The sequence below is a fragment of the Calonectris borealis genome, chromosome Z (genome assembly GCF_964195595.1).
Source record: "Calonectris borealis chromosome Z, bCalBor7.hap1.2, whole genome shotgun sequence".
NCBI lineage: Eukaryota > Metazoa > Chordata > Aves > Procellariiformes > Procellariidae > Calonectris > Calonectris borealis.
Genome location: NC_134352.1, coordinates 30,175,108 through 30,247,196, shown reverse-complemented (window position 1 = coordinate 30,247,196; position 72,089 = coordinate 30,175,108).

Sequence of the window (72,089 nt, the reverse complement as noted above, 5' to 3'; positions counted from 1 at the left end):
CACATTAGGAGGAAGGTCCTGCCCCACCTAAAGACTTGCAGCTACAGAATACATTCACTGTCCTCATTGCTGATGAGGAGCTGGAAGTGCTGCCAAGTGGATCTTTTCTTGCAACTGAGTCTGAGCCACTCAGGACTGCTAGAAGGAAGTAGAGAATGGTAGTGGTAGGAGACGATACTGCAGGTAATGAAGGCCCCCAACCTGATTTGCTATCAAGGGAGGCTTGCTGCTTGCTGGAGGCTCAAATTCAGGATGATGTGTAGAGGCTACTAAGGCTCGACCAGCTATTACCTGTGGCTGCTCTTCTGCATAGGCATTGCTGGGGGTGACATGGGACGTGGCTACAGGGCTCTGGGGATAGTGATCAAGGGCATGGGGAGCCAAGTGGTGCTCTCCTCAATCCTGCTGGAATTGCTAGAGCGCATTGATGACAACTTCCTAATACAGGTGTTTGAGGAACCAGCAAAGAAAGGTGTTCTGCTGAACCTCATGCTTATAAACAAGGAAGAACTGATTGTGGAAGTGAAAGTTGGGAGAAATCCTGCTGGAATGACCATGAGATGGTGGACATCCTCTAAGAGGAGATAGCAAAGCAAAAAGTAGGGCCACAGCCATGGACTTCAGGAGGGCAGATTTTAAGATCTTCACATAGCTGCTTGGAAGAATCCCAAAGGATACAGCCCTGGAGAGAAAAGGGGCGCATGGTTGATACTGAAGGATCTGTAAGCTTGATACCCGCTGGTTGACACTGCAGGATCCGCTCTGAAACTCTAAAAAGAACCATCCTGAAAAGTAGGAAATCAAGCAAAGGCAGCAGGAGGCCTGCATGCATAAGTAAGGAGCCCGTGACTGAACTCAGACATAAAAAGGAAGTATACAAGAGGTGGAAGTGACTTGGTGCAGGTGACCCAGAAGGAGTATAGACATGCTGTCTGATTGTGTAGGGATGGGGTTAGGAAAGCCAAAACGCACCTAGAATTGAATCTGATGAGGAATGTGAAGGGCAACATGAAGGCCTTCTATCAGTACATCAACAGAAAAAGAAAGACTAGGGAAAACTTGGCTCCTCTGCTAAATGGATCAGGGACCATGGTGACAAAGTACACGGAAAAAGCTGAGTTATTCAATGCCTTCTTTGCCTCAGTTGTTACTTGTAAGACCAGCATTCAGGAACCCCAGGCCCTTGAGACAAGAACGAAAGTCTGGAACAAAGAAGACTTCCACTCAGTGAAGGAGAACCAGGTTAGGGAGCACTTAAACTGGATATGCAAGTCCATGAGGCCTGACAGAATGCACACACAAATGCTGGGGGGAGCTGAACTGATGCCACTGCAAGGCCACCCTTGAATATCTTGGAAAGGTCATGGTGAAAGGGAGAGGTTCCTGAGGACTGGAAGAAAGCAAATGACACTCCCATCTTCAAGAAGGGAAAGAAGGAGGATCCAGATGATCTCAAGAGGTCCCTTCCAACCTAAATCCTTCTGTGATTCTCTGATGAGAGCAACGATTCCAGAGTGACTGCAAGCAGAGACCATACAAGCACTGGAAAGACTCCAGACTTTCTGTGGACTGCAATGTGCAACACCTCAGGAAGCCCTCCTCCATCAGGTCTCAAATTTAATGTTGTGGGGTTTTTTCATTTCCACCTTAAGGCCAATGTTGTATAACAAATACCTGATGAGAATCATCTCTGAAATTTGCTACGGTTCTTAAAAGTTCTTACAGGGTGCCTGATGAAAATAAACATTTTCATCTCATAAAATTATTTTCAACAGATAAAACATTTAAAAACATCAGATAAAACATTTAAAAATAAACATTTTCATCTGGAGAAACATCACTAGAAACCTCAGAAAAGATTATTCCTATTTAAACTGGACTTTTCTACAAGTCTGAAGGAACTCTTAAAGCTCAGCTGTTCATTAATGCTTTATCTGTTTTGCTATCCAAGATCTCTAAATCTGGACTCATAAGGCTTTTTAGATGGGAGTTTGGAACTTTTTTTGTAAGTTTTTTTTGGAAAACCTACATTTGCAATGTGATAATAGTTCCAGCTATCCGAAGACAATGCAATAACCACAGCACTCCTGCCAGAAGAAAATCAGCAAGAATAAACACGGTCCTTCCTCATCTCCACAAATTTCATTTTTGATTGGACAAATGCAGAAACTGCTGATGGAAGAAAAAATGTTATTCTAATGTCCATAAATATCCTTTACCAAACATTCTTTTAAAGAAAGGGGTTGAAACCTTCAAAAAAATATTATCATGACTCTTGGCAGAAAACTGGGCTTTGGTATCCTCCCCAAACATTGGGTGGAGACTGTTTAGGTTGCTGGAAACCTTGGTGATACTGAGCTCTTGGACAGCCTGATGAGTTGAGGCGAAGTGCACATAACCTCAGATGCACAAGAACTATTACACATTTTATGTTGTTTACACCACTAGCACTGATTGGTTCATGGCCCTTATACTGTATGTTATTTTATACAATCTCTATTAAGTATTATATATTGTATGTGTATACCTTTATGCATATAAATAAAGAGTACAATATACTATACAAAATATATACGTGTCATATCCTATAAGAAATAAATTAATACTGTGCCTTTTATACACATACATGCTAACTGTATTTTTCAAGCTTGAGCAAGGCTTGCTCAAGACAGCCGGATCACTCTAAAAGCCTTTATGATCATTTTGTCTTTGAAGCTTTCCATTTTCACCTATAAACTAGCTGACAGCCTGCTGGGAAGAAAGTTGATTTGCATGTACTTGACCACCTATTAAGGATTCCAAAGAATGAAAATGCCTAAAATATTTAGGTGAAATATGTATCATCTACTTTCTTTAAATCTGTATTGGTGACAGCCTAAATTAATTTAAATTGAACAAGAAAGAAAAAGACAAACTTAAATATTGACTCAAGCACAAGTAGTTTCAAGTTCTAGTCACAGCAAGCAATCTCATTTCTCTTTCCTCCATCATACATCAGCACAAATTAAAGGGAAGAAAAGTACACATAAATAATATTATGTGAAGACATCTATATGCCATAGAATATTACATAGCCTCAGCATTAGGCAATACTAATGAAGTACAGTTTCATTTTAACCAGTTCTAAGATGGCTGTTTTTCATGCAAAACATTTTTCCCACTCAGATTAGGGTCAAACAAAAAGTTCAGATAAAGGAGAAACAAAATCCAAACCTATCTTTCTCTTTAAAAATTCAGTCAAAATGTTTTCAGTAATTTAATGACAAATTCCATACCAGGATCTCAGTTGCCCTGTAATCAGGCATTCAAGTGAATGAGAAGTGTTATTTGTGCCAAACCAAGCTCAAACAAAAGAGAGACAAAAACACATAAAAGAATCAGGCATTGGTTACACGATACCTAAATGCCCACAGCTGTTAACTGTGCTAAAAGATTAGCTATTATACTTTCAAAGCAGTAACAGGATCATAAATTTTTTGCATGTTTTCAAAGATAACATCTTTTGGCAAAGGTGGATTAGAAATAGTATCTGCAGGATGGCTGTATATGTGGAGATACTAAGCAACCAAATTTTTTTTTAACCTTAACTTTAAAAAAAAAGGTTTAATTCCAGGGAATGGGTTGTGTGTGAAAGAGAAAAAGACAGAAAGGAATCTTGAACAATTTCAAGCTAAGGTTCAGCAAGTGCAAAAAGCTCACCTAGTCAATTTTGCTTGATGCATGTAAGAACATCACTCCTAAGTCAGACTTGTCTACATACTTTTGTCTTGTGAGTCAAATGGCTCTCCAGCTAAATGGTGATCACACACAGTTAGTGGAAATCCAGTGCCTTCAACTGCAGCTGAAGTGATTGGTTTCAACTTGGGAAGCATTAGTAGAGGCAACTAGGCACCAAGCAGGGTATGAGGATTCCAGATGTGCAGGCATCATAAAATCTCTGGCAGGGTTGTTAACAAGTCATGAGCATGTATGCACTAAGGGAAACTAGTTGTGCCTAGTCTGTACATCCTGAGATTTGAGACAGAAGGCAAATTTGCTGGATCAAGTATTTACTGGAGTTCATTTATTCAGGTCTTGCTAAATATCCGAAAAATGGGCTTTATATTAGGAAAGCTGACAAGGTTTTAATTAGAACAGCAGGGATAGGTACTACAGCAATAAATTACATCCCTGCTCCATTTCAAAGACAGGAGGAGAGGCAGCTTTACCTGTTGTAAAAATGTCTGCATTTGCTGTTAGTGCCTGAGTATTTCTTGATGGTAACTACTGCAAAACAGCACGCACATCACCCACATCACCTATGATACAGCCAGTGACTGTCTCTGCATTAGATGGAGTCCTTCAAAGGCCCTAGTTTATTGCACTTATTTTCTATGACCTTTATGGGCCATATTTTTCATTACCTTTACAGGCTGTATTTTCTTTTTTTCTGCAAAAGCAGAGGAACACTGTTGTTCCTCCAGTGTTGGAGATAATTGAAAGGAAAAAATAATTTAGTGTGGGTTGTTTCTGGGATCTGAGCGCTAAGGGCTGTGCATAAAGTGTCACAGGGCAGTAGTACCCCCTCAAGAGCTTACTATCTAAATGGGCTAAGTTGGCAATTGAAGTTGAAGTCCAGGCTGCAAAAGAGTTTCCCAAAATCCTTTCCTCTACCTGATTCTCATTTCAAGAAGGCTTGTTTGCATGGCTCTGATAGCACTGCTTATTTTACACAGGCATGTGTCACAGCCATGTTACGAGACTCTTAAAACTGAGCTGAATACTTGCCTTGGCAGAACAACAGCAGAGAGACTCTATTACCACACCACACAGACCAGCTGACACCAATACAAGATTTACAGAGGGCAGGAATCCACACCTGGCTTTTGAACAAGAGGAGTCAGTGCTGCTTCCAGGGAGGAAGGGAAAGTCATGGCCCTGATCGAGACCTGGTCCATTGCATTGGATCTTTATGTAACTGCCTTAGTTCCTGCAATGACGCTGCTTCCTCTTTAGGGATCTTTAATATCATATTGCATTCTGTTCCTTCTTAGGCTACCTAGCACTGTTCAATGCATCTGTAGAAGGTATAGCAACAAGGCTCATTAAATCTCTACCACATTTCTGGACTCGAACGCCACTTTCCCCCCTTCTCCCCCACTAGCAGTGACCCAGCAGTCACTAGGTTCAGAATGACAAAATGTCCTTACATTGCAGATGTTCTCTGGGTTTAATGTCCACTGAGTTCCTCTGCCCACTGTGGTGTGTGCTGGCTCAGTCACTGCAAATAGAAAGTTATGGTTTTGGTAGAAAACAAGACCCTCCAAACAATTCTGTGACCTGGGAACACTCTGCAGACTGGAGCTTGAGGTATTGCTCTTTCTGCCAAGATCAAGCAGTCTTTGACAGGCTTAATGCCTCCAGGGGAGCAAGTGTGAACAGAATCAGACATGATGCCCAAATTTTTAATTTTATGACTATTCAGCTTCCAAAATTCTTCCATGAGGAAAAGCCAGATCAAAGATGGGCACAAAATTTGGATCGCAGGTATCCCTTCAGAGCTGCTCTCATCCCTTCTCAAAAACAGCTCCCAGATTTGATATGTCTAAAATCTGCCGTGAATTCAGATAATTCACAAATTCCTCAAAGCTCACTCCTCCTGCTCAGAGCCAATTCTTGTCAGCGGTTATTGGAACTTGAGGGAGAAATTGTGAACCCAGATGAGCCATGAGTATAACCATGGTGACCACATGAGCTGAAATGCTAATGGTAGGTTGTTTGTAGAATTTCTGTCCTTAGATTGATAAGCCACTTGGAAAATCCAAGTGGCTTATCCAGAAATGTTTATTTATTCAAGTTTTGGTGGTGATCTCATCCCAAGTGAAATATGGAAATAAATCAGAGCTTCCCTACATCTTGAATTTCATTTCAAATACTGACAAAGTGTGCGGTATTGACTCGTTTTAACTTAGTAATATTGTCTGCTCTTGCTCAAAACTTAGAGACTATTTTGTCTACAGATACAAAAGCAAAAATGAACAGCAGTCTATCTGTATTCTGTAAATGACTGAAATCCCCAGAGTCCCATATCCACTTCTAACACAGTTTGCCACATGCCAAATATTTCCCAAGCCTCCTCTTAGGCCAAACTTACTATCTCTCACATACATTATGGAGGACTTTTCACAGAGACACATTTACTGTCCAAGTTTGAAACAGAGGTGTTTCTGTGTGAGAAAAATCCTTCCCACCATGTCCCTGTTCAGTCCTCCATTCACCCTTCTTTTTGTGCCAACTCACAGTAGTCAGATGTGACTCTATGCAGTTCCTAAGGTGCAAGCAGTTACTGCACAACCCTGTGAGATTTCTTCAAGTTGTTTTCACTCACAAACCCTTTCATTAGCTGGTTTCTTCATAATTTTCCTCTGCCTGTTGGTCCTAGTCAACAGGAAGACCAATCACATGTCTTTATAGCCTACTCTTTTTCCAAGAGAGAGAGAACTGCAAAACAGATGGGGAGTCCAGGCTGGCAGAAAGTTAAGATGTCTAAAAGGTGGACATTGATGTTCATCAGAATGACAGAAGTATCCCCTAATACCCAGCTAAGAACTGTAGTTCTTCAAAAAGTCAAGCTATCTCCTCTGCTTTCCACCTGGCAGCTGCAGACTTTTCTAAATCTGAGTGGAAGCACTAATAGAGAATTTTATGAACACATTCTGGTAATAATTAGGAAGTATAAGCACTCTAAAAACCTTTGGAAAAGGGTTTTGTCAAGCAGAACAATACTGGAAAGCAAGAATTTGTATCTCCTTTTGTGGTGGCTTAGCCTTGGCTGGCTGCCAGACCCCCACCCAGCCACGCTCTCACTTTGCCTTCTTAACAGGACAGGGGAAGAAAATAAGATGAAAACGCTCCTGGGTTGAAATAAAGACAGGGAGATCACTTACCAGTTACCATCACAGGCAAAACAGACTTGACTTGGAGAATTCAATTTAATTTACTGCTGATTAAAAATAGAGTAGAATGGTAAGAAACAAAGGCAAAACTAAAACACCTTCCCCCTATCCCACCCCTTCTTCTGACGTTCAATTTCTCTCCTTCACTCTCAACTCTTCAGCCTCCTTCCCTTGCAAATGGCACAAGAGGATAGGGGTTATGGTCGGTCCATAATGGTTTCTCTCTGCTGCTTCTTCCTATTTACACTTTTCCCCTGCTTCAGTATGGGGTCCCTCCTCACAAGATACAGTCCTACATTAACTTCATTAACTGCTCTTGTGTGGAGGAGGCTGCAGCTTCTGCCAGAAAACCTGTTCCTGTGTGGCTCCTCTCCATGGGCTGCAGCTCCTGCCAGGAGTCTGCTCCGATGTGGGCTCTTCACAGGCTGCAGCTTCCTTCAGGGCATCTCCACCTGCTGCGGTGTGGGATTCTGCACAGGCTGCAGGGTGGATATCTGTTCCACCGTGGTCCTCCTCAGCTACAAGGGAATCTCTGCTCCAGTGCCTGGAGCACCTCCTTCCCCTCCTCATTCTCTCACTTTGGTGTCTACAGGGCTGTTTCTTTCATATTTTCCTCACTCTTCACTCTCACAGCTGCTGTGCAGCATTTTTTGCCCTTTCTTAACTACATTCCCGGAGTTGCCACTGACTTGGAGAGGGGCTTAGCTGTGGGGCTTAGCTGTGCTCTGCAATAAGTCCACACAGGACAGCCCCAGCCTCTCTTCACAGGCGCCAGCCCTGTGCAGCCCCTCCCATGCCCTCACTACCAAAACCTGGACATGTAAACCCAAAACACATTTCTAACACTTTCTTCCTCTCACACCAAGCTAGCACAGGAAAAGTCAGAACTCACTTTCTTTTCTTCAGTCCCTTGCCATAAAAACATAATGGAAAATAGCAGTGTTAAAATGGGAGGGGACTAAAGATTAAATTATTTCCTCTTAGGGAGAGAAATCACTGAAGAAATTTCTTCTTTTCCTATTTCACTTCTTAACAATGCAAAGAAATGGTCATAAAACATAAATGGCTGATTTGCTTTCCTGGGAGAAGTTATTTATTTCTCTCAGAAAGAGCAGAAGTCAGAAGGACGCTCACCTTCTTTCAGAGGTCTTCAAAAAAGTGTGCTGTCCTAAAAAAGTTAGTAAAATAAATCTCTATAGATATTTTTCATAAAAAAAAGGTTTTTATATTATTGATTCTGTGGAAACCCTTGTCTTTTTGTACGCAGCAGAGAATGAGTCAGAACTGCATATTAAAGAAGGATCTCAATTTAGCACACAAGGCCATCAACCTATTGTGCTCCAGTTTGCTGGCTGGACAGCGTGGGGAGATGTAGCATAACTGTAAGCTAATATACTATTTCCAAAAAGATGGAATGGCAAGAGAAGTCATATAAATTAGTCAGATTTGTGTCTCAGGAACACAAGTTAAAGTCTTTTGCTAATCCCTACAAGTATGATCATACTGTAAGTACACTGCATCTTGCCTGGGAGTATCATCTGTGTGCTGCCAAATCAGCACTGTGGGGCATTATCACACTTACCTTTCTGTAACACTGCTTTGAAATCCATTGGGGCAATCTCTTTTACACCAAATTGCGTGCTCTCCTACTAATGAGCCAGCCTAGGAGTGTGTGAGTTAACAGAATAAATCAGGACAATGTCCATTCATGTCCACATCTATTTCATAAACAAACACAAATAACTATAATGAAACCTTTTCTAGCTAACCCTATTTGTAGAAAGAAATGACTTTTTACTCCACTGCATTTCAAAGTTAGCAACAAACTCAGGGTTCTTTTACTTCTTGGGGCTGGGGAGTTAGGAGTAGAGCTTTATGCAGCTGATGGTTTGTTCAAGGATACTGACATCACCATGTACAGTTTCTGCTTCAGTCAAATGGCAAAGTGGATGGAGTAACCTTTGAAGCTGTGGGAATGTGGCTCAGACAAAGCAGATGACATTCTATCAACAGTTTTACCCAGCCAGTATGAAACAGGCCTCAGACAAGGCTTTTAATAGCTTCCATCTCTCTCCATGTAACTTGTAGTGGGAGACACTTGCTCATCTGGGTGGATGAGACCAGGTTCTACTCTTCACATTCAAAAAGGGAGTCTGTTCTCTCTATAGCTTTTCAAGGCTGCAATATCTAAACAGCTTGCTGCTAGGAAAGGGTTCTTCACTGGGACGGTGGTCGGCCACTGGAACAGGCTCCCCAGGGAAGTGGTCACAGCACCAAGCCTGTCAGAGTTCAAGGAGCATCTGGACAATACTCTTAGTCATATGGTTTAGTTTCAGGTAGTCCTGTGAGGAGCAGGGAGCTGGACTCAATGATCCTTATGGGTCTCTTCCAACGAGATATTCTATGATTCTATGAGCCAGGCCACAAGTTTCACCTCTTCCTATCTGACACACCCCAGCTACTCAGCAAAAGAAACTCTCTCTACACGAGCATATCTTTTGTCTGAGTTTGTCTCATACTTCATCTTTGCACAGCAGGGAATTACTGTCTTCCAGTTATAATTCTGGAGATGAACGACATTCCCACGGGTGGATCTTCCAGTGGCTTCAGAGGATGCCCTGAAAAATGCTGGAAGAGGTAAGTATATGTGGGGAGGTTTCATATCAGTTGGGAATCAACTAGCTACTGTGAAAATAGTCCCAAGACAGTCAGAAAATGTGACCAGTCAAAGAATGATGCCAAAGGTGTTGCATCAGGATAGGGCTGACAGGCCAAAGAAACTGAATGGTTTGCAGAGATCACTGAGGAACAAGGAAGTGCTCTTATGCACACAGACATACACACACAAACTCATGTACACACATAAGTAGTTTTCAAGTTAAATTTCATTATTTTTAAGGCCTGGCAATATAAATAGCAGGATAAACAGTTCTGCAAGCCAACCTTTAAGAAAGAGGACAGAATATATTTTTACATCCATGCCTGAAAGCATAAAAAACAAGTAAAAGTTAGCACAGGAAAGGAAAGTATGTATTGAGGGTGTTTTCCAAATGAAACCAAACCTGGCAGTCTCTCTCTTTGATAGATTTAACATCAGCGCTGATTAGGAAAACATAGAGTCAAACTTCATTTCCAGACAGCCCAACCACTGGACCCCTTCATTTGTCAGAGCCACTCTCACTGTGGTGAGTTGTGGTACTACCCAGCTGCAGTCCCAGCTGAGATGTGCAAGAAAGGAAGTAGGGAGTACCGGATTTGGCTGGGATGAAGTTAATTTTCCTCATAGAAGCTCATATGGTGCAATGTTTTGGATTTGTGGCCAAAAGTATTGATAACATAGGGATGTTTTCGTTATTGCTGAGCAGTGCTTACACAGTGCCAAGGCCCCCTCTGCTTCTCACACCACCCTGCTAATGAGTAGGTTGGGGGTGTACATGAAGTTGGGAAGCGACACAGCTGGGACAGCTGACCCCAACTGACCAAAGGAATATTCCATACCATATAGCGTCATGCTCAGCACATAAAGCTGAGGGAAGAAGAAGGAAGGGGAGGACATTCAGAGTGATGGCGTTTGTCTTCCCAAGTAACCGTTACACGTGATGAAGCCCTGCTTTCCTGGAGATGGCTGAACACCTGCCTGCCGATGGGAGGTGGTGAATGAATTCCTTGTTTTGCTTTGCTTGTTTATGCAGCTTGTGCTTTGCCTGTAAAAATATATTTAACTCAATCCACCTATTTTATCATTTTCACCCTTCTGATTCTCTTCCTCATCCTACTGCTGGCAATAGTGAGAGAGCAAGCAGCTGTGTGGAGCATAGCTGCCCACCAGGGTTAACCCACAACACAGGGTTTCATCAGGAAACAGCTTGTTTCTGGGACAGAAATGGACTTTGTCCAAATTTTCACTGCTGGCTGGCATGCCATAGTGAACACCTAGGAAGACAGCTGGACTGCACTGGAGCTGCTACTGACACTGTCCCATGGACAATAGAACACAGTAGGCAGCTGTGGAGGACTATGTGTACTCCTAAGAGGTGTGGAAGGAAGTTAAGAGCCCCCACTTTCCCCTACTCCATTCCCAGTATCCACACTACTCCCCAAATTCCCTTTCTTATGCTCTTCAATACCTTGCATTACACAGCTAGCTGCAAGGAGAGAGCCTGCAGCCCTTGCCCTTTCTCCTGAAAATGACAAACTATTCTGCTTCCCCACTCCTCTCCAACTCACCAAGCACTGTAAAAGGCTCTGATCGTGTTCAAGTAGAGCTTTCAAGATTAGCACCTACCAGGTAGGCATCCGCTAATCACGGCAAACCAATTTGCAGTGGCATAAACACCACTGCAGTCAGAAGGAACCTGCCACAGTCTGCCCCTTTGTATGCAACACTCTGCAGAAATCCTACACTCCTAAAAGCCGCATTTTGTCACTGACAGTTTTGTGTATGTGTGTGTGTGTGTATGCCTCTATTGTGTAATTGCATAGACAGGGATGGACATGGCAGTTTTTGCTACTTCAGTCTTTGTCCTGTCACACAAAGACAAAAAGTAGTACTCAAAACATTGTCTCTTCAATAAGCAGCACCCCTCTCTCCCTTTCATAAACAATTACAGTGCACTTTGTGCACTTTCCAGATGGGACTTCACCTTTCAGTCTACCCCATCTTCAGTGAGTGCAATGGGTTACGGCATCAGTGTTTATATTGCCTTTTTTTGGACAGTCTAGTAATACCAGGTGAAAGAACTACAGAAAAAAGCAAGAGCTACCCCATGGTATATGTATTCTGCTTACTAGGATACTGGTGAAGACAAAGTTTTACTCCTAGCATTAGTGAACCAGACAAAGACCTAGCAATCACTGCCCACCACCTGGCCCATGAACTGTTAGTCATCTCCATGCTCCTCGTTTCAAAACCAGATTCCTTTAAGAACTGAGAACCCAGAAAATGTAGTTGGGCATAGGAAAAATATGCAGAAAGAGTTCCAGTTTTGATCAGTCAACCCTTCTCAAGATATATGGTTATGCTGGGAAGCTCCTGAATAGCTTGGTGGTTGAAGCTTAATATTGATATATCCCTAGCAGATGAGCCAGAGGGTTCAATCCATGACACATATAGCATGACAAACAAAGGGGGTAAGAGCAACTTTCACTCACAGAGCTGAGATGAATACACAGAAGGAGATTAACCATCAGTTAGATGTTTGGGCACATATTGGCTGTCAGACTCATTTCTCAGCTAACAGTCTACAGTAATCACAACTCATAACTTGCAAAAGTTATTCATGTATTTCAGCTGGGAGAGCTTAGCAACCTTCTTTTCACAGATAAAAGAAGAAAAGCATGTGGGAGTGGAAGGAATAGATAATTCAGCAACCAGAGATGATACTATTAGCAGAAGAAAGAGCAGAGTCAGGATGCTACTTTAGTAGAGGAAAGCGATATAGATTCTGAAGGTTATTGAAGATTCTTCGTGGTGAACGGAGGTGAGACAGTGAAGTGGATTATGGAGGTATTAAGTTGGAGATGTGAGCGAGAACCAGCCTCAGTAGGAGCATATTTAACGTCTGCTGTCGCTAGGGTGCTCGAGACCCATATAGGGCTTTGGTCAGATGTTCCAGTTGTTGAAACCGGTAATGAACAATACCATAACCTTACCGGGGACACAACAATGATGACTGAAGCAAGGCTTAGGCAACGACAGGGAAAAACACTTAGGTCTGAAGAACCTCTCTCTGAAGGGAGATGCGATGGATTGGAAGGCATTTGCAACATGAAGGCTGTGGGCCAGCATCCCTCACAGAAAGAACAGACAGTGTTTTAAGTAGCATCATTCACCAGCCAACAACTACATTCTTTCCTATAGACAGAGATGTTCAGTGGCTCTCCAAAGCAGTTCATTTGTGTGGGAGATGGACTGTAAGCAGACAGACCCATGCTTCAGAGCATGTTCTAGGTTGGAGAGTGGCTTTGTAGAAGACAAAGATACTAAGCATGCGAAAAAACCACCAAAACCAAGTCCCGTTTTACAAGGACTCACTTGCCTGATTTGTGTCTGCTATTCTGCCTGGACTTGGTTCAAATATGAAATACAAAAGTAGACTCAAAAGATTTCTTTTCTACTTACATGCTCTTAGAAAGTGGTTTTAAGAGTGGATTCAAATGATTAGTTTGGTCCTTTGAATAGTTTCTTTAGAAAGTCAAACACAGTATCAGTGTATTCGCATTGTACAGGGAGGCAAATAGGGGAAATGTTGAGAATTACAGCTCTTCCAGGCTTCCCAGAAGCCATGCCAAAAACTGAACCCTGGTTTCACTATCTACTCTATAGAGACATTGTGCTTAACAGGTCTTGGCAGGAGCAACTGGAACTGGTACAGGCACTTTCTCTCCCATTAGTAGCACTCCCATTTCCTTTTAAAGAGAAGGCCAGCAGTCTGATCAAAAACAGCCCTGCACTCCACAGATCACTGCTTTGTTGCCCTTTTGGAGAAGCAGGTTGCCATCTGGCAGCAATGGGTCTCAGCCTTTCCTGCACAGAGCTGTTTTCCTGTCTGGGTTGCTGATTCCCAGGATCTCTGCAAACCATTTCTCCCCAGAGCTAGTATAAGGAGCTCATCCCAGCTTGCTCTCCTCCCCCTCAGTGCACCATGGGTGTTCATGTAAAGACTGTGCCAAGAGAGAGGTGTCCTTCTTTACCCACGCTCAGTGCCAAAGCTCTTATACCAGTGGACTACAGCTTTCAACAGCTGACCCTCATTTGGGCTGAGGCTCTGGCAAACCAGCATGGTTGTTTAATCTGATCATTTTATGTATTGGAGATTTCTAGGGTAGACAGAATGCTTTGCTAGACAAACACAGGGGAGGGAGGGCCAAGCTTCTAGCAACACCAGATCTATTCTAAAGTATGTATATGAAAGGAGCTTTGAAGACCAGTCTGCACTGTGCACTGCATGGCAGGATATTATTACAAAGGAATCAAACTCCAATTACAGTGTCATCACACTAAATATGCTTTTTTTGATAATGTACAACTAATTATTCCAAACTAGAATATTAATTGCATTTGCAAGATTAATGCCTCTTTGCTTTTATACTCAATACATGTGGCTGGGACTTTCACTGGAGCTTAAATATTTTCATTTAAGAGCCTGGAGGGGCTGCACAAATCTCAGCCTATATTTTTCTGACTTAGGACCGTTAACCTGTATTGACACAGAAATAGATCTCCATCATGTGGTTAATCTATTGGTTGTGTGAAACCACTAGTAACTGTGACTATTAAAAACCAAGTTACAGCATAATTAGACACTGTCTTGTAGAGCAAAAGCAGAATTTGTACTATGTATTTTTTCTGCCACTTCCTCTGTGTGACACCAAGTTTCCTCACCACTGAAACACAACAAAAACCAGACACTCTTAAATACCATGGTTCAGATATAGATTCAGTCACAAGCAATCACTTTCCAAGTCCTTCTAGATGAAGAGAAGTTGATGTAGGTTTGAGCTGGAAAGGCAGCATATGAGAAACAAGACCACAACCTCCCAATATGAGAGGCCTGTAATATGAGAGCTGTGGATTTTCAGCCTTGCTCAGCCACTGCAGAGGAAAGGCAAGCCAAAGAAGTTCTCGTTTGGACAGGGTTATCTTCAGTTTTCCCATCACTTGCTTTTGCTCATAGTCTGTGCAAGATTGAGAAGAGAAACTCAAGGAGCGCACTAGCTTGGGGACCTCTGGTAGTTCTTTGAGAGAGTGGAGGATGTGCATGACAGTTTGTAATGGAAAGCCAGCTTTCCATAGATGTGGGTTGTGAGTATCTGCTGGACAGCAAGACAATGCTGACAGCCAGCCTCTCCTCAGGGCTTAGCTTGTTCTTCTGCAGGGCAATGCTCTTTTCTTCTAAAGAATTAATTTCTCAATCCGGGTTATTAAAAGAAACCAAACAAAGAAAATTTTCTTGAACTTCAGGCTTTTAAAGCCTTTAAAAAAACTTACCTAGTGATGTTGTTTTTCTGTGGCTCATATTTGCTCCTCAGAGAAGCCATTCCTTCTTTTGCTTTTTTCTGACAACCCTTTCATTCTTGGGATTGTAGGCTAGTTTTAGTTAAACTTGCAGCTAGCAGCTTACTTCTGGTATCAGTTCAGCAAGGACAAGAAACTGGTGGTGACCTTTTCTGTATGAGGAAACTGTAGTAGGAAACATTTGTCCAGCTTTTGTGACAGCACAGAGGGGAAAGGTAGTCACTTTTTAAAATGTTGGCTGTGCTTGCTTCTCAGAAGAGGCAAGGGAATGACAATATGCAGGCCAAGCAATGGACACCATTTCTTAGGGTCCCTTTTAGGTCCATTTTCCAACACCTGGAAGTCTGACAGATGAGGCCAAATAAGATTTTCAGTTGAAAGGGCTTTCCAGTGAAGATGTGAATTGGTTGAAGCTCGAATTTTTTAGTAGTAAGCCAGCATGAACTCTCAGTGCTTAGATTTTCCCCCACAGTAGATAGTTCCCTTGATGGGAAGACACCCACAAGAATGAATGTTTTGTGCTCTGGTCTGACAAGAGGGATGGGAAGACTGCCAGGGAAAAAGAGTTGCTTATACAAGTCTCACATGTTTCCAGCTATCACAAATCCTAAGTTCCTTTTTACACCTCAGCAGCAGCATTTCTGATGTCTCTCAGGCTAATTCTAACTCAGCTTAAGTATCCAACTTCCCAAGAAGTTTAATTATGTTTATCATGGGATGCCATAAAATAAAATTCCCTGAAAGGGCAGAGTCTTTAATTATGATCACATTGACAGCACATTTGTGAATTGTATGTAACCTGATTATTGTTTTGACTACCAGTAAGGAGGATTAAACCATTCTTCTACATGAACGAATTAAAGCTGCCCCAAGGCTATTAGGTTCTCGTTATTTATTTTCTAACTAAGTAGATCATTTGGCAAGACTAAGCTGCTAATAGTAATCAAATTGTCCTCTTGCCCTATCATAATTAACATGAAATATATACTCTTAATATTGTCCTGATTAGCCCACAGAGGTAAGGCACAGCATGGAGTGAATACACACAACACAGCTTCCTCTCCTATTTTACAGCTGATTGCTTGATAAATAATAGAATTATAGAATCATAGAATCATACAGGTTGGAAAAGACCTCTAAGATCATCGTGCCCAACCGTCAACCCAACACCACCATGCCCACTACACCATGTCCCTAAGCGCCTCATCTACATGTCTTTTAAATACCTCCAGGGATGGTGACTCAACCACTTCCCTGGGCAGCCTGTTCCAAGGCCTGATCACTCTTTCAGTAAAGAAATTTTCCCTAATGCCCAATCTAAAGCTCCCCTGGCGCAACTTGAGGCCATTTCCTCTTGTCCTATTGCTAGTTACTTGGGAGAAGAGACCAACACCCACCTCGCTACACCCTCCTTTCAGGTAGTTGTAGAGCGCGATGAGGTCTCCCCTCAGCCTCCTCTTCTCCAGGCTAAACAACCCCAGTTCCCTCAGCCGCTCCTCATAAGGCTTGTGCTCCAGGCCCTTCACCAGCTTCGTTGCCCTCCTCTGGACACGCTCCAGCACCTCAATGTCCTTCTTGTAGTGAGGGGCCCAAAACTGAACACAGTATTCGAAGTACAGCGTCACCAGTGCCAAGTACAGGGGCACGATCACCTCCCTACTCCTACTGGCCACACTATTCCTAATACAGGCCAAGATGCCGTTGGCCTTCTTGGCCACCTGAGCACACTGCCGGCTCATGTTCAGCTGGCTGTCAACCAGCACCCCCAGGTCCTTTTCTTCTGGGCAGCTTTCCAGCCACTCTTCCCCAAGCCTGAAGCGTTGCATGGGGTTGTTGTGGCCCAAGTGCAGGACCCGGCAATTGGCCTTGTTGAACCTCATACAGTTGGCCTCGGTCCATCGATCCAGCCTGTCCAGGTCCCTCTGCAGAGCCTTCCTACCCTCGAGCAGATCAACACTCCCACCCAACTTGGTGTCATCTGCAAACTTGCTGAGGGAGCACTCGATCCCCTCGTCCAGATCGTTGATAAAGATATTGAACAAGACCGGCCCCAGTACTGAGCCCTGGGGAACACCGCTCATGACCGGTCGCCAACTGGATTTAACTCCATTCACCACAACTCTCTGGGCTCGGCCATCCAACCAGTTTTTTACCCAGCGAAGAGTGTACCTGTCTAGGCCGTGAGCTGCCAGCTTCTCTAGGAGAATGCTGTGGGAGACAGTGTCAAAGTCTTTACTGAAGTCCACGTAGACCACATCCACAGTCTTTCCCTCATCCACTAGGCGGGTCACCTGGTCATAGAAGGAGATCAGGTTGGTCAAGCAGGACCTGCCTTCCCTGGCTGGGCCTGATCCCCTGGTTGTCTCAGACATGGCTCGTGAGCACCCTCAAAACCAACCACTCCATGATCTTCCCCGGCACTGAGGTCAGGCTGACCAGCCTGTAGTTCCCCGGATCCTCCTTCCAGCCCTTCTTGTAGATCGGCGTCACATTGGCAAGCCTCCAGTCATCCGGGACCTCCCCTGTTAACCAGGACTGCTGGTAAATGATGGAGAGTGGCTTGGCAAGCTCCTCCGCCAGCTCCCTCAGCACCCTTGGGTGGATCCCATCCAGCCCCATAGACTTATGAGCATTCAGGTGGCGTAGCAGGTCATTAACTTCATCCTCTTGAATTATGGGGGGTTTATCCTGCTCACCGTCCCTGTCTTCCAGCTCAGGGGGCTGAGTGACCTGAGGATAACCACTGTGACTACTAAAGACTGAGGCAAAGAAGGCGTTGAGTACCTCAGCCTTTTCCTCATCCTTGGTGGCAACGTTCCCCCCGCATCCAATAGAGGATGGAGATTCTCCTCGGCTCTCCTTTTGTCATTAACATACTTATAAAAGCCTTTTTTGTTGTCTCTCACAACAGTGGCCAGGTTGAGTTCTAGCTGAGCTTTTGCCTTTCTAATTTCCTCTCTGCACAACCTAACGCGATCCCTGTACTCTTCCTGAGTTGCCTGCCCCTTCTTCCACAAGTGATAAACTCTCCTTTTTTTCCTGAGTCCCAGCCAGAGCTCCCCGTTCAGCCAGGCCGGTCGCCTTCCCCGCCTGTTCTTCTTGCGGCACGTGGGGACAGCCTGCTCCTGCGCCTTTAAGACTTCCTTCTTGAAGAACGTCCAGCCTTCCTGGACCCCTTTGCCCTTCAGGACTGTCTCCCAAGGGACCCTCTCGACCAGTGTCCTGAGCAGGCCAAAGTCCGCCCGCCGGAAGTCCATGGTAGCGGTTTTGCTGGCCCCCCTCTTTACTTCACCAAGTATCGAGAATTCTACCATTTCATGGTCGCTAAGCCCTAGCCGGCCTCTGACCACCACATCTCCCACCAGTCCTTCTCTGTTCGTGAACAACAGGTCAAGCGAGGCATCTCCCCTGGTGGGCTCGCTTACCAGCTGCGTCAGGAAGTTCTCTTCCACACACTCCAGGAACCTCCTCGACTGTTTCCTCTCTGCCGTGTGGTATTTCCAGCAGACATCCGGAAAGTTGAAGTCCCCCACGAGAACAAGGGCTAGCGACTGGGAGACTTCTGCCAGCCTCTGGTAGAATATTTCGTCTGCCTCCTCATCCTGGCTAGGTGGTCTATAACAGACTCCCAGCAGGATATCTGCCTTGTTGGCCTTCCCCCTCATCCTTACCCACAAGCACTCGACCTCGTCATCACTACCATCGAGCTCTAGATATCGAAGCACTCCCTAACATACAGAGCTACTCCACCGCCTCTCCTTCCTCGCCTGTCCCTTCTGAAGAGCTTATAGCCATCCATTGCAGCACTCCAATCGTGAGACTAAATCCTACCATACTGTTTGGTTTATGCAATTGTCTGAGTGCTCCTCTGGAAGATCAGGGTAGGTCTCTGATCAGGATGAAAAAAGCTGCTGCTGCACTCATTCAGGATCCAGAAAATGAGAAGTTTACTCAAGTTTGGTTTGGGGTATGGTGCACTGTCTGGAGAATTCTAAAAACAAGTTGCATTAATGGAACTTGGGCTAGCACTATATTTGCCATCAGAAAGTTTCTCTTATTGTCTTCTTATCCTCTGGCTTTTTAAATCTATTGGTAGTTCTCCATCCCCACTGAAGATAGAAAACAGCTTATTCCTTTACTTGCTCTACAAATCTTCTTTAGATAAAGAATAGGTAATTGCCATACCTCTACAGCATAACCTGGAGATGAGCAATCTCTCGCTTAGGTGGCAGCGTGTTCCCAGCTTTGAAGAACTACCTGAGACACAGCCTATCCACACTTGCTGGATCCTGCAGAAGCATTAATCTAAAGGAAAATCAGGAGAGAAATTGTAAGCATGAAAACTAGAAAACATGCACCACTGCAAACATGATTTTAGAGCAAGATGCCAGCAAAATATTTTGAAAATGGTGGGAGAGTTATGTGTGCCTAATTGCCATTTGCCTGTTTTGGATGTCTACATTTTATCTGAGTTAAGACCATTGAAAATGCAATGTTCTCTGACTGCTCATGCTTCAGGTAAGGAAAACAAATTCCTCCTAGACATAGCAAGGTCTCTCAGTGAATCAGGGGAAAAATGTGAAAAGAGAAGTATTCATCAGGTAAAATGACCCTGAAAGTAAAAAATCCATAGGTTTTGTTTGGTCATGTCACATTGAAAGCAAGTGAAAGAAAGCTCAGGGAAAATGGATTCTTTTACTGTGTAAAACTAGCCTTCCTGTCCCCAGGCCAGTCATCCCTGCACAAGGTCTTAGAGATACGGCAGAAACTTCACACAGACCCACACCACGGCTTAATGAGAAGCATCTCTCCATAACCAGGACTCTTCCCCAGGTCTCAGGGCCCTGCCACTCTTTCTGCCAGCGCTCTCTACTTTGCGGTCAGTTGCAAGCCTCCAAAATCAGGCTTGATTGTTTTCTCCTTCTCCCTCAGTCAAGCTCTGTACTAGAGAGGGGAACTGTCGGAAGAGTGATTATCACTGGGATTTGACTGAATGTTTGTTCAAAGGCCAATTGGGTGGGGGAAGGGAAGGGACTAAGCGCTTCTCCTGAGCTACCTGTAAAAAAGGTAAAGGTGAAATTGCCTGAATAAAACACAGGACCAAGCACTGGAGCTCAGAGTTAAAAAAAGAAGCAGACCTGCTAGTGTGGAATGAGGGTAGATCTGTAGTGCTCATAATTTACACAACAGATACGAAGCTCTGGAATTGGAAGGTCAGGGACATGATGGGGTGGATAATGATCCATCTATGCTAGAGGAGTCACCACAGTCAGGTCAATCCATTCCCTGCATCATGACCACTTCTATGAAGAAAAAACAGTGGGTTATTGTCTTAAGTGACTCACTTCTGAGAGGAACAGACTCAGGACACTGGTTGAGAGAGTCCCTTGGGAGACAGTCCTGAAGGGCAAAGGGGTCCAGGAAGGCTGGACGTTCTTCAAGAAGGAAGTCTTAAAGGCGCAGGAACGGGTGTCCCCACGTGCCGCAAGAAGAACAGGCGGGGAAGGCGACCGGCCTGGCTGAACGGGGAGCTCTGGCTGGGACTCAGGAAAAAAAGGAGAGTTTACCACCTTTGGAAGAAGGGGCAGGCAACTCAAGAAGAGTACAGGGATCTCGTTAGGTTGTGCAGAGAGGAAATTAGAAAGGCAAAAGCCCAGCTAGAACTCAACCTGGCCACTGTTTTGAGAGACAACAAAAAAGGCTTTTACAAGTATATTAATGACAAAAGGAGAGCCGAGGAGAATCTCCATCCTCTATTGGATGCGGGGGGAACGTTGCCACCAAGGACGAGGATAAGGCTGAGGTACTCAACGCCTTCTTTGCCTCAGTCTTTAATACTTAGAGCAGTTATCCTCAGGGTAGTCAGCCCCCTGAGCTAGAAGACAAGGATGGTGAGCAGGATAAACCCCCCATAATTCAAGAGGATGAAGTTAATGACCTGCTACGCCACCTGGATGCTCACAAGTCTATGGGGCTGGATGGGATCCACCCGAGGGTACTGAGGGAGCTGGCGGAGGAGCTTGCCAAGCCACTCTCCATCATTTACCAGCAGTCCTGGTTAACAGGGGAGGTCCCGGATGACTGGAGGCTTGCCAATGTGACGCCGATCTACAAGAAGGGCTGGAAGGAGGATCCGGGGAACTACAGGCCGGTCAGCCTGACCTCAGTGCCGGGGAAGATTATGGAGCGGTTCGTTTTGAGGGCGCTCACAAGCACTCACCAGGGGATCAGGCCCAGCCAGCATGGGTTCATGGAAGGCAGGTCCTGCTTGACCAACCTGATCTCCTTCTATGATCAGGTGACCTGCCTAGCGGATGAGGGAAAGACTGTGGATGTGGTCTGCCTGGACTTCAGTAAAGACTTTGACACTGTCTCCCACGGCATTCTCCTAGAGAAGCTGGCGGCTCACAGCTTAGACAGGTACATTCTTTGCTGGGTAAAAAACTGGCTGGACGGCCGAGCCCAGAGAGTTGTGGTGAGCGGAGTTAAATCCAGTTGGTGACCGGTCATGAGCGGTGTTCCCCAGGGCTCAGTACTGGGGCCGGTCTTGTTCAATATCTTTATCAACAGTCTGGATGAGGGGATCGAATGCTCCCTCAGTGAGTTTGCAGATGACACCAAGTTGGGTGGGAGTGTTGATCTGCTCGAGGGTAGGAAGGCTCTGCAGAGGGACCTGGACAGGCTGGATCGATGGACCGAGGCCAACTGTATGACGTTTAACAAGGCCAAGTGCTGAGTCCTGCACTTGGGCCACAACAACCCCATGCAACGCTTCAGGCTTGGGGAAGAGTGGCTGGAAAGCTGCCCAGAAGAAAAGGACCTGGGGGTGCTGATTGACAGCCGGCTGAACATGAGCTGGCAGTGTGTCCAGGTGGCCAAGAAGGCCAATGGCATCCTGGCCTGTATCAGAAATAGTGTGGCCAGCAGGAGTAGGGAGGTGATCGTGCCCCTGGTGACGCTGCACTTCGAATACTGTGTTCAGTTTTGGGCCCCTCACTACAAGAAGGACATTGAGGTGCTGGAGCGTGTCCAGAGGAGGGCAACGAAGCTGGTGAAGGGCCTGGAGCACAAGCCTTATGAGGAGCGGCTGAGGGAACTGGGGTTGTTTAGCCTGGAGAAGAGGAGGCTGAAGGGAGACCTCATCGCGCTCTACAACTACCTGAAAGGAGGTTGTAGCGAGGTGGGTGTTGGTCTCTTCTCCCAAGTAACTAGCAATAGGATGAGAGGAAATGGCCTCAAGTTGCGTCAAGAGAGGTTTAGATTGGACATTAGGAGAAATTTGTTTACTGAAAGAGTGGTCAGGCCTTGGAACAGGCTGCCCAGGGAAGTGGTTGGGTCACCATCCCTGGAGGTATTTAAAAGACATGTAGATGAGGCGCTTAGGGACATGGTGTAGTGGGCGTGGTGGTGTTGGGTTGACGATTGGACTCAATGATGTTCGAGGTCTTTTCCAACCTTAATGATTCTATGATTTTCTATGCAAGGCTTTTTAAAGTATGTTAACTGCAAAAAGAGGTCTAAAGAAAACACTGGTCCATTACGAGATGAGGTTGGTCACTCACAAATAGAGAGGAAGATAAAGCAGAGACATTTAATGCCTTCTTCACCTCTGTGTCTAATACCAATGATGGGCCCTGTGACCCCTGGAACCCTGGGTGGAAGACCACGACTGTGGGAGTGATATGCTCCCAGTCAACTTTAAACTTGTACAGGATTTGCTGCTGCAACTGAATGCACATAAGTCTATGGGGCAAGAGAGGATTCATCCCAGGGTACTGAAAGAGTTGGCTGATATTATTGCAAGACCTATCTCAGTTATTTATCAACCATCTTGAGAATCTGAAGAGGTCCCAGTCGACTGGAAGATAGCAAATATTATTCCCATTTTCTAGAAGGGCAGGAAAGAAGACCCTGGTAATTACAAGCCTGTCAGTCTCACTTCAGTGCCTGGTAAAATTATGGAGAAGGTTATTCTGGGAGTTATTGAAAACCACTTCAAAGAAAATGCAGTCATCGGTCAAAGCCAACATGGGTTTGTGAAGGGAAAGTCATGCCTTACTAACTTAATATCTTTTTATGACAAGATTACCCAACTAGTGAACTAAGGGAAGGCAGTGGATGTGTGGGGTTTTTTATTTTAGCAAAGCTTTTGATACCGTCTCTCACAGTATCCTTCTGGACAAAATGCCCAGCATACAGCTGGACATGTACACAGTATGATGCATGAACTATCGGCCGAGGTGTTGGGCTCAAAGAGTTGTAGTAAATGATGTAACATCTGGCTGGTGACCAGTAGTGTTCCTCTGTGCTCAGTTCTCTTCAGCTCTTAGAGCCAGTTCTCTTCAATGTTTTTATCAATGATCTGGACACAGGAGTTGAGTGTGCATCAAGCAAGTTTGCCATCGATACTAAGTTAGGAGGAGCTGTTGAATCTCTCGAGCATAGAGAGGACTTACAGAGAGATCTTGATAGATTAGAGCACTGGGAATCACCAACCATATGAATTTTAACAAGGACAAATGTCCAGTTCTGCTCCTGTGATGGTGTAATCCTGGATGTATGTATAGATTTGGGGACTAGAGGCTGGAGTGCAGCCTTAGAGAAAGGGATCTAGGGGGTTTGGTTCATGGTTAGCTCAATGTGAGTCAACAATGTGCCCTGGAGGCCAAAAGGGCATTAGGGGTTGCATTAAGCATATTATAGCTGACCAGTCAAAAGTAGTGATTGTCCTATGATACTCAGATTGGTGCAGCATCACCTCGAGTGCTGTGTGCTCCAAAATATGGCGAAAGATGGCAAAAGGACTAGAGGGCATGACTTTTGAGAGGCAGCTGAGTATACTAGTTTTTTTCAGCTTAAAGATAAGACTGAGGGGTGACCTCATTGCTGTCTACAACTTCTTCACGAGGGAGAGCAGAGAGGGAGGTGCTGATCTCTTCACTTTGGTGTCCAGTGATAGGACGTGAGGGAATAGCTTAAAGTTGCATCAGAGGAAGTTCAGATTGGATATTAGGAAAAGATTCTTTACTGAGACGGTGGTCAAGCACTGGAACAAGCTTCCTAGGGAAGTGGTCTCGATCTCAAGCCTGTCAGTGTTCAAAAAGTGTTTGGACAACACTCTTACATATACAGTTTAACTTTTCAGCTGCCCTGTGTGGAGTCAGGAGTTGGACTCAATGATCCTTGTGGGTCCCTTACAACTTAGGATATTCTATGATTCTATGATAACTTAGGTGAAAGAGCTTTTCCCCCATTGTCAGCTGGATGCATTTCTGTAGGACTCATGTGAGAAACACATCATCAGACTTTCCGACCTTCCTGCCCCCATAGTCCCTCAGGTTTCACCAGGGCAGATGTTGTGGGCCGGGTGTATAGAGGTCTAATTTGGTACTCAATTACTGCTGCACTTCACAACGGTGCTGTTGTCTTGTGAATCTGGACCTTGGACCTTGTTGGGTGTGAGCAATCCCGTTTCTTGTGTGAGGGGAAACTGCAGGACCAGCATCCAACCTGCAGCACCAGATGGCCCCCATTGTCTTCCAGTCCCAGTCCCAGGGGAAGATGTCCTGCTCTATCCAAAGTGTTTGCTCTATAACTCTTCATGGGGACCAGAGGAAAGCAGTTTCTGGAGCTTGGTCAGCTACTGCCTCTGTGCTTGAAAAATTGATTTATTTTACTTTCCTCATAGCCTTTTAAAATATATATAAATAAATAAGTTGCTATGCCTGTATGAGCAGAAGTCAAGCTCGTTAAAAGCTCGGCCCAATAGAGAGAGAATTCAGAAGTTAGGGCTATTAGTATAGAGGGATCCATACAGGAACATACTGCTCACTGCTATCTCCAGCTGCCACTGCAGTATTAAATATTCTCTTGTCCTTGATATTTTCTCATCAGAACATCCTGAGACGGCCTTCATTACTGAAAGCACTTGTTCCTCAATGCCATAGGTCAAATTCTACCCTAAGAGAAACCCTTGCAGCCCATTTAGGTGAGAGAACAGGTGTTACTGAGGTCAGAGCACCCCACACTCAACATTGTACCAGGACAGTTTAAAAGCATCGCCAACTTATTCCACAACGTTGGTAAGCTGACCAGAAACAGTCTAATGGCTAGCACAGCTCTAAAAGAAGGCAGTTCATGGGAAAGGACTGTTCTAGAAATTAAGAGCAAATAAATTCCCCTTGCAGGGAATGGAAGGGGAGGGAGTGAAGGGGAGGGAAGTCAGCTCTGGGAACAGAGGGAGGGGAGGACTAAATTCATTAGTGCGAGGAAGAAAATGTGGTGGAATACATCAGGTAAAACCCTCCCTAAATCAAACACAAAGCAAGTGCAAGAACTATGACTTCAAAAAAATGATAAGTATAGATCAGGATTTGAGCAGCAATCACACAGAAATGCAATAAACACAACTGATGAAAGATGTGGGCACCATTTGTTAAACAATACTGCTGTCTTAATTTATTCATCTCAGCAGTGAAAAGAACTAATCACAATCAAAGCTGAATTCTAAGGGGAAAAAAAGAAAACTCCAGTTGACAGCTGCCTGCTTTTCCAAGACTAGGCCTTTCTTTGCTAAATATGAGGATTTTTCATGTGCATTCATTGACCTTATCAAACTGTCTAGATGAAGGGAAGAGGATATGATGATTAGCTACTGAATATGCTGAAATAGGAGTGAGACTAAATTGTGTGTGATCTGAAATGGGTTTTCGACATTTTGAGTTTCTAATTTCATTTTCATTTAACACATCAAAAATACAATTTGTCCTACAAACTGTGGTTTCAGTAATATCAATTAGCCAGCCTCAGGGCATATGTGATTATCGAGAGATGGGCATAACCTTTGGAAGATGGGAAGGTTTTTATCTGCTTCTTGAACCTCTTCTGTGATATAATTATCTCCCTAAAAGAGTATCTTTCACTATTAGTGTTATTTATTAGTATTTTTGCAGAGTTCAGCAGAGAGAGTTCATGTAGAGAAAGTCACAGCCATAGGCACAAATCCATTTAAGCAAAAATAGAAAATTAATTTTATTCTTAGTGCCTCAACACAATAAAATTAATGGTGTATTAGAAATCAGAGATAACCAAGATCTCTACTTAAGAAAAAGAATTTGGCTATTACCAGTGCAGTTACCAAGGTGACACTTCCATCAGCAATCAGAATTTGCACCTGAGCCATCACGGAAAAACCTTCCTACTTCTCCAGTGGTGGGAGACTCCCCTAAACCTTGGATCATTCTCAGCAAAATGGCCACTGCTGAACAAGGAGGAAGAGGAGAATTGTGTTCAGTTTGTGCTATATGCTTTGGAGGAGGAGTGGGAGTCAGACAGATTTTGGGTACACATACCCTTTCCCAGGTCTGAAACAGAATCACTAAACTTGGAAGCAGTGCCATAAGTTGAACTCCTAAATGAGAAGTGGAAAATTTTTGCAAAAGTGTCCCTAGAATTCATCTCACACAAGCCCTTCAAAATACAAGCCTGGTAGCAAAAATCCCAAAGTTAACTGGCCACAAAAGTATGCAGGCTCCATAGTGGTACAGGTGTCGTGTCACAGCCTTTTTATTCACAACCTGCTTTCATTGAAACTCTCAGCATTCGACAGACCTTTCCATAAGAACTGACACCTGAACCTCTGTCTTAGCTGAAGTCCCTAGCATGGACAGCGGAGTGCTGTGTTGGGGCCCTGAGCTAGAAAGACCAAGATCTGACGAAGCCTGTAAAGTCTTCTGGTTCTATGAAGTTTTGTTCCCTCAGGACACACTCAGGGTCTCAAAGCCTAGAAGCAGAGCACTTTGGCTAGTAAATATGTACGTCTATGTCCTGTCATCCAGCAACCTTTCTCAGATAAATGGCATCTATTTCAAAGACAGTTGCATTTCTTCTGTCACACTTAGTGCTAAGTAGATTACCTGTTTATGCTGGCTTTTGCATTAGGTGGAGGTGACCATTGCTTTTTATCTATCTTCCAGAGGTCTCTTTGTCTTCCCTCAGTGGCAATTACTAGATCCTCTAGAAACACTCCTCAACACAGTGAGAGATCCAAAGACTGAACCAGCAATATAACTGTTTCTTGGGAGAAAAAGTAATTGTCAGCAAATCAGTATCCAGAAAGGCTGGCTTCCCACATAACCCAGGCCTTAATTCTATACACTCAAGCAACCCCAGTTCTGTGCACAACCTGTTCCTTTGGCAGAAAGTCGCAAATGATACCCTTCTTTTGTCCTTCTTGACCTGGAATTAATCCTGGCTACATTTCTTGTAAAAAGTTTTGAAGGAGACACTGCTCTGAAAGCCATACAAGAGGAAAAAATAGTACCAGGAGTTGCAGGCATTGTTTGCCCAAAACCAGGATGCTAGGAATTCCCCTAAGGCCAGGGCTTTTCTCTTGTTTTAAGGCATTTTGAGTAAGCGTGGCAAGCTCCCTCTGAAACAGGCAGCATCTGCCCACAGAAAGCTACTTTCCCTCTCTGTTAATGCGTAACTGACTTCTGAAGTCCAACTAGGATTTGCACCTGGTTTTGCTCTAATTAGTGCCAGGAATCTCAACTCCAGCAAGCATTCACATTTCCCAGCTACTGGCTTGCATGATTTTAGGGAGCATCAGTTGAATGGACCATGTGTTGCACAGTTGCTGTCCTCATGCACAAATTGAATTAAGACAGATCTCGAGGAAGTGTGATGTGTCATGAAAACTTCAAATATGCTGGGCCTGGACTATATCACAGATGTTTCTCTGAGATCCTGAGATCAGACTGATGTTAGCAACCTCACTGGAAAGAGAAGAGGAGCCAAAATTTGGACTCTGTCTTGGGAATTAAGACCTGGAGTTAAAGTCGTCTTTACCTTCTCTCCCGCAGGCCTGGCAGACCCATAAAACTGGTAGTGCTTTCTCACATTAGGCCTTTTCCACATTCATATGGATTTGCAGCCAGCAGCAGGAGAGCTGATAATGAGCAAATAGTTAATTAAAGGCAGCAAATGAAAATCTACCAGTCTCCTGTGAAATTTGATGGCTGAATATTGATAAAAGATGTGCACTAGGCCACTTAAGAGTCCAAGACTGCACTTCTACCTGCAAAGGTTATTTCTTCCTGCCACATGCAATTTATAGAAGGTTTAGATTTTAAATAAATGCTGATTGTAATGTTTAAATCTTTACGAATTCATAACCCTCTCCTCTCTTGAGAGAATCCTAGTCAGGATTGGAAGACTAATTTGAGAAAACAAATCCATATTATTATACATGTTTTTTTTTTTTAATTTTCAATAGAAATGAGAAGAAAGTGTAAACATTTTAATGAAGCAATTTCTCAGAGGACAAAAGAGCATTTTTCACAATCCACTGGGAAAGGAGAGCGCAGCAAAGAGTTGGCATGAAACATTTCACCTAATTAGTGTCTTCATTTAGCATACGGCCAGTCACATCCAATGCACCTGATTTTAGAGATATTTGAAAGGCCTATCAAACATCAGGGAATACCGGAAAGATAAACACAAATGTAAACTCAGGGATAATAAACTGGTACCTACAGTCTAAGGTACCATGACTGACATTAATGTTGTGTCAGAGAAAGTGAACAAGGAGACAAATATGGTCCAATCTGTTTGATCTGGCATGGTAACAACAGAAAGCTGTATCATGTCCCTTGTTATGCTAGGATCTGTACAAGCAGTACCATGAATTTAATGTCATAGGTAAAGAAACATCTAACAAGAAGTTGTCCTACCAGCAGAAAGGCATGTGTATTTTCATAAATGTATTTACAGTCGGCACAAGATTCATCTCATACATGCACACACCCACACCTTTTGTGCCTCCCAGATTCCTAGGGGGAATTAGGTACTCAATAAAATTCAAATACCAGAGGCACAGTTGGGCATTTTTCATGTGGCAGTCTCAGAGCGGTGGGTTTTATTGCTTGCCAAGAGGCCCTTGCTAAGAATTGATGTGTTTAGTCAAAACCAAAATCAAGGATAATGATTTTAAAGATTTAAACCATTTATGGTGCCATTTTTGCTGTGTCCCCTTTACATCCAAGTTTCTTCTTGAGATGAATGGCTTTTAGCATGTTAAAAAATTTGTTCTTGAGGGAGAGAAGATGAGAGGAAATAATCTTGAATGACAAAACTAAAAAGCTTGCCAAAAGGGTATCTGTAGAAACAGATCTGTCACAAATATAAAGGCCCGATGCAAGAGCTGCTGAAGTCAGTGGAAACATTGCACTGAGGCTGTTCAAACATGCCACTAGTAGGAACCTATTCACTCAAGGTTAGTTGCATCAAATTGGACATAAAGAACATAGTTTAAGATATAAGAAGAAAATGGAATATGATTTTTGTGGCATAATTATTCTTCATAGGACCATTACTGTTTAAGATGCATGGAAAAGATACCCACTCCCAAAATACAGAAAGCTCAATTCAGAAAAAAAAGCACTATGGCTCATCATTTTTGTGACTAATTAGACCAGAGACGTTGGAATTTTCTAACCTGTTAACAGGATGCAAATTCAATTTTTCCAAGAGATGACCACTTTTGATGAACTCCAAGACTCCGTTTCTCCTGACACAGAAAAAAATCAACTATCAAAAGAGTCAGAGCAGGTTCCTGGTAGCTACCTAGACATGGAAGTCTACCTAGAAGTGAAAACAAAGGATATTGTCTGCCAATATAAGAACCCACTGGAGAGAGGGTAAATTCCCAATACCTAAATAATGTGTGCCTTCAAGATACTGCTTTACTGTGCCTGATGAACAGTTCTGATACCAACTATGGTTACTGGTTGGCTTGGTTTGGAGGCACAGGACATCATAACACAGAGAAAAATCATTGCTTTCCAGAGAAGAATAGAAGGGTGCATGGGCTGAGTTCTGCCCCTGGAAGCAAGACAGTCTTTGTTTGTTTTTTCTTCTTCAATGAGAATCAGTTGTGAATGCCCTAGGCAAAAAGATGCTTTTCAATAGACCCCAGTAGTCTGAAAAGCCGTCAAACTTACAAGGCTGCATTGCTCTGTTGCTCATCTTACTCAGATGACTTGGAAATCTGGCTTATTTCTAAATCCCATTGCCTGAATTTACTTTGAATGTGTCTGGCAACTCAGATGATTGACTGTGACCCACACCACACTGTGAAAGTGCATGTAGACATTGCATGGGGTAGCATCTGTCTACTTGATTTGTGATGCTGGCAACAGGCTGATAAACAGGTGTCAAATTAGTCATACACATCAGCACAGATTCTGACTACTTGTTGCCTCCTTAGAAATGGTTGATTATGTATGCCAACTCTATGCAATAGAAAGCAATGCCCATAGCTGTGACCAAAGCTGGGATGCCCATATGGTGCAGTACTTGAGTCCTAGAAGGAGCAATGCACTGCCTACAGTTCTGGAGCTGGGCAGGCCTCAACATACTGCATCTCCGGAGACAAAGGTATGTGAGCCACTCTTTGTCACCATGTGCCCACCTGGTATACTTAGGCTAGAAAAGGATCTGCTACCTTAAGGATGCTATTAACACTTCACTTATTGTTGTTTGACTTAATTAAATGGTCCTGAGTAGTATCTGCCTGGGGAATGGTTTAACATGAATGCAAAGAAATGGCCAGTAACGTGTGTTGGAAAAGGTATTGCAAACGCCATTTACCTGCTTTTCCGGGGAGCAAGCCTGCCTTCAGTGCTCCAGGCTTAATGGTAGAAGACTTGTGACTCAGGAGGACAGCACTGACACATAATTTGGGAAGAGACAGGATTTCTTAGTTACAGTCACGCAGCTTCCTGTTCAGTATGGTCCAAACTAGATTGAATCATAGTAATATCATTAGTGGCATTACTGCTGAGTTATGGACCCTGTGCTCTGTCCCTCTCCAGCCCCCATTGATTTGTCTGATTGGCCTTATGTTGAGCTGTGATTCTGGTCGCCAGAACACCAGTACATCAGCACACCAGTTCTAGGTGTCCCTCCAAAATCCCTTTATTTTCTAACCAGGTCAGCACAGTTAATCAACAGTCCTACAGTGAGCATTATCCTACAACATGTCTGCATGAGCTCATACAGTGTGACAGAACTGAAGCATTATTAATCATTTAGACAGTGAAACACAGGCTGTAACTCATCAGTAGACCTGCATAAGAATAACTTTATTTCCATTCCTATTCCTCATCCTTCAGGATTCCCTCTGCCAAGAATTTGCCCAGTGTAAATATTTATGGCTGAGTTAATTTCCTGAAAATAAGCTTTGTAGTGGAAATGGTGACAGAACTGTAACTCTAATGATGTAGCAGGCATCACTGTAATATTCTTTCAAATCAAATAGAAATCTAAAAATTGACTGTAAAAAAACATAATAATCATGTTTCTTATTGTCTCTAGCCAAGTAGCTTGTGCTCCTACTTAGATTTTCAATGCAGTCATCACATAAGGATTACAGGCACAGCTCTCATTAAGTACACATTTAGAAGAAAAGCTTTGAGAACTTGTCATGCAGTCAGGGGAAAAAAAATATTATTTTCTAATTCCATGAGTACCACGGTTTCTTCATCATTTTTAATTCTTTGACCTCCCTGGTTTTTATACACAACTTCAGGTGACTTTCTTGATTTATCAGCGATTAGTGTGGCATCCTCACCTTCTGTCAAAAGCCTGACCTGACAGAGACAAGCACAGCTACAGGAATCAACCCAACCGACAACAGCAGTTGATTTTTTTTTTTCTGAGGCATGGTACCACGCATGGGATTTATTTGAAACTTCCTCTCCCTAATAAGGGGTGTTTCAGTTTCAAAGATACATCAAAATTCAGAGGGGGAAGAGGTTCATGCCTTCATTCTAAAAGAGGTGAACTAAGTCACCTTGTGGAGGGCACTTGCCTTTTCTAGAGAGCTGAAGTCTGTCCTCACAGTCTGAGGGCATCCAAACATGTACCAGGAGCTGCTGACGTAACGGAAGTGCCCAGGTGGCTTACTCTTCTGGAGTTAGTCATCTTCATTCGCAAGCCACTGTTTCCACAAGAGGGATCACCTCCCTCCCTTCTTGTATCCTTCTCAGCATCATAGGTATTAATACACTCACATGCAATGATTCACCTCACATGTGCCTCCTCCAAACAGCATACACAACGCACACACACACAAAACCTATTTCCTGCATACTTTTTTGTGGGGACAGGGAGTGAGGTCCCCTCAGGAAGTAGTGGATTGGTAGGTATGGTTGGCATTAGAGTTTTTACAGCGTATATGCAGGACATGACTGTCCTGTGAGACAGATCTTCCAATTACTTTCACAAGGGAGTGATTTAACCTTTCCATTGAAGTCCATTTAAGTATGAACCTGTAATCAAGGTTCAACACTCATGAAATTTTAAGATTTCTGCCACTCATAAATTACAGTGATACAGGAATATTGAAAAGAGGGACAGGAGCATTGTGACTGGCTGTCTCCCACTCTGAAATCATGACATAGTTGGCTTTACCTAAGACATTCCTCTGAAAGATATGTACCTAGCACGATCTCCAGCAAGACTTTCATCATCCTTTCACCACTCCGTCCCAATACTCCACTACCTTTGCTGTAGAATGTTTTTCTCAGTTCTAGGTTTCTCTTGTTGCAACTTAATCCATTCTTCATAATTTTTAGGAAATCGTATTATTTCAAATGGAATTCCTATCTGTGATTTTGGGCAAACTGTCTTGACTAAATCCACTGAGGAACAACAGAAGGCTTTGGCTCTAAGACCATTTAGTTATTCCATTTGGACTGGATCAGGCATAATGGAGCAGATGCTTTTGGATCAGGAAGCAGGACATAATGATGTAAATAAGTGTCAGCCTTGTTTTACATCTGTAACAGTTGTTAGTTTCTGAAATAGGGGGTTGGGTTTTTTTTTTCAATTTTAATTTAATTGTTGGTAATCAGAAAGCCATGGCAATTACACAACATATATAGAGGGAGCCTTAATTTTATTTAATACAAATGCATCATACATAATTTTCTTAACACGAGCCAGGTTTTTAGTTATGCCATAATGTCAAGTTGTATTTGAACAGAAACTGAAATTAATTAGAAGTCTGCAAAGCAGCTTTTAAAAATCTGCTTTTATTTGTATAGTCTGCCTTAAGTCTGTTGAATGTGCAAAGAGAAAAGTGTTAATCAGAACAGATTTTGCATCCTGAAATTGATTTTTTAAACAAAATAAACACAACTAAGAAGCAAATGGGTTTAATTGCCCAGTTGCAATCATCATGGCTTTCAAGATCTCCAATTCAGTTCCCACTTAAATCACACAGGAAAAAATACATTCTCCTGCTCTTTCTCCCAACTTCAACCAGTTTCCTCAACTCCCAGTAAAACAACTCCCAACTTCAACCAGTTTCCTCAACGCCCAGTAAAACAGTCACTGAAATAAATTAGGTAAATAAAGGAAAACCACAAGGACATTCTTGCTGCAATATATACATGGGCGTCAGGCTGAGTCTGCCTTTCTACACCAATATGGCCAGGTTTTTCACGAGAGCCTTTCACAGGCCAGGTTTAGCCAGAGTTTTGTCCCTGAAAATGGACAATAGAGGTAAATCGTTACAGCAAATGCTGGCAAAGGTAATTACCTCAAGACTTTATTACAATATATAATTAATTTTCAGTGAGTGAGTTTTCTATATTTATATTCAGTATTTTCATTTGTATTTCTAAGAAAAATTCCAGTCATGTGGAGCTACAAAGCAATATAGTAGCCTGAGGAAGACAACAGAAACATCTTCTTTTCAGATAGGAATACCTGTCTTTCTCTGCAAAAGTAGAGATTACACAGAGCAGCAGACCTTTATAAGTCACAGCCATTCGTAAGTAGATGAGGTATTCAAAAAAGACTGTACATAGATAGATCATTTTTCTGGTACCTTTGTTTTTCTCTGTAGTTGTTATAACATGAAGTCATGATGCCTTTTTGGAAACCTTCTAACTACCAGAATCAGAATCCACAGAGTCACTACGAAATTCTCATCTCGGTTCATGTGTTTCCCTGTGGCCATCTTCCAGTGGAGTCTTTTCTCATTCCACCAATATCATCTACATGTCTCTTTCAAGATGTCTCGATGTTTAGCCAAGAGAAGCACAGCTGCTTTCAGTTTCCAAGTGACCCTGTGTCATGTCCCACCTATGAGAGGGGGAAAAGTGACTCAGATTCGCAAATCCCCTCAGTGTGGATTAAGGAGAAACAATCACTCAAGGTCCGTGCATAAACATAAACTTTAATGGAACATATGTTCTGCAAACGTTAGTTCTTCAGCAACTATATCTACCTAAGCGGTGCGGCTGTATGAAGAACCAAGGAAGGCCTTGTGTTACTTAATAGCTTTGAGGGAAAGGAGGCGGGGGGAGGGGGGGGAAAAGAAGGGGGGAGGAGGGGGGAGGGGGGGGAGAGGGAGAGAGAGAGAGAGAGAGAGAGAGATCACCAATCCTGAATCTAGTGTCAGAGCACCCAACATGGGGTTTGTACGTGCCCCTATTTATTGCCCCATCTCCTGGGCTTCTGGAACTTTCTCTCACTCCAGCCTCAGGAGTGGTCGGAAACACCAGTCAATCGAGGGGAGGGACAACAGGCCCCTCCCTGTGATTTCTGGATCCTTCTCTCGGGGCTCTGGTTCACAGTGTAGTTACTTGGGCTTCATCCCTTACACCTTGTAAGAACCATTAGCTAATCACACAGAGGAGAAGATAAAATAGCATCTGATCAGCCTTAGGGTTTCTTGACACAGAAGGCCAAAAATAGATACACTTTTTTTTCTAAATATCTGCACTTCCAAACTTGTTAACATGATGTCCTTGTTCCGGCTGGGATAGAGTTAACTTTCTTCGCAGTAGCTGGGGGGAGGTGCAGTGTTTGGGGTTTGTTATGAAAGGAGTGTTGATGGCCCATTGAGGCTTTGGTTGTTGCTGGGTGGTGCTTGTACCAGGGACTCTTCTACCTCCCATGTCCTGCTAAGTGCAGGAGAAGCTGGGTGCAGTGGGAGCATAGCTGGGGGGGGTTGACCCAGCTGGCCAATGGGGTATTCTATACCATGAGACGTCATGCTCAGTATAAAAAATGGGGAGGAGCAGGGCTCACCCCGGTTCGTGACACACGGTGAGTGGTCAGTGAGCACTTGCATTGTGCATCACCTGCTTTGTATATTCTGTTATTGTTGTTGTTATCATTGTTATTATTACTGGGTGATGCATGCTGAAGAGGCCCCACTGTATAACAAACTACCAGAAAATGAGAGGCAATATGCCCTGTTCACTGATGGGTCCTGTCGTCTTATGAGAAAGCATCGGAGATGGAAGGCTGCTGTATGGAGTCCTATACAACAAGTCGCAGAAACTGCTGAAGGAGAAGGTGAATCGAGTCAGTTTGCAGAGGTGAAAGCCATCCAGTTGGCTTTGGATACTGCTGAGTGAGAAAAATGGCCAGTACTTTATCTCTATACTGACTCATGGATGGTGGCAAATGCTCTGTGGGGGTGGTTACAGCAGTGGAAGCAGAACAACTGGCAGCACAGAGGTAAACCCATCTGGGCTGTCGCATTTGTGGCAAGATATTGCTGCCCAGGTAGAGAACCTGGTTGTAAAAGTACATCACGTAGACGCTCACGTACCCAAGAGTCGGGCTACTGAAAAACATCAAAACAACCAGCAGGTGGACCAGGCTGCTAAGATTGAAGTGGCTCAGGTGGATCTGGACTGGCAATATAAGGGTGAACTGTTTATATCTCGGTAGGCCCATGATGCCTCAGGCCATCAAGGAAGGGATGCAACATATAGATGGGCTCGTGACTGAGGGGTGGCCTTGACCATGGACACTATTGCCCAGGTTGTCCATGAATGTGAAACATATGCTGCAATCAAGCAAGCCAAGCGAGTAAAGCCTCTTTGGTATGGAGGACGATGGTTGAAATATAAGTACGGTGAGCCCTGGCAAATTGATTATATCACACTCCCACAAACCCGCCAAGGCAAGCGCTATGTGCTCATCATGGTGGAAGTAACCACCGGACAGCTGGAAACATATCCTGTGCCCCGTGCCACCGCCAGTAACACTTTCCTGGGCCTTGAAAAGCAAGTCCTATGGTGACTTTGGATTAAGGCGGAACAATCACTCAAGGTTTGTGCATAAACATAAACTTTAATGGAACAAATGTTCTGCAAACATTAATTCTTCAGCAACTATATCTACCTAAGCGGTGCGGCTGTATGAAGAACCAAGGAGGGCCTTGTGTTACTTAATAGCTTTGAGAGAAAGGGGGGGGGGGGGGGGGAGGAGAGCAGGGGGGGGGGGGGAGAGAGAGAGAGATCACCAATCCTGAATCCAGTGTCAGAGCGCCAGAAAGAATTGAGTCAGACAACGGGAGTCATTTCCGAAACACCCTTATAGACACCTGGGCCAAAGAGCATGGCACTGAGTGGGTATATCGCATCCCCTATCATGCACCAGCCTCTGGAAAAATCGAACGATAGAATCAACTGCTAAAAACTACACTGAGAGCAATAGGTGGTGGGACATAGACTAAGGGAATGATACCGGTGTATATATATTCAAAAGGCAGGAAAAGTAGTGATGATTAATTGAAATTTTTTGGAAAAAGTGAGACCTGGGCATGACGTAGATGGTATAGAATAAGGGGTGGATACTGTCCTGGTTCCGGCTGGGACAGAGTTAACTTTCTTCCCAGTAGCTGAGGGGAGTGCAGTGTTTTGGGTTTGGTTTGAGAGGAGCATTGATGGCCCATTGATGCTTTTGTTGTTGCTGGGTGGTGCTTGCACCAGGGACTTTTTGGCCTCCCATGCTGTTCCAAGTGCAGGGGAAGCTGGGGCGGGGGGAGCATAGCCAGGGCAGTTGACCCAGCTGGCCAACAGGGTATTCTATACCATGTGACGTCATGCTCAGTATAAAAACTAGGGACGGCGGGGGAGTCATGACATGCGGTGAGCAGTCAATGAGCAGTTGCATTGTGCATTGCCTGCTTTGTATATTCTGCTATTGTTGTTATCATTGTTATTATTACTGTTCTACTTCGGTTTATTTCCATTATGAAACTGTTTTTATCTCAACTCGTGAGTTTTTCTACTGGTGCCCTTCCAAGTCTCTCCCCCATCCTACTGGAGGGCGGGGGTGAGCAAGGAGCTACATGATGTTTAGTTGCTGGCTGGGATTAAACCATGACACATGGCTATGTATTTCAGGAAAAAATCACCTTCAGCTACAGGACCCCTCTATATCCTGCCTCCCTTCAGCAACTCAGAGAAGGAGCTAGCTCCAGAAAGGTGCAAGATTTGGGTGCACAAGACTTACTGGATGTTCTGTAAAGCATGCAGCTTCATGCCTACCACACCAACCCTGGGTATGAACCATGTGTCTCCCCATGCAGAAATGGAACTGTTACCCAGGTGTGCAAAGTTTGCCAGGTTTGCTGCTTTGCAGATTGCCTGTCAAGGCAGCATCAAAGCAGGATGTATTTCAATGCCATAAGCCTCTCAGCTCTGGTGATATCACTCAAGTGGCAAACTCAGGTTCACTGAGTCCTCTAGTCCTGCGCCACAATTTTACATTTCTTCTTACAAATGTCCTGATAGATGATACTTTCTTTCTCCAATGTTCTCCAACCTCAGAATGCCCCGAAAGCACGGGACATATACGTTACATCCAGTGTCTGTGCTAGATAATGTACAAATGTTTAGTCAGCACCTAAGGAAACAGGAAACCAAAGCATATCCTGGCAACAGAAATTCATCTCCTGGATCGGGTCTGCTCTTGGGTTTCTATTCAAAGACAAAGTGTACATGCATATGAACACACACATGCACATAGATACAGGTTCAGAAATACATACAAGCTTAGTTGACAGGAAAGATAAAGATGAAAATATAGATAGGTAGATAGCTAGATAGATGGATAGATAGATAGATAGATAGATAGATAGATAGATAGAAGGATAGATAGAAGGATAGATAGAAGGATAGATAGAAGGATAGATAGACATAAAGGTACACAAGGGCAACACACCGCACACAAATTACTTCCTCTTCGTAGAAGACACCACCTGAAAATCTACAGGGTCTCACAGTTTGAGAGGATTGCTTTGAGCCTCCCTTTGCAATTCTTTTGGACTGCAAGAGTACAGGGATATCTCTTCTCAAGGAAGGTAGGAAGGGAGACAGAGTGCAACATCATCCTTAGAGAACCAGTACACCTCTCCCATAATGTGGATGAAGAGAGTTCAGCAGACATTTCAGAAAAATGCTTTTCTACTTATTGTAATGCCAGACGATTGATATATTAAAATATACGGAAATTCTTTCTGGGCAACTCTGAATTCTCCTAGATTGCACCCTAAAAGAAAGAAAGAGAAAATATCAACATATTGAGCTACAAATTCTGGCTTGTTTCGGTGTGAGTCAGAGGTTTTCTGCAACAGTGACTTTCCCCATAAATAGAAAATTCTGGTTTGGTTCCACTGAGAAGAATTTAGCAGATTCAAAGTATCACAGAGCTCCTTGCATAGCAAGTGTGTTGAACTTCTGTGAAACAAAACCAACTCCCTATGATATGGTTAGTGCTCAGTGCACCAGTGATTGACTTTATGATCAAAAAGGTAGAATAAAGAATCTCAAAGCTATTTTTTTAACTGCAAGCAAAATCTTCAATACAGAGACGATGAATAAACTAGTGCTTTTTCAAAAAAAAAAAAAAGCATTTGGCAGAAGGAATTGATTTTTATTAAGTTGTCTTTTTACAGATTTCAGAAAGGAAAAGTGATGTTTTCTTCTTTGATTTTGGTCAGAGACATGTCAGATTTTGACTTTCAAATCCTGCAAAACACTTGACGAGGGATTTAGGAAGAATAAACATCTTGCAGGTTGCATTTAACATATAGGCCAGCTCTGATAGGAGTTTTCTTTGCACTTTGTTCTCCCTGTTGGCTCACATTTATAGCAATTTGCAAGGTCTTTCAGTACTGTGAGAAATTCAGTGCTAGTGAATGCTTTTTAAAAGTTTACTAGATTTTTTATTTTCATTTTCAGCTTTCTGTGTTGACAAGTCTATCCTGACACCAGGTCACAACTCTTCTGGAGGCACTAATAATGATCAAGAGACTGGAAGGCCAGCACATTTTATGTATTATGCACTCTGTTGATGATCTTTTAAAATTTCTTGTTAAAGAGTGCATTTGAGCTTTTAAAATTACAACATTTTAATAAAAACTACAAGAGAGCAATGTATACACTGCAGATGCTCAGGATTTTTTCCATCACAGTGAAAAAAACTCAGCATAATTATTCAGAAAACACTGTATTTTCCTACCAACTGTCTATCAAAAAAAGTAAACATGTTTTCTCTTTATGTAGGGTTCCAAGCAACATGCAAATATTCTGGCTTGATTCAGCAAGCCAAAATTTTCTTGTCTGAGCCAGTTCTGTTTGCTCTGTTTGTTTATATTTGAGTATGGCAATTCTTCAGACCTTTAGTTTGCTTGCAGCTTATGATTCTGCCCTGTCTCTCTTACACTTTCTGATTTGGGTTCCCTGCCTGGATTATGGATTCCTCACTCTGAGAAAAGGTTGTTACTTATCTTGGGAATCTTTATTTGCAAAATTACAGAAAGTGGTGTTTAGGCAACGTTGCTCAGGGAGGAGTCTGACAGTATTTATTCTCTCTTTATTCTCTGTTGAAATAAAATCCAAATATTTCAGCAATTCTAAAATGAAATGCTGAGAATCTCCTTAAACAGAGTCAAAATATTTTGACCCATCACTCCCATTTGCTGTAGAATGGTATTTCACAACATTGACATTTCCCACAGGATTGACTGTTACAGAAAAATGTAGGTTGGGAGAGACTTCTAGAAGTTTCCAGTCCTGCCTCTCTGCTCAAAGCAGGGTCAAGTAGATCAGTTTGACAAGGGTCTTCTCCGGTGAAAGGTTGGGTATATCTCCAAGGATATATAGTTCTCCCCCCCTCTCTTGTCCCTGTTCCAGGGCTGCACAGCTGTCAAGGGAAAGAAGCTTTTCCATATGTCAGGTGAGAATTTCTTTTGCTCAATTTATGGTCATCATCTTTTGTTCTCTCACTGTGCATTTCCAGAAAGAGCCTGTGCCCATCTACTCTGTAGTTCTTCTGTGAGAGTGACTACACACCCTGTCCCACCACACATCACCTTGGCAAAACTGGTAAAATACAAATGAGTGTAAACAGTGTGTGCACATAACACACTCAAAATTGCCTCAGATGGCTTTTGCCCCAGCTGATAGCATTGAAGAGGAGGATGACCATCAGCCAGATCAAACCATAACCAGGGGATTACCAAGAGACTTTTGAACACCGGGAGAGCCAGATAGAAAAGCAGAAAAGAAGCATGAAAATGTGATGGTGGGGAGCAACCTTGGAGGGGAGCAGTGAGGTCACAGCAGCAGTCAGGCCAGGTTTGGCAGTGCAAGAAATAGGCCTGCTGGTGTCACACCATCCATCACAGATGGAGCAATCATCACAACCTGGCAGATCAGCTTCCCCACAAGCGCTGCCAGCAGCTGTACTCCAGCTTGTGGGGTGCTCGATGGGGGTGTGACACGTGGGGACCAGCCCTGGGTATGCACAGGGACCACACAGCAGCTTTCCTACTGGTATGGACTGCGTGGAGCTTAAGCACCTGCATCTCCTATAATATAGAGGGGAACTGTGGTAGGAGAATCACGCTGCCAGGAAAGGGAGGTGCATGTAACTCACATGTCCTAAGTGCCAGAGGGGGCTGCTCATAATTATGTGGAGGGGGTGAGGGCTTTTGGGGGTAAGTTACTATTTTGGAGATAAGAAAGTATTGTTAACATTTAGTAGTTTATCTGTTGTAATGCTGATCATAGAATCCCACACTCACAGCATGGCTGAGGTTAGAAGGCACCTCTGGAGGTCATGTGCCTAACCTTCCTGCTCAAGCAGGGCCACCTAGAGCCGGTTGCCCGGGATCATGTCCAGACAGCTTTTGAAGAGCTCCAAGGAGGAAGAATCCACAATCTCTCTGGGTGACCTGTACTCGTGCTTTGTCACCCTCACAGAGAAAAATTATTTCCTGATGTTAAGGAGGAACCTCCCATGTTTCAGTTAGTGCCCACTGCCTGTAGTCCTGTCACTGGGCAGCACTGAAAAGAGCATGGCTTCTTTGTAGCCTCCCTTCAGGTCTCTATGTGCATTGATGAGGTCCCCCCTGAGCCTTCTCTTCTCCAGGCTGAACAGTACCATCTCTCTCAGCCTGTCCTAAGATGTCCTCACATAAGAAATCCTCCAATCCCTTATCATCTTAGTGGCCCTTTGCTGGACTTTCCCCAGTATGTCCGTATCTCCCATGTACTGGGGAGCCCAGAACTCGACACAGTACTCCAGGTGTGGCCTCACCAGTGCTGAGGAGAGGAGAAGGATCCCCTCCCTCGACCTGCTGGCAACACTTCTCTGATACAGCCCACGATACTGTTAGCCTTCCTTGCTGCAAGAACACATTGCTGGTTCATGTTCAACATGGTTTCCACCAGGACACCCAGGTCCTTTTCTGCAAAGTTGCTTTCTAGTTGGGTGGCCCCCAACATGAACTAGCGCCTGGGGTTGTTCCTCCCCACAGCGCAGGACTTTACACTTCCCCTTGCTGAACTACATAAGCTTTCTGCTAGCCCATTTCTCCAGCCTGTTGACATCCCTCTGGATGGCAGCACAACCTTCTGGTGTATCAGCCACTCCTCCTGGTTCCGTGTCACTTGCAAAATTGCTGAGGGTACACTCTGAGTCAACACCCAGATCATTAATGAAAATATTGAACAGGAACAGACCTAGTACTGACTCCTGGGGTACACCACTAGCTACTGGCCTTAAACTAGACTTCATGCCACCAATCACCACCCTGTGGGCCTGGCCGCTCAGCCAGTTTTAAATCCACCTTACTGTCTATTTATCCAGGCTATACGTCATCAGCTTCTCTATGAAGATCTTACAGGAGGCAGTGTCAAAAGCCTTAATGTACTCTAGGTAGACAATATCCACTACTCTTCCCTCATCTACCAAGCCAGTCATTTCATCATAGAAGTTTATGAAGTTTATCAAGCATGAATTCCCATTGGTGAATCCATGCTGACTACTCCTGATGACTTTCTTGTCCTCCATGTGACTGAAAATTATTTCCAAGATTAGTTACTCCAACACCTTCCCAGGGATCAAGGTGAGACTGAATGGCCTGTAGTTCCCCGAGTCTTCCTTCTTGCCCTTCTTGAAGACACCAGTGACATTTGCTTTCCTCCAATCCTTGGGCACTTCTCCCAATCACCATGATTAATCAAGAGTTATCAAAAGTGACCTTGCAGTGATGCCAGTCAGCTTTCTCAGTACTTGTGGGTGCACCCCATCAGGGCCCATGGATTTCTGTAAGTCCAGTTTGCCTAAGTATTCCCTGACCTGATCATCTTTCAACAAGATATGTCTTCCTTGCTCCAGACCTTCCCCCTGGTCTCTGGGGCCTAGGATTCCTGAAGGCCAGTCTTGCTAGTAAAGACTGAAGCAAAGAAGGCATTGAGTACCTCAGGTTTTGCAATGTCCCATGTCAGTAGGCTCCCACCTCATGCAGCAGTAGGCCCACATTTTCACTGGCCTTTCTTTTGCCACTATGTACTTACAGAACCCCTTACAGAAGCCCCAGTCTGGATCCTGGATGTATCATTTCCTGGTTAATTATGTGTGGTTAATATATCAATAAACCACTTGGATCTTGATTTGATCAAAACTAAAAGAATTAACCAGTTTGCCCTTGAGATATCTGTCTAGGTAGATGTAGCGGCAATAAGAGCTCCCCTTCACATCTTCATCCCTAGGCTGAGCAAAGGCTCTTCTCCCCTTCTGTCTTCAGACATCTCTCCAAGCCTGTCCTCATCTCAGTTCCCTCCACTGACTTGCCATGGGAATTATGAGATATCTTCCTACTTTTCTGCTGTTTTCCAGATAGCATTTACTAATGGAGACCTCTCTCCCTATACCTGGAGACCCATGTTACCAACCTCCCATATTACATGAGTACAATCTAAGTCCTGGGAATATGCAACTGCTGGCAGAGCCAGTACTTCAGTATCTGCTTATTATTTTTGCCACTCTCTAGGAAGTGGAGCACTTAGCATTTCTTGACCCAGAGAGGCAATTTTATTCTTAATAAGGTTGAAGGCTTAAAGTGTATTTTACTCTGTCAAAATGAGGGTTATAACAGCCATTTGCACCAAATGGGAACAAACATAAAAGAAAGCACATAAAGAAGATACAGATTATAAAGAAAACATTTTAACTGCTTAAAGCCTCACGCTAAGGTTATTCCGGTATCATCTTGCTACTATTAGACAGCCTTCCATCCCTCCTCCAGGAGCAGGAGTGGTAGGAATCACAAAGCTCTATCTGCTTACTCTTTGCCAGGCCATGAAACCTTCTTATTTTCAATTCCTTGCAAAGTTTTAACTTTGTGGTGCTAGTGATGGGTATGGGATGTCAATGGCAATCCATACAACTCTACTTATTCCTTTTTTTCTCTTGTTAAAGTTTTTTCATTAGTGTGCTCACAGTATCCTCGTAATCATTTTTCTTCCCCAGCTGTAGCTGTTTGCTTGCCGAGCCGCTCTCTATCATTTACCAGCAGTCCTGGTTAACTGGGGAGGTCCCGGACGACTGGAGGCTCGCCAATGTGACTCCCATCTACAAGAAGGGCCGGAAGGAGGATCCGGGGAACTACAGGCCGGTCAGCCTGACCTCGGTGCCGGGGAAGATCATGGAGCGGTTGGTTTTGAGGGTGCTCACGAGCCATGTCCGGGACAACCAGGGGATCAGGCCCAGCCAGCATGGGTTCATGGAAGGCAGGTCCTGCTTGACCAACCTGATCTCCTTCTATGACCAGGTGACCCGCCTAGTGGATGAGGGAAAGGCAGTGGATGTGGTCTACTTGGACTTCAGTAAGGCCTTTGACACTGTCTCCCACAGCATTCTCCTAGAGAAGCTGGCGGCTCACGGCCTAGACAGGTACACTCTTCGCTGGGTAAAAAACTGGCTGGACGGCCGAGCCCAGAGAGTTGTGGTGAACGGAGTTAAATCCAGTTGGCGGCCGGTCACGAGCGGTGTTCCCCAGGGCTCAGTACTGGGGCCGGTCCTGTTCAATATCTTCATCAATGATCTGGACGAGGGGATCGAGTGCTCCCTCAGTAAGTTTGCAGACGACACCAAGTTGGGTGGGAGTGTTAATCTGCTGGAGGGTAGGAAGGCTCTGCAGAGGGACCTGGACAGGCTGGTTCGATGGGCCGAGGCCAACTGTATGAGATTCAACAAGGCCAAGTGCCGGGTCCTGCACTTTGGCCACCACAACCCCAGGCAACGCTACAGGTTTGGGGAAGAGTGGCTGGAAAGCTGCCCAAAGGAAAAGGACCTGGGGGTACTGGTTGACAGCCGGCTGAACATGAGCCGGCAGTGTGCTCACGTGGCCAAGAAGGCCAACGGCATCCTGGCCTGTATCAGAAATAGTGTGGCCAGCAGGAATAGGGAGGTGATCGTGCCCCTGTACTCGGCACTGGTGAGGCCGCACCTCGAATACTGTGTTCAGTTTTGGGCCCCTCACTACAAGAAGGACATGGAGGTGCTGGAGCGTGTCCAGAGGAGGGCAACGAAGCTGGTGAAGGGCCTGGAGCACAAGTCTTATGAGAAGCGGCTGAGGGAACTGGGGTTGTTTAGCCTGGAGAAGAGGAGGCTGAGGGGAGACCTCATCGCGCTCTACAACTACCTGAAAGGAGGGTGTAGCGAGGTGGGTGTTGGTCTCTTCTCCCAAGTAACTAGCGATAGGACAAGAGGAAATGGCCTCAAGTTGCGCCAAGGGAGGTTTAGATTGAACATTAGGAAAAATTTCTTTACTGAAAGAGTGGTCAGGCCTTGGAACAGGCTGCCCAGGGAAGTGGTGGAGTCACCATCCCTGGAGGTATTTAAAAGACGTGTAGATGAGGCCCTTAGGGACATGGTGTAGTGGGCATGGTGGTGTTGGGTTGACGGTTGGACACGATGATCTTAGAGGTCTTTTCCAACCTGTATGATTCTATGATTCTATGATTCTATGGTTATCTTGTAAGGATCTCTGAAGACAGAGTATCAAAACATGATTAATGACAAAGGAGCAAAACAATCCTTCTATAAATCACTTGATTTAACTCTCAGACATTTTGTGACCATTCTGGGAATGCTGTCACAAAGGAAAGGAGCTCAGTAAAGAAGTATTTTCAAAGTGTCATACCTTCTCCTGTTTTGTATTTTCATATGTCTTGATAGTGTTCTTGTGAAGGTGGAGAGCTAGAAGCTGAACCATGGAAATGATCATAAAAACAGTGTTTGCAGGTGCTGATTGTTTCTCTATGAGTACAAGTTAAACTGTCCAGGATGTAAAGAGCTGGCAACAAAGTCTGATGAGGGTACTGAAGCAGTTGTACAACCAGTCCCGCAAACAATTGAGTATAGGTGTAAGCTCAAGGCTAGAAGGACCAGTTCTGATACAAAGAACATCAGATCTTTGAAATCAAGGCCTTCATTATAGACTGTGTACATCTGATAAGTCAGCCTGTGCTGCTTTGTTTATTATGGCTTTATTCTTACTAAAAAAAAAGTGCTTCTCAGAGCTGTTCAAAGAGCCAGAAACAGGCACAATTTTCCTGTCTTGGCTTTAATTTTTTTTCTCCAAAGCATCAGTGGCACTTGACATTTTCAGATATTTAATCTGCTAATGTGTGCATGCCAGAGAAATTTTTGAGTGGGAGGGAGAAATTAGGGAAGCCATGCTTTGTGGAAAATACTGCTTGAACGCTTCAGCAAAAATCTGGGAAACTGCACAAAAAGATTAAAAAGTGAAGGAGAACAGCAACTACAAAAGCAGCGCTCACCATCATAATAAAACTAAAAATATTCATTGTCCTAAATCCAAGGCCAGCCTCTGTAATGAAGAACTCAAAGCAATAGAGACTTTCATGGGAGCAATTTGGGGTAGCGTGATGTCACTGACATCACAGCTATCAGTTGGAATCTGATCCAGTATAACAGGGATCAAAGTAAGCAGGAAAGTAGATTTCCCAAAAATGTGGTACAGACTTTGCCCCTGACACAAGACAGGATGAGATAGCGATATAGCTGGAACTCTATGCAGTAACTCCATATTGACCACAAGCAATCTAGTCCAAAAATATCTTCAAAACCAACTACAGGACAATGTCAAAGATCCTTCAGACCAGGCATCACTTAGAAACATGTTAAGTCTTTTCCTGTGAATGCTAAGCTCTTATGAGTCACTCTCAGAAAGATGGTATGGGGAACTCAGTGAAAAGAACAAAGTTCAGAGGAGGAGGAAACTGTCTGTCCCATTGCCTAAAGCTGCTGTTCAAAGTCTAGTGAGAAATATCCTTGAAATTATGTTTATTCCTATACAAAGTCTTGATCTATTGAAATCACAAAGGAAAATATTTCTTAGTTTTAATTAAGTCAATTATTTCCTTCACCCTTCCTCACAAATGACTTTACACAGTTTAGCATCTAAGCAGACTGCTCTTACACTAGCCCTCAGATCAGCTAACCCACTAGCTGGGCAAGGCAAAAAGGACAACAGCACTATGTAAGGGAAGGCTACTGTGCTCTATTTGCTTTTGTAACAGCTGCACCTACAAGTATCATTAGAACAAACTTGCATAATACGTATGCTCTGTCTTCTAAGGACAAAACACAGGGCAGAGGCAGATGCAGCCACAAGACATGAAAAGTTTACAGCTGAACTGCTCAGAGTGAACAGCAGGCTGGGATCTTTGGTATAGAACCAGAGGTGTTTGCCCTCTTAAAGACAAGGAGACCATATTCTTATCATCCAGTTCATGCAGGGATATGAGTTAGAAGAGGAAAGGATAGGAAATCCTATGTAAAATCTAGAGTTTCCTCATTAAAAACAGCAGTTACTATTTCATTAAGAAGGCTAATAACAGGTGAGAGGAAAAAAAGCACCCCTTCCCTAAGTCAGCAATAGTCCTGGCAGCAGCACAGCTATGAGCATGATGAAAGTTAAAAAGGGCTCCCAAAGACATGCTGCTATTTAGCAGAGCTCATATGTTGTTTGTGCTTGTGAGAAGCAGTAATGCAGATCTTTCCCTGAGCAAGGAGCTTGGGATCCCAGCTCACCTCTTGGCAGTCAGAGAGAAAACAGCAAGAACTGTGAAGGAGGTTAGTGATGACAGATTTGATCAGTTGTCCAGCTTGGCAAGTGGTAACACAGCTTCACCATACACCAGCTATTTTCCTATGTACAGAGCTTTCTGTAGATGACTGGTTTCCTATTGTTTCTTTTGCCTTCTGATTCCCAACCAAGAGAATCTTCTTCTCGTAATTCAGTTTAGACTTTCTTATTGTTCTCTGGTCATGTTACACTGGAATTATCACTGGCCAATCCTTTCCATTAACCTGTAAGCTAGCGCTTCCAGTTTTGCAGCCCCTGGTGCATCCCTTGGTTAATGTAAGACTGAATCTAGCCCATAAAGAGAGATCTTTGCAGATGTAGCTGAAAAGTGAATAGGTTATGTTTGCAGCAGGCTGCCTACAATCTCATCTCATTTGCGGTCCTGGTGGCCTGCTTTCTGCTCCCAGCTTCCTCTTTTGCATAGCTGACTATACTTTTTCCTCCTACCCCATGCCTTTCTGCCTCATACTGTGATTCCCAGACAGCTCTCCTGCTTTTTTTTTCCTCACCTTCACACTCAGCATATATGGTTTTTAAATACCTCTGATTCATTAAGATGTTTGTGGGTGCTAGTATTAACACTGTCTGAAGGGACAGGGGCAAAGCCCATTAGACAGGCTCAACACCTCAACTCTGGGTCTTCCTACACAGAATGCGCACTTTTCCCTAACCCAGTTCAGTCATATGCTGCTAGCAAATCACCTCTCTTGTAAAGCAGAAGGGTAGGAAAGCAGTGACAGCAGAACATCCTCTCAGCAGCAGAGCTGTGGTTACAGCCTCTGAAGGACAAGGAAAGGGGCACATCTGGTTATAATCTAAACCTCACACTTCTCAAAGACAAGCTGTCATCCTGGAAAAGTTCACTATATTCACCAATAGAGCTGTGTCAACAAGCTCCAAGGAGAATTACAGGGTCTTATATGTCTTCCTTGACAGGAAGTTCTCCCTGTAGCTTCAAATACTCCCAAATATTGGCACCCCAAGACAAAACGGAGAGCAGAGTCTTTAGCGCATCTATATGGTATCATCAGTTCTGCCTCAGAGCAGAACAATTAATAGTGTTGTGACATTAATTCTAGAGAACTTGCCCCCAGTGGTGCCTTATTCAGTGTCACATATCATTGTCTTTCCTGTTGTTTAGACAAAGCCCAAAATACTCGGGTAGATACACTAACAATGCAGAGAAGGGGAGGAGGGGTGTTCTGCAGAAATGCTTAGAGCACTCTTACTGTATTGAGAGCCTGCTGAGACATTCTTTCTGTGTCTCCTCCATGAAAACAGGACCAGGAAGCAAACCTCGAATGGCAATTCAGCTGAATGTCTGCTCTGCAAACCGACAGCTCCATGCTGGAACTCCCAGCTCCAAGACCTGGAGCACCATCCTGAAGACAGCGGACCCCAGAGTCCTCTGCATCTTGTGTGTGTGCCCAGGCCAGACTTGGCATGCTCCAGTCACCTCCATGGGCATTCATGGAGGCAAGTGCCTACTAGCAAGTAGGCAAAGCCCCTTCTCTGGGGCTGCCCAGCAAAATTAGCATCAGTAATCAGGCCTACAGACAGGTTTCAACGGCCAGAAACAGGAACATCACAAGTAGCTTCCAGAAAAATGACATGACAGGAGCTAAACTGTGTCTGCCAGCCTTCCTGCTCAGGAATGTTCTGTGGCAGTCACTTGCCTGTGGTAGGGCAGATGGTATGTACATAGCAGGGTCTGAAGGACTGTAGGAAATGCACCATAACAAGGATTGAGTCCTCTCTGTTTTGGAGTGAGAGGAGAAGACTAACTGTGTGCATGTGAACTAGGCTGCCAGGCCTTAGAGACAGACATCTTTTGTTTAGAGACAGTCTAAAACTCCTTCAGAAAAGCAGAGATGTGTTTTTATGGAAAATATAGGCAAAACAGCTGGAAATGCCTGTACAGGATTGTCTCTAAGACACTGAAAACTTCTTGGAATAAATTGTTTTCCATGACAGACGGGTGTCCTATTGAAGGAGTAGTTGGAAGTAGCAATAGCTAAAGGAATATATCTGATGTGTCAGGTTTTTCCTTGTATTAAGTAAAAGGGAAGAGATAAGAAGCTATCAGAACAAAAAGAAACATTTCACGTGTTCAAAAGTATTGATGAATCAGAGGAAACATGCATTTGAGATTTTAAAAAAGTGCTAGTCAGTCCAAGTGTGTGCAGTAACTTTTTCACTGCACTAATTCGAGTTACTCAAACTTGGAAAACAGTGGTTTGGGGTTTGTTTGTTTTAACATTGCACAAAACTCACCAGCAGAAAAGGAAATTGCCAAATTCACCATCTCATATTTTCAGACCCAGCTGGCAACTTTGGATACCCAAGTGATATATCATTGAAACGCACAGAGAGTTTTTTGGTTCAACGCTATGGACTCCTGAGTCTTTGTACGGCTGAATGATCTATTTCTCACACACAGCTGTGGTTTAGTCACATGACAGGACACCAGGTGGAAATCAGCCTGTACAGTGGATAACAACCTCTCTATGCTACATGGTGTATTTATTTCCAGTAGGGTATCCAAGCCAGTTTTGGAGTTCCAGTCCTGGCTTAGAGCTTGGCCAACAAATTACACCACCTGAAAATCAGGCAGCCCTGAAGGATCCCTGAAAACTGTTGGTGCAAGGACACTTGCAATGCCATAAAGGATAGAATACTCTTCCCTGGGCCAAGGGGTAAAGTAGACTCTTCAGGAAACGTCAACTAATTGTGTCCTGACCAGGACAGACAGATAGGTACCACTGGGACACAAGAGAATGCAATTCCCACCAAGGCCTAGACATCTGCATTGAGGAGTCTGTTTTGTTTGATTTATAGGAAGAACTAAGAGCCCAGGAATTCCCAGGACCATGTGTTGATAGCAGCACCTTGCGTCGGGTATCATTGCTTAGCTTCACATTGTAATAGTCAGCTGCCACACAGTAAAAGGTATCCTCCACATCTCTCTCCCTTGCTTCTCTTCCTCCTCCCTGCCTCTCTTCCCTGCTTTCTTCTTCTTCCTTCTCCTCATTGTCTTTGCATGTCATTTTTATGCTTTACTCCAATTCTTGCCCAAACTCCACACCATTCCCCAATCACATAATTTTTAGCCTCAACCCTCCAAGGAAAGGCTGAAGAGGCTTAATTTTTTGCTTGATATTGGACCCAAATCACAGCTCTTCAAAGCTGTTCTACATTTTTTTCCATCCAGAATTACAGCAAGAAAAATCTGAGAGTCGATTATTTTCTTGGAGCACTAAATATTCCCTCTGCCTGTTTCTCCAAAAGGTAAAACATCTCCAATCTTCTTCTATTATTCTCTGCTTTGTTGAAACTCCATCTTGCCAAAGATCTAATTAAGCTGTAAGCTATTTTGGGTTGACAGAAGTGCAGTAGACTTATTAATACTGTTCAGTTCTGCTCAATCTAATTAGTCTCTCCATACACTTCTTTCCGGTATTTCCGATTGCATCTGGAAGTCTGTGTTTTGAAAACCTTTCCATGGAACAAAGGGGAAATTTTGACTTCTCTACCTTAAGGCCATGAGTTTAATTAAACTTAGGTATTGAAGTTGCTATTTAAACAATATTTTCCTCCTTCGTTTACAGATGTATTACCAATTACCAGTTTTTAAATGCCTGAACTTCTCAATAATTTTCACAACAAACAGGTCCATTTGTCTGTGACAAGGAGTCTCCATAATCTTAGAGAAGTTTCATAACTAAATGCTTTTGCTGGAGTTTGCTGGGAAAAAAATGGGATTTGTTTTGACTTTCTTTACATTGCAAAGTGTATTGGATACAGGTCTCCAGGTTCTGGCAGCGGGGGGCTGCAGGGCGGTCACTGTGAGGAGAGGCCAGGGCTGCCCTGTGTCGGACTTGGACCCTTCCAACTGGCTCCAACAGACCCACTGCAGGACACAGGGCGAAGGAGTGAAGGTGAGCCAGGGAAAGAGGGGAGGAAAAGTATTTTCCCTAAGCTGGTAAATGCTTGTTTCTTTTTTGGTTTTGTTTCCCAATAGTCAAATCAATAATTTCATAATTTTTATATATATATATACACAATTCTATAATAGTAATTTTATAATTATGATTATATAATTTATATATCTAATACAGAATTGTATAATATATGTATTTTTATATAAGACATTACATATTTTTATAACAGATAAATAAAACATTTATATTTTATATATAAAGATATATATTATAGCTATATGCGTATAATATATAAACCAATAATTTTTTAAAAAAAATTGGCAATAAATTAAGCTGATTTCCCCAAGCCAAGTTGGTTTTCCCTGCAACAGTAATTGGTAAGCAGTCTCCCTGTCTTTACCTCAGCTCATGAGCTTTCACACTCCCCTTCCCATGCATGATTAGAGGACAAATGTCTTGAGAATTTGGAAATCTTATCTTAGTGCAATATGAACAGATTCTACTCTGTTTTAAATTAAGAGACCCAGGAAACAAGATATCAGTACAATTAATGATTACTTCCTAGAGTAGTGAAAGACGATCAGAATATACCTTGCAAAAATGCATGTAATTTCTTCTCCTTAGTTTTCATCCTGCAAGAACAAGGCGAGAAAAATTCTACCTAATTATTAGTTGACAAAAGGGAAAGACAAATTTAGACACTGAAGAAAATTAGTTGTTTCCAGGGGACAGAGTTTGCCAAGGCATTCTAGCACTTGGCCCATGCTTCAATACAAAACATGGCTATCTTAGCTCATAGCTAGTGTTTTTTGCCACCTCAGCAAGGCTTGCTGTGAAAAGCCATCCTTCCAGATTGAAGAGGAAAAAAAGCAGGACCCAGAGATGAGGTCTTGTTACCTCCCAGGTAACAATAAGATCTGCACGTTCAAGTGCATGGTTGAGGGAGACCACAAACACCTTCCCACCTCACTTGAGAGCCCACAGTGACAGGTGATATTCAAGCAGACATAGTTAAAGGCAAGAAAGAAACATCAGGACTGTTTTAATCCATTCTCCAAGCCCAGGAAACAATCTCTGTTTCTCTGTTCGCACAGGGTAGGGACACACTCTGCAAACACACAGACAGCTGGAGGTATTGGAGCTGTTTTGCATTAGGAGAGCAGCTGCACAGTTAGTGCAGAGATAGATGCAGCTGGTGTCAGATTTGCAGCATGGGCTGCAAAAAGACCTTGATAAAGGAGATTTCAAACATCAAGACATCCAAAGAGCATCATGAGGGCACTTGCTTAAGTTTGTCCTTAATTTCTTGGATCACATTAGAATTACAGTAGGCTTAGACAGCTTGACCATACCATGTTTGGCAGCCAGCCAGAGCAGGCCCATCCACCACCTAAGCAAGCTGTTCACTGTGCATGGCGCCCGCTGGTCTGCAGCAGCCTGAGAGCAGCAGTGAGCCATGGCAGAAGGTGTGGCAAGGAATGGTCCACCCCAGGGGAGGGTGTGCACCACTGGACAGTGTCCAAACAGATTTACTGCCTTTTATTTCTGCATTCAGTAAACCATAAGTTTCATTCAGCACCTCTTTGCCCAGACAGAGGACCAAAAATATTCATGGTGTATAACAAAATGGAAGATTTTTAGGAAAAGATTTGTGGGGTTTTCAGCTTTTCAAGGTTTTGTGGTTGGTGGGTTTTTCTGGTTTTTGTGGAGGGGACGTAAGAGAAAAATACGAGCTGAAATACATATATATTTCTTTCTTTTATTTAGCATCAGACCTATGTTTTTAACATACATTTTAACCAGAAAACAAACAAACAAATAAATGAAAAAGAATCTCTATTTTGGCTAATAAGAATAGGGGGGAGGGGGGAAGCCTGTAATATTTATTGCTTATTTATGAAATCCAGAGATTTCTGAATAACATGGTAAAAAGGCAAGCAGGGAGATTATCTCCATCAAAAATATTCACAAAAAATGTTTATTGGCTGGTCCTTTTTCAGTCGTATGAAAACTAACCACGTACTTTCAGTTTCAGATACTAATTTGGACTTAAAAAAAGATAAAGGAGAAGGATTACTAGAATCCAACAGCCTGGATCATAGTCCACATGTCTTTGCAGACTGGTAACAGGAACTGTGAGGCGGTGATTCCAGTCTAACTGTGGAGTGTTGGCTGAATTTCCATATAGCCAGGTATACACCATATTGTCTCAGTACTTGGGACCAGGGTACATGCCTAGCCACAGCAGTCCTCTTGCAGTCAGTAGCTAAATACTTTCATGGTAAGAATCTGGGGCTTTATCTCAAGTGGGTTTCTTTTGAGATTAATTTAAGCAGTTAGACTTACTTTCCCTTATCTGAGTTATTTATTCTGTTTATTACCAACTGTATCAGCTAGGCACTTCAATGTAGTGAAATCATGGGCTCTATTATTGAGGACACAGTCCAGAAAGCAAGGCTGTTCTGCCTGAGACAATCCTACGTTCTACACTTGAATAAAAACTTTTCCACACTGCTCTTGGGGATGTGCTGTGGCCAGCAGTGGGCAGTGGAGAACACTATCTTTTCTCTTTTCAGTACAGTCTCTAGTACTTGCTCAAATCCCTCTAAAGGTGTGGTTATCCACAATTGACATGTTAATTCCCTTCCAAATAGTTCAAAAGTTTGACAGCAGAAGTCTAATTTACTACAGGAGACACAGGAAGGGGAGATACCTCCTCTCCAACTCATCCTGGAGTTCTGCTTAGGAATTTCGGCATAGCTGGCCTCTGAAAACAGTTGGCCGCTGTTGTGCTGTGTATAGTCCAATAGATCCACCTGAGCTACCATATCATTCTTGGTATCTCCTGCCCCTTGATATTGTGACATGATGTTATTTCATGCTGAATTTTACAGGCAGCGGGGGTTCAGGACAATACAAGCATTGTTCTTTGCAAGAGTATAGCTGCCTAAGTATCTCCACAATACCTACTTGATTTTGACATTCTGAATAGCATTAACATGTGTAGAAGAGGTGCTTATAGATGACGGCAACATCAATTTCTGATGCAATCATGTAATATTTACTGTAAATCATAAATTTATTGTAAATATTTACAATATTTACTGTTCCTTTCTCTGATCCAGATCCTAGAGTCATGGGACCATACGAGACTATATAATTCCATTTGACAAAGCCCTGAGATTCCTGGGGTGGGTGACAGAACAGCACAGGAATGCATGCTTCATAAAGAGTTACTATGCCAGTAATCTTTTTTCTCTTTCTTTCTCTTTTTGTTTTTTTTTAATGAATACATTCTTTTCTTGATTTTGAACTGTGACCTGCAATTTTCTGATGACCTGGCTTATGATTGGGAAGCAACTGGGATCAGTCCTGTCGTATGGTCCATCATACCGGTGTTACACGCTGCTTATCAAACTGGCCTATGCCTGAAATCATACCAGCCCAGAGGTGGCTTATTAAAGAAGCCAACAGAATACCTCTTCCTGACCACATGAAATCCCTGTCAATAAATATTATACCTGTTAAAAGCCCCATCCTCACCACCTCTTAGTCCCTACACACTCATTTGCGCCAGATTTTCTTATTTGATTATTGTTTTGTTTTATTTCAAATCCTCCTGCAAGCAGAACATGTCAGAAATCTTTCTCCCTTCTTGCTTGCCAGTATTCCCACAGGCAGCAAATCCCTTCTTTCTTTTCCCATTGTCGTGGTTTAACCTGGCAGGCAGCCAAATACCACGCAGCTGCTCACTCACTCCCCCCGCCCCCCCCAGCAGGACGGGGAGAGAATCGGAAGGGTAAGAGTGAGAAAAACTCATGGGTTGAGATAAAGACAGTTTAATAGAACAGAAAAGGGAGAATAATGATAATAAATAATGATAGAATATACAAAATTAGTGATGCACAATGCAATTGCTCACCACCCGCGCTGACCGATAACCAAGTAGCGATCGGCACTTCCTGGATCACGCCTACCGTTCATATACTGAGCATGACGTCACATGGTATGGAATACCCCATTGGCCAGCTGGGCTGGCTGTCCTGATTATGTTCCCTCCCATCTTGTCTACCTAGCTCAGTCAGTAGGCACGGGAGCTGTCCTTGGACTAGGAGGGCACTTAGCAACAACTGAAAACATCAGTGTGTTATCAACATTCTCCTCATACTAAATCCAAAACACAGCACTAGGAAGAAATTTAACCCTATCCCTGCCGAAACTAGGACAGTATCCACCCCTTATTCCATACCATTTACGTTATGCTTAGGTCTCACATTTTTCGATATCTTTCAATTAATCACCACTATCTTTTTTATATATATACATATATAATACATATACATACATATATACATATAATACATATACATACATATATATACATAAATATATATAAATGTCCATTGAGTTCTTTTAGTCTACAACTTTGGGCTCCATCTGTCATAACAGTCTTTCAGGGCCAGAAAGATGGTGTGTGGTGTTGGGCTGTTGCATCCTGAAGCCAGTTCTCATTTCGGTACTGCTGCACTTATTCAGTTCTATCATTGTTGCACTTTGCTCAGTTTCATCAGAGTTAGTTCATTCATCGTTAATCTGGGTGATTCTCACTGCTATACCATTGATAGCAACCATAGAAATAATGATATACAATATCATATAACAATTGACATCATAAAATTCAGTTCATTAGCTATTTTCACCCAAAATCAAATCCCCTTGAGGTACACACCGGACTTGCCCATCCTTTCGCATCACCCACCAAGTGCACCCAGGTCCTTGAGCAAAAGCAATCCCATGGATGGGTTTTCCCTTGCCAGAGGCAGGAGTAACCCAGACTGTCTTCCCCAGCATATTTCTTATGTGCACGACAGGAACTTTATCTCCATCTACAGTACGTAAAAGTCTTGATTGGGCAGGGCCAGCTCGATTAACAGACCCTCTAGTGTTGACTAACCAGGTGGCTTTTGCTAAATGTGTATCCCAATGCTTGAATGTCCCACCACCCATTGCCCTCAGTGTTGTCCTTAGCAGCCCGTTGTATCGTTCGATTTTCCCAGAGGCTGGTGCGTGGTAGGGGATGTGGTATACCCACTCAATGCCGTGCTCTTTGGCCCAGGTGTCTATGAGGGTGTTTCGGAAATAAGTCCCGTTGCCTGACTCAATTCTTTCTGGGGTGCCATGTCGCCATAGGACTTGCTTTTCAAGGCCCAGGATGGTGTTCCGGGCAGTGGCATGAGGCACAGGGTATGTTTCTAGCCAGCCGGTGGTTGCTTCCACCATGGTGAGCACATAGCGCTTGCCGTGCCGGGTTTGTGGGAGTGTGATATAATCAATCTGCCAGGCCTCTCCATATTTGTATTTCAACCATCGTCCTCCATACCAAAGAGGCTTTATTCGCTTGACTTGCTTGATTGCAGCGCACGTTTCACATTCATGGATAACCTGTGCAATAGCGTCCATGGTTAAGTCCACCCCTCGATCACGAGCCCATCTATATGTTGCATCTCTTCCTTGATGGCCTGAGGCATCATGGGCCTACCGAGCTATAAATAATTCACCTTTATGTTGCCAGTCCAGATCCGCCTGAGCCACTTCAATCTTAGCAGCCTGGTCCACCTGCTGGTTGTTTTGATGTTCTTCAGTGGCCCGACTCTTGGGTACGTGAGCATCTACGTGACGTACTTTTACAACCAGGTTCTCTACCCGGGCAGCAATATCTTGCCACAATGCGGCAGCCCAGATGGGTTTACCTCTGCGCTGCCAGTTGTTCTGCTTCCACTGCTGCAACCACCCCCACAGGGCATTTGCCACCATCCATGAGTCAGTATAGAGATAAAGTACTGGCCATTTTTCTCGTTCAGCAATGTCCAAGGCCAGCTGGATGGCTTTCACCTCTGCAAACTGACTCCATTCACCTTCTCCTTCAGCAGTTTCTGCAACTTGGCGTATAGGACTCCATACAGCAGCTTTCCACCTCCGATGCTTTCCCACAAGGCGACAGGACCCATCAGTGAACAGGGCATATTGCCTCTCGTTTTCTGGTAGTTTATTATACAGTGGGGCTTCTTCAGCACGTGTCACCTCCTCCTCTGGGGATATTCCGAAATCTTTGCCTTCTGGCCAGTTCGTGATCACCTCCAAGATTCCTGGGCGACTGGGGTTTCCTATTCGGGCCCGTTGTGTGATCAGTGCAACCCACTTACTCCACGTAGCATCGGATGCATGATGTGTAGAGGGGACCCTCCCTTTGAACATCCAGCCCAGCACCAGCAGTCGGGGTGCCAGGAGGAGCTGGGCTTCAGTACCAACCACTTCCGAAGCAGCTCGAACCCCTTCATATGCTGCCAATATCTCCTTCTCAGTTGGAGTGTAGCGGGCCTCTGATCCTCTGTATCCCCGACTCCAGAACCCTAAGGGTCGACCTCGAGTCTCCCCTGGTGCTTTCTGCCAGAGGCTCCAGGTAGGGCCATTCTCCCCGGCTGCGGTGTAGAGCACATTCTTCACATCTTGTCCTGCCCGGACTGGCCCAAGGGCTACTGCATGGACTATCTCCTGTTTAATTTGTTCAAAGGCTTGTTGTTGCTCAGGGCCCCATCTGAAGTCGTTCTTCTTCCTGGTCACGTGATAGAGAGGGCTTACAATCAGGCTGTAATCTGGAATATGCATTCTCCAAAAGCCCACAACGCCTAAGAAAGCTTGTGTTTCCCTTTTGCTAGTTGGTGGGGACATGGCTGTTATTTTGTTGATCACATCCATTGGGATCTGATGACGTCCGTCTTGCCATTTTATTCCTAAAAACTGGATCTCCTGTGCAGGTCCCTTGACCTTACTTTGTTTTATGGCAAAACCAGCTTTCAGAAGGATTTGAATTATTCTCTCCCCTTTCTCAAAAACTTCTTCTGCTGTGTTGCCCCACACGATGATGTCATCAATGTATTGCAGGTGTTCCGGAGCCTCACCCTGTTCCAGTGCGGTGTGAATTAGTCCATGGCAAATGGTAGGGCTGTGTTTCCACCCCTGGGGCAGTCGGTTCCAGGTGTACTGGACGCCCCTCCAAGTGAAAGCAAACTGTGGCCTGCACTCTGCTGCCAAAGGAATGGAGAAGAAGGCATTAGCAATGTCAATGGTGGCGTACCACTTGGCTGCCTTTGACTCCAGTTCGTATTGAAGTTCTAGCATGTCCGGCACGGCAGCACTCAGTGGCGGCGTGACTTCGTTCAGGCCACGGTAGTCTACTGTTAGTCTCCACTCTCCATTAGACTTTCTCACTGGCCATATGGGACTGTTGAAGGGTGAGCGAGTCTTGCTGATCACTCCTTGGCACTCCAATCGACGAATCAGCTCATGGATAGGGATCAGGGAATCTCGGTTGGTGCGGTATTGTCGCCGATGCACTGTTGTGGTAGCGATTGGTACTTGTTGTTCTTCAACCCTCAACAACCCCACAACAGAAGGGTCCTCTGAGAGACCAGGCAAGGTGGACAGCTGTTTAATTTCCTCCGTCTCCAGGGCAGCTATACCAAAAGCCCACCGATACCCTTTTGGGTCCTTAAAATACCCTCTCCTGAGGTAGTCTATGCCAAGGATGCACGGAGCCTCTGGGCCAGTCACAATGGGGTGCTTCTGCCACTCGTTCCCGGTTAGGCTCACTGCGGCCTCCAATACAGTTAACTCTTGGGATCCCCCTGTCACTCCAGAAATACAAATGGGTTCTGCCCCTTTATAGCTTGATGGCATTAGGGTGCACTGTGCACCGGTGTCTACGAGAGCCTTATACTCCTGTGGATCTGATGTGCCAGGCCATCGAATCCACACAGTCCAGTAAACCCGGTTCTCCCTTTCCTCCACCTGGCCAGAGGCAGGGCCCCTCTAGTTCTGGTCATAGTATCCGCTTCTCACTTCTTGCAAACGTGAGTCAAGAATTCCTTCATTACAGTCCAAAGTAAGATCAGCCCTTCTACTCTGTCTGGGGAACTGTTCACTGGAAACTGGACCGTCGTGAAACAGGGTTTTCCTGAAAACTGGAGCAGCATTTTTCCTGAGAGAACCCCCTTGTGTGATTGTTTTTCCTTGCAACTCACGTACACGTGCCTCTAGGGTCAAGGTAGGTTTTCCATCCCACTGCCTCATGTCCTCTCCGTGGTCACGCAGGTAAAACCACAGGGTGCCCCGTGGTGTGTACTTTCGATATCCTCTCTCTTGAGGAGAAAAACGCTGACTCCTAATGGCTGAGATACTGGTCCGTACAGGTGGAGAATAGGATCTATCGACTTTGAGTTGCTGGACCTCTTGGGATAGTTTCTCTCCAGCCGAGACAAGGGAGGAGGAGATAGTTTCTTCGAAATCCCGAAGTCTGTTAACCACCTCATCCACCGTTGGTGCTTCTTCCTCTTTCCAGCACAGTACTGCCAACGAACTGGCATACGATGCTGGTGCGCTCCGTACCAACTTCCGCCACATGGGTCGTGTGCACTGGACGTCATCTGGATCTTTGGGTGTTCGGCCGTCGTCCAGGTCACTATAAACCACCTCCAGCATGCCTAGTTCTCTCAGGTACTGGATACCTCTCTCCATAGTGGTCCATTTGCCTAGGCGATATATAACATCTTCCTTGAAGGGATACCTTTCCTTTACGCCTGACAGCAGTCGCCTCCAGAGGCTGAGGACCGGTGTCCCTTTTCCGATTGCTTTGTCAATACCCGCTTCCCTAGCAAGGGATCCCAGCTGTTTGGCTTCCTTCCCCTCTAATTCCAGGCTACTGGCCCCATTATCCCAGCATCGGAGCAGCCAGGTAACAATATGCTCGCCTGGACGACGGCTGAAATCTTTCCGCATATCTCGCAGCTCACTGAGGGATAGGGATCGGGTGGTTTCCCTCTCGTTTATGAGTTCTTCCTCTTCCTCCTCCTCTCCTCGTGATGTCCCTGCTCTTTCATCATCCCTTTCTAAACGACCTGATCTCCGCTTCCAAGATTTCCTCTTCTGTACAGGGGCAACGGATACCAGCAAGGGATGGTCCTCTGGTTCAGCTGTAGTGCCTGTTGCTGGGGTTTGGGTAGCTGCAGTGCTTGTCATGGGGGTTGGAGTAATTGTAGTGCCTGTTGCTGGAGCTTGAGTGGCTGCAGTGCTTGTCGCAGGGGTTGGAGAAGCTACGGTGACTGTTGCTGGGGTTTGAGTAGCCACAGGGGTTGTCATGAGGGTTGGACTAGCCGCAGTGCCTGTCGTGGGGTTTTGAGTAGCCACCGTGTCTGTAGCCGCCCCCGAGACTCGCCGCTCCGCCCGCCCCGATGAGGCACCGCTGCTTGCCCTCCCTCTTTTCTTGTTCCGGAGGGTTGATCTCTGGACAGTATTCCTGAATAGTTGTTTAACCCTAAACAAGGCCTGAACCACATTCAGGAGGCATAGCAATATGAACATGCTTGTTTGAGCATCCCAAGGATATTCAAAATTCTCAGGGAATATTGTGGACATCTTTGTGAAGAGGATAGAAGAAAAAGGAGTTTCTGACGATATGGAAGGGAAGATGAACAAGTGGGAGAGAGTGTCCCATCCCGTCTCCCCCTTAAATTCATTCTCCAAGGAGAAGCAAGTGCAATTACCAATAATTTCTAAGAGGTGGTTCCCAAGGTACAGAAATGACGGCAGTGCCGAATACAGATACCAGATTAGACTTACGACCAACGATTTTATCACCTCATAAAACAGCAACAAAATGATAATCTTGGCCCAGTTCCGAATAATGATAAACAGCACAAATGGGAACATATACTGCAAGCAAGGTATTACATGACCCAACATTGAGAGCCAGCCCCACAACTTTGACAGCCAATACATCAACATTGTGACCAATCAATATAATGGATGCTTATAACAATTTTGCCTTAACACACTTTGGTCAGATCTATCGTTATCTCAACCCTTCGAGCCCCACGTTGGGCGCCAAAAAGGACTGTCGTGGTTTAACCTGGCAGGCAGCCAAATACCACGCAGCCGCTCACTCACTCCCCCCGCCCCCCCCCAGCGGGACGGGGAGAGAATCGGAAGGGTAAGAGTGAGAAAAACTCATGGGTTGAGATAAAGACAGTTTAATAGAACAGAAAAGGGAGAATAATGATAATAAATAATGATAGAATATACAAAATTAGTGATGCACAATGCAATTGCTCACCACCCGCGCTGACCGATAACCAAGTAGCGATCGGCACTTCCTGGATCACGCCTACCGTTCATATACTGAGCATGACGTCACATGGTATGGAATACCCCATTGGCCAGCTGGGCTGGCTGTCCTGATTATGTTCCCTCCCATCTTGTCTACCTAGCTCAGTCAGTAGGCACGGGAGCTGTCCTTGGACTAGGAGGGCGCTTAGCAACAACTGAAAACATCAGTGTGTTATCAACATTCTCCTCATACTAAATCCAAAACACAGCACTAGGAAGAAATTTAACCCTATCCCTGCCGAAACTAGGACACCCATAAGTCTTCTGCTGCAACATTTTTCTCTTACTACCAAAATTCATTAGAAAGCATCTGCTGACTTGCAGGAAGATGTGTTTCAACAGCCATGCTATAGTGAGTCTCACATAGAAACAGTTTCATTGCCAGTGCCTCCACTAAAAGAGTCCTGTTGCTTAAAGATGTGAAGCACACGGATGCTTCTGAAAGCAAGAACACAATCTCTGGTAAGGAATCATGTGTCCTGAATTTCTCCCAGGTAACGCAGGAGAGCAGGTGTTTTAATATCAGTACATGTCTGTGTAACAGATGGACTGTTTACAGAACTGTGACCATACAAGTAAACGATCATAATTAGCTACAAGGGGATATGCAAGTATGAAATAGGTCATAAGAAGGCTATCCAGGACGCAGCCAGGGAAAACATGGACTGCAGCACATTCCTCTTCCAACAGAAATTATGTTGACGGATTCTGTCACTGAGCCCAGTCTTTTCAAGCTGGAGGAAAAAGCCCATCCCGGCCCTACTACTGCATTCGGCTGGTGATTGGCTTCAGAGAAGCAGGTTCTGCCAGACATATCCACCTCTCCCAGCCAAGACAAGAGAGCAAATGTACTACTTTTCAGTAACAGCATCAAGTAAAAGTCAGCCCAACCTTTTCCTCACCAGGTCTGAGCCACAACACGTGTTTGAACAGCAGTAGCTTCTCCAGTAGTCCCTTGATCAATCTGCATGCTCATTCTTCATTCCATAACTCCCATGGGCCTTTCTCTCTTCTCTTTTCTGAGATGCTTTCGTCAGGGAAGCAAGGGGTTGGATACAGTAAGGAGAGGAAGCAGGACATTGTGTGCCTCCCCGTACCCAAGTCATAGGGATGCAAACCTGTAACAGCTTCATCCCTGGCACTTGATGGTATAGATACTTATTTCCAACTTTCCTAGTGCCTTATTCAATGCTACCTCATGGCCAGACTAACATTTGTCATCCAAGCACTGAATTTTGTTTGCTTCACCCTCAATTCACATGGCATCCATCAAGTTCTAACCATTGGGAAACGAGTTTGCATTAGCATGTGTTAAGGCAGGTTCAGGATAACAAGGAGAGAAGAGAGACCACCCACTTGCAGTGAGGGCTTCTGTCTCTCGCACGGCTGTGGCCCTTCTGTAACTTTGCTTTCATTCTTATCACAGATTTTTTTCCCAGCTTAGACATCATTCTATCATATCATTTCTATAGATGAAAGACTATTTTCTGCAACACCATTTCATGTCCTAACAACTTTTCTCCATGTTGTGATTAATAACTCCATCAGAAAGTTTTTGCTTCCACAGAAGCAAAAGGTTTTTGCTTTTCTCCTCCCTTTCCTGCTAGTTCTCCCCTCTTCCACCAGTCATCCAGCCAGAAGGAGCAATAATAATTCTCCTTTACCAAAATGATGTGAATTTTACAGGAAGGGGACACCAAGGAAGTCACAAGAAACAGCATAAAATAAGTCATATTTACTCCTCCCTCAATTTTGGTGGCAGCACCCAGTCACCAAACAGCAGCTCAAGCCCCAGACCTCTATACAGTCATTGCCGAAGAGTGCCCCCATCTAGGGAAAAGAAAAAGCTAACTAAAATGAAACCTAATACTACAGTTTAGACAAAGCAAGAGCATGAGAGCACAGAATCAGCCAGGACTGAGTTGCAGCTGAAAAGCCTCTGAGAGGAGAGCTTGAAGGCTCTGCAGACTACTGGTTACCCTTTTAAATTTAGCCCACACCTAAATCAAAGATTGCAACAGACCTTTCACACCTCATAGCAACTCCCATGGTACCTGGTTAAAGACAGAGATAAGACCCAGCCTAATGTGCCCAAGAAGAGGCAGTACAGCTAAGTTCCTTCACTGACTAAACCCCACTGCTTGACTGCAGAGTCATTCCACACCCTCAGCCACATAGAGTTGTGGCTGAGAAGGACACATGGACGCAACATTTGACTGATGAGAATATAGGTCCTAGTATTGGAAGATTCGGGAAGAGAGAGGACAAAGGTCTCTCATTGCACAGCCTCTCTCATACACAGATGGTCCAACATTGTGTGGGAAAATTACTGATTTTGTCAAATATTTGGGCAATTGGGTAATCAGACCTGATGCCAGGCAGATTTAGTCTGGTATCTGAAAACAATGACCATCAGAAGGGTACTACAGACTCCTTTAGTGTGCTTGTCGAAGATGGTCACTTCCCATCTATTAGCCTATTGAGAGTAGTTTGGTCAGCCATGAGTCACACCTTGATGTTCAGTGCACTCCTGGACTGTGCTTCTAAAACTCCTCCGTCTGTTACTGCACTGAGTTCCCTTATATCTTAGCAGTCACTGGAGAAACCTCCATGACATGACACCAAGATGGGGACAATTCCAGTGCAACATTATAGTGACCCATGAGCTTCACATGCTTCAGTGAGGCATTACACTAAGTGTCATGAGGAAAAAGCATTTCCCAAAAGCAAAATCTGTGTAAAAATGGTAACCTGGAAAAGGGCAGCAGATCCTCACTGGGCTCTCATAGTGAATGAACTAGGATGGGTCAAGCTGGGGTGCAGCAGCATAACCCACTAGCAGCACAGCTAGTGGGGCTGACTCCCAAGCTAGCAACAACAAACACAGGCAGTTTGCATTACTGCAAACAGTGATCTTTCCTCTGATCTCCTTCTCTCCTCTATTCCTAATTTCCCCTCCCACACAGACCAAGCAGTGGAAACTCCCTATTGTGGAGGCAGATGACTCTCCCAATCTGAAGACTCCCTTTTAGAATGACATTGCCTATCTGATGAGTGTCCCCTCTCTTCTCTCTAGTGATATCCCCAGATGCTGTGTACTGACCTGCAGAAAGAGGATTCCCATTCTAAGACTTCACAGTAGAGAAGGCAGTAAGAACCCCAGAAATAACTACCAACTTAAAAGATTAGATAACATTTTAAGTGGGGTATAGAAGTGGAGGTTGTTTCACAAAATCACAAAATCATAAAATGGTTGAGGTTGGAAGGGACCTCTGGCAGTCACCTTGTCCAACCTTCCTGTTCAAGTAGGGCCACCTAGAGCTGGTTGCCCACGACCATGTCCAGAAAATCTTTTAATATCTCCAATGCCTCTCGCGGCAACCTGTGCTAATGCTCTGTCACCCTCACAGTAAAAAAGTGTTTCCTTACATTCAGGAGGAACCTCCTGTGTTTCAGTTTGCGCCCATTGCCTCTTGTCCTGTCACTGGGCACTACTGAAAAGAACCTGGCTTCACCTTCTTTACATCCACCCTTCAGATAGTTGTATACGATGACAAGATCCGCCCTGAGCCTTCTCTTCTCCAGGCTAAACAGTCTCAGCTCTCTCAGCCTTTCCTAATAGGAGACAGGCCCCTCCAGGATCAGTAGTACCATCACCTTTTCACGGATCAACATAAGGCCGAATGGCATATAGTTCTCTGGGTCCTCTTTCTTGCTGTTCTTGAAGATAGCAGTGATATTTGCTTTCCTCTAGTTCTCAGGCACTTCTCCCAGTCACTGTGATCTGTCAAAGATGATTGAGAATGGACACAAAAAGACACCAGCCAGATCCCTCAGTACTCACGGGTGCATCCTATCAGGGCCCATGGACGTACGTATTTCCAATTTGCTTAAGTATTCCCTAACCTCAATCTCTTCCAACAAGAAGAGAACCAAGTCCTCCTTGATCCAGACTTCCCCCCTGGTCTCTGGGACCAGTGATTTCTGAAGGTCTGTCTTACTGGTAAAGACTGAGGTGAATATTGCATTCAGTACTTCAGCCTTTTCCAAGTCATATGTCACCAGGGCCCCTAACTCTATTCAGCAGTGAGCCCACATTTTCCCTAGTCTTCTTTTTGCTGTGTACGTACTTTGACTTCCCTTAAGAAATTCAGCTCCAGTTGGACTTGGGCTGTCCTGTGTCTCTGCATTCCTCCTAGGTGGCCTGTCCTGCTTCCATCATCTGTATGCTTCCTTTGTGCGTTTGGGTTTTGCCAGGAGCATCTTGTTCATCCATGCAGGCCTCCTGGTATCTTTGCTTGACTTCCTGCTCATTGATCTTGTGGTTGGAGGAGGTGATCCTTGAACATCAACCAGCTTTCTTGGATCTCATTCCCTCTAGGGCCCTCTAGGACTCTTTGAAGCAGATCCCTGGAGAGGCCAAAGACTGCTCTCCTGAAATCCAGGGTTGTGATCTTGCTTTTTGCTCTCCTCCCTCCTCTCAGGATCCTAGACTCCACTATCTCATGGTCACTGCACCTTCAGCCTTCACATCCCCAGTGAGCCTCTTCTTGTTTCAGGTAAGTATCAGGTCCAGCAGAGCACCTCTTCTCTTTGGCTCCTCTACCACTTGTGTCAGGAAGCTGTCATTGATGTTCTCCAGAAACATCCAGGATTGCTTATGCCCTCCAGAGCAGGGCAGATATTGGGGTGGTTAAAGTCCCCCGTGAGGACCAAGACCTACAAACATGAAGCTACTTTTAACTGTCTGTAGAAGAACTCATCCACTTGTTCATCCTCGTCAGGCAGCCTATAAGAGACACTCACTACAATGTCACCCATACTGGGGTGCTCTTTAATCCTTACACATAAGCTCTCATTTGGCTCATCATCCACCCCCAGGCAGAGCTCCATGCATCCTCTGACATAAAACTCTAGTAAAGATCACAGGCCTAGTGGTCACTACTCTGCACCACACATCGCTCAGTAGTACTGTGGCTCTGCAGTACTGTCCCAAACACAGATGCCTGTCCTTTATTTGTCCTATAGAGATGCTGCTTTCATTTCTGGAAGGCTGAATCAGCAACACTCACTGGTATTTAGAATCACAGAACCATAGAATAGTTTGGGTTGGAAGGGACCTTTAAAGGTCCCCCCTGCTGTGGGCAGGGACATCTTCAACTAGATCAGGTTGCTCAGAGCCCCATCCAACCTGACCTTGAATGTTTCCAGGGATGGGGCATCTATCACCTCTCTGGCCAACCTGTTCCAGTGTTTCACCACCCTCATTGTAAGAAATTTCTTCCTTTTATGTAGTCTAAATCTACCCTCTTTTAGTTTAAAACCATTCCCCCTTGCCTGTCACAATAGGCCCTGCTAAAAAGTTTGGCACCATCTTTCTTATAAGCCCCCTTTAAGTACTGACAGGCCACAATAAGGTGTCCCCAGAGCCTTCTCTTCTCCATGCTGAATAACCTCAACTCTCTCGCCTTTCTTCATAGGAGAGGTGTTCCATCCTCTGATCATTTCCGTGGTCCTCCTCTGGACCCGCTCCAACAGACCCATTTCTTGCTTGTGGTGAGGACTCTAGATCTGGATGCAGTACTCCAGGTGGGGTCTCACGAGAGCAGAGTAGAGGGGCAGAATCACCTCCCTCGACCTGCTGGCCACGCTTCTTTTGATGCAGGCCAGGATACGGTTGGCTTTCTGGGGTTGCCGTGACTCAAGTGCAGGACCTCGCACTTGGCCTTGTTGAACCTCATGAGGTTCACACAGGCCCACTTCTCGAGCTTGTCCAGGTCCCTCTGGATGGCATCCCATCCCTCACACGTGTTGACCACACCACTCAGCTTAGTGTTGTCTGCAAACTTGCTCAGGGTGCATTCAATCCCACTATATCACTGATGAAGATATTAAACAGTACCAGTCCCAATATGGACCTCTGCGGGTCACCACTCGTTACTGATCTCCATCTGGACATTGAGCCGTTGACCACTACCCTCTGGATGTGACCATCCAACAAATTCCTCACCCACGGACAGTCCACCCATCAAATCCATACCTCTCCAGTTTAGAGAGAAGAATGTTGTGGGGGACCGTGTCAAAGGCCTTACAAAGGTCCAGTTAGACGACATCAGTAGCCCTTCCCATGTCCACTGATGTAGTCACTCCATCATAGAAGGCCACTAGGTTGTTCAGGCAGAACTTGCCCTTGGTGAAGCCATGCTGGCTGTCTCAAATCACCTCCCTATCCTCCATGTGCCTTAGCATAGCTTCCATGATCTTCCCAGGTACAGAGGTGAGACTGACTGGCCTGTAGTTCCCCAGGTCTTCCTTTTTTCCCTTTTTAAAAATGGGGGTTATGTTTCCCCTTTTCCAGTCAGCGGGAATTTCTCTGGACTGACACAACTTCTCAAATATGATGGATAACGGTTTAGCCAGTTCCTTCAGGACCCGCGGATGGATCTCATTAGGTTCCATGGACTTGTGCACCTTCAGGTTCCTTAGATAGTCTCGAACCTGATCTTCTCCTACAGGGGCAGGCTCTTCATTCTCCCAGTCCCCGCCTTTGCCTTCTGCGGCTTGGATGGTGAGGCTCGAGCACTTGCCGGTGAAGACCAAGACAAAAAAGTCATTGAGTATCTCTGCCTTCTCCGTATCCCAAATAAACAGGTCTCCCATTTTGTTCCGAAGAGGGCCCACATTTTCCCTAGTCTTCCTTTTATCCCCGACGTACCGATAGAAGCTTTTCTTGTTGCCCTTGACATCCCTGTCCAGATTAAATTCTATCAGGGCTTTAGCTTTCATAACCTGATCCCTAGACAATTTCTCTGTATTCCTCTTCCTGTCCTTGCTTCCACCCTCTGTAGGCTTCCTTTTTGTATTTGAGTGTGTCCAGGAGCTCCTTGTTCATCCATGCAGACCTCCTGGTGGTTTTGCCAGATTTCCTCTTTGTTGGGATGCTCCTGAGCTTGGAGGAGGTGATCCTTGAGTATTAACCAGCTTTCTTGGGCCCCTCTTCCCTCCAGGGCTTTGTCCCATGGCACTCTACCAAGCAGACCCCTGAAAAGTCTGTTCTCCCAAAGTCCAAGGGAGTGAGCTTGCTGTGGGCCCTCCTCGGTGCCCTAAGGATTTTGAACTCCACCATTTCATGGTCACTGCAACCAAGGCTGCCCTTGACCTTCACATTCTCCACAGCCCCTCCTTGTTGGTGAGAACAAGGTCCAGCATAGCACCTCTCCTTGTTGGCTCCTCTACCACTTGGAGAAGGAAGTTATCATCGATGCATTCCAGGAACCTTCCAGATTGCTTATGCCCTGCCGTGTTGTCCCCCCAACAGATATCAGGGTGGTTGAAGTCCCCCATGAGGACCAGGACTTGTGAATGTGAGGCTGCTCCTATCTATCTATAGAAGGCCTCATCTGCTCGGTCTTCCTGGTCAGGTGGCCTGTAGCAGACCCCCACCGTAATGTCACCTGTCCCTGCCCTCCCTTTAATCCTGACCCATAAGCTCTCACTTGGCTCCTCATCCATCCCCAGGCAGAGGTCCATTGGTCATTGACATGAAGGGTGACACCCCCTCCTCGTCTTCCTTGCCTGTCCTTCCTAAAGGGTCTGTATCCCTCCATGCCAACACTCTAATCATAGGAGCCATCCCACCACATCTCTGTGTGTGACGGTGTGCTCCCCCTGCCCCCAATCTGATCTTTTCCCGTAACCCTGCTCAAATGACAACCACCTGTGGCGATCATGTTGGATGTGTCTGGTCATGATGAATGCATCCAGCTCAAAGCGGATTTGGGGGACACAGATAACAACACAATAGGCAATGCGTCCACCTAACCACAGTGCTCATCAGTGTCCGACTCAAGCCAAATTTGGAAGAAACTAACGTCTACGGTTGGTATGTAAATATGACTATGAGTCAATCATCTTACCCCCATAAATAGTGGGCAGCCCAAGAGCCCTTTGAGCTCTCCTATATGGCAGCGGGCTGCACGCCAAGATCTCCCCTTGAGTAGGGACACCTCTCAAGGTTACTCCTCAAGGCTGAGAGATTTGTTGCCGCAACAGATCCTTGGTAAGTGGCTAACAGCATGCTAAACTTGGAAATCTTAGCTAAGTGATATAAAGGATCGATTGGGCATATATAATCCTTTAGACATAAACCGAGACCAGGACTGGATCCAGCCACACCTAGACTCCTCTCTGAGGAGTTTAGAAAGCAAGAGGGTCCTTTCTGAACCTCATGACTCAAAGGGAGGGTCTCCCTGACAGTTTTGTCTCACCCTGTCCTCCATGCAGTAATAATCAAATGTATACTGCCATTGAATCTTGTTAATTCACTGTCTCGTTTACTATCAAACTTTTAAATCACTGTCTTACATCAATAAACATACTGCTACTTCTCTCTTACGAATGAAGTGCATCTCTCTCACTCTATCCGCGACACTGTGATGCCAATAAGATCGTAGCCCTACAGGTGTGCGCACAGCTCTAACTCCGGGGAAGATCATGGAGCGGTTGGTTTTGAGGGTGCTCACGAGCCATGTCCGGGACAACCAGGGGATCAGGCCCAGCCAGCACAGGTTCATGGAAGGCAGGTCCTGCTTGACCAACCTGATCTCCTTCTATGACCAGGTGACCCGCCTAGTGGATGAGGGAAAGGCAGTGGATGTGGTCTACTTGGACTTCAGTAAAGCCTTTGACACTGTCTCCCACAGCATTCTCCTAGAGAAGCTGGCGGCTCACGGCCTAGACAGGTACACTCTTTGCTGGTTAAAAAACTGGCTGGATGGCCGAGCCCAGAGAGTTGTGGTCAAAGGAGTTAAATCCAGTTGGCGGCCGGTCATGAGCGGTGTTCCCCAGGGCTCAGTACTGAGGCCGGTCCTGTTCAATATCTTTATCAATGATCTGGACGAGAGGATCGAGTGCTCCCTCAGTAAGTTTGCAGATGACACCACGTTGGGCAGGAGTGTTGATCTGCTCAAGGGTAGGAAGGCTCTGCAGAGGGACCTGGACAGGCTGGATCGATGGGCCGAGGCCAATTGTATGAGGTTCAACAAGGCCAAGTGCCGGGTCCTGCACTTCGGCCACAACAACCCCAGGCAACACTACAGGCTTGGGGAAGAGTGGCTGGAAAGCTGCCCAGAGGAAAAGGACCTGGGGGTGCTGATTGACAACCGGCTGAACATGAGCCGGCAGTGTGCTCACGTGGCCAAGAAGGCCAATGGCATCCTGCCCTGTATCAGAAATAGTGTGGCCAGCAGGAGTAGGGAGGTGATCGTGCCCCTGTACTCGGCACTGGTGAGGCCACACCTCGAATACTGTGTTCAGTTTTGGGCCCCTCACTACAAGAAGGACATGGAGGTGCTGGAGCGTGTCCAGAGGAGGGCAACGAAGCTGGTGAAGGGCCTGGAGCACAAGCCTTATGAGGAGCAGCTGAGGGAACTGGGGTTGTTTAGCCTGGAGAAGAGGAGGCTGAGGGGAGACCTCATCGCGCTCTACAACTACCTGAAAGGAGGGTGTAGCGAGGTGGGTGTTGGTCTCTTCTCCCAAGTAACTAGCGATAGGACAAGAGGAAATGGCCTCAAGTTGCGCCAAGGGAGGTTTAGATTGAACATTAGGAGAAATTTCTTTACTGAAAGCGTGGTCAGGCCTTGGAACAGGCTGCCCAGGGAAGTGGTTGGGTCACCATCCCTGGAGGTATTTAAAAGACGTGTAGATGAGGCCCTTAGGGACATGGTGTAGTGGGCATGGTGTGTTGGGTTGACGGTTGGACACGATGCATCATCTTAGAGGTCTTTTCCAACCTGTATGATTCTATGATTCTATGATTTAATTTGGGCCCCCGATGAAGCTGTCTTACTGGCTGGGGTTCCTTTGTGCTGCTCTTCAGGTGCTCTCCTGCTACCCTTCTCCAGGCTCTGGGCATCTATTGCTGGCCCTGGCATCAAACCGGTAGGAGTGAAATGGATTGTGGTTCCCCTCCCCCAGCAACTTTAGTTTAAAGCCCTCTTCACCAGCTTGGCAAGCCTATGACCGAAGATGATCTTCCCCTTCTCTGACAGATGGACCCCATCAGCTGCCAGCAGACCAGGTTTCTCAAAGCAAGTCCCATAGTCTAAGTAGCTGAACCCCTGGCTATGGCACCAGTCCTGTAACCATTTGTTGACTCACCAGATTTGACTGGCCCTTTCAAATCCTTTCCCTTTGACCAGCCGGATTGATGAAAAAACCACCTGTGCTCCAGAGTCCCTTACCATCACTCCCAAAGCTCCGTAATCCTTCTTGATACTCCTCAGACTGCTCCTGGTTGTATCACTGGAGTCCACGTGAAACAGCAGCAGCAGAAGATAATAGTCAGTGGACTGTACGAGGCTTGGTAGCCTCTTGGTGACATCCCTGATACGAGCCCCCAGTAAGCAGCACACCTCTCTAGAGGGCATGTCCGGTCGGCAAATGGGTGCCTCCGTGCCTCTCAGAAGAGAGTCACCTACTGCTATCACCTATCGCCTTTTCTTAGTTGCGCTGATTGTTATACGGGGGGCAGATCGGGCTGCCTTACTGAGCTCCAGTGTTTCTCCTGGCGTGACAGGACTTTCCTCTTCAGCCCGCAGAGCGGTGAAGCAGTTCTGCAAGGGCATCTCAGGCTTCAGGGGAAGTCTCTTCCTCCTGCTGGTCCTTGCTTTGCAACTGTCCATTCTTCTGCA